The following is a 72,089-nucleotide window of genomic DNA, read 5'->3' as shown; positions in this document are numbered from 1 at the left end:
CTGAGGGAAGTATGGAACGTGAAGATCTGAAGTAATATAAACTGATAGTGACTGTTCCCTAAGAGTTGTTTTTGCTCACTTCTGTGTTCTCTAGCATACCCTTCCTATCTTGACACTAGAAAACCATATGAAAGGGACTGTGTATCCTAAGCCATTCACTAAGGGAGATCATTTAGCAATTTCACAAAAGGAAGAATCCCAAGGCAAGAAAGGTCCTTATACATGGCCATATTTAGATTGTTAGGGTTTATCTCCCAGCTTTAGGATATAGCCTTCCTCTTCCATGGGAAAAAAGATCTATATCTAAATCTAGATATCTTTCTAAAATAGTCACTTTTATCCAATTATAAAATTAGCATATACATAGAATGCACTTTTAAACATATATGGTAACTCACTAAATAAAAAAAGGATTCTAGCTGTTTTATTATTTGAAAGTGTAATAAGAATTTTAAAAAATGACTTTAGTCAAAAGTTGTCCATCATGTTGAGTTCGTTTAATAATTCCAGTGCCAAGATCATTCTAAAGTGGAACCCAGGATCTATACTACTATTAATCCTGATTTAAACACTGATTTTCCCTATGGAAAAGTAAGGCTGTTGACTCTGAAAAATTGAGACCATCAAGAAGTCTGGAGGAAATCTTAAACCTTCTTTCCTCAGATAAATATCTGAGACACTGCCAAGGAGAAGGCAGTGCCAGCTTGAGCTGTACCACCTGTGTAAAACTCTAGAAGTATCCCAGATACAGAAAAGGTCCAGGCAGAGCACTCTGAGCTATTTAAAAACGCTTTCACCTCAGGATAAGTAATCAGATAGAGTGGGGAGAAAAAAAAAAAACAAAACATACTATTGGGAAAAAGGGGGGGGAAATATGGCCATTTTTCTTATTCCTTTAATTTGGGCAAAACTGCCAAACAAAAAATATAGATCTTCCTCAATCAGCAATGCTGACTCTTTGGCCTTGAAGGCCACAGTTCCCCATAGGTTAATAGATTTTTCAACAACAAAAGAGAGGTTACAGTCGATTAGAGCACTTCATCATGTCAAGGTCTTTTTTTTTTTTTTTTTTTTTTTTTGCAAAGAAGGAAGGATAATGATCATTTGTCACTAGCCAGCCATTGCTCATTAAGAGAGGTTTTTATGAACAGTTGAGTTCCATCCTTAAGATGAAGGCTAGCAGCTAACAGTTTTGATATCAGAGAGAATAGGGAGGTAATAATTTTACTTGTTAAAATGTCTGGTTTTTCACTTTGTACAGTGAATTGCATCACTTGTCACACATTCCACAGAGTTTGCAGGCAAATGTCAGTATTCATTTTATTCCTAGTACTGTACAGAATCAGCAGAATACACATAGTTACAGGAAACAGGAAGTGTACGACTATAAGTGAGAAGAGTTTCAGACTTTGTTTCTCCATCAGGGTGTTGATTAGGAAAACAGCCAAAAGACATTTTGGGGAGTTCTAATGAGATCTAAGAAACCAAGGGTTTGAAGTACTGACCAATATGCCACTTTTGGTGGAAGCAGCAAGGCGCTCCAGTGCTTGACTATAGTCCTTGGCTATCTTCCCATCTGATGTTTGTCTCTGACATTATCTTCAACTAATAGTGAAGCTAAAATGACTTTAGGCTGGCTTTATTTGTGCTTAGTATTGAAGAAAAGACAGGAAAAGGTGAAAGTGAGGATTTAGAAAATTTTCATGGGGACCTTTAAGATAAGAAAATTTTATATCCAAAATCAAGATAAACTTTTAGATTCAAAGAACTTGTTTTTTTTCCCAGAAAAGACAACAATACATAAGAAATATACTAAGAAGAATATATATACATATATACACACACATGTATATATTTTCAAATCTTTAAACTTTAGGTTTTTTTAAACATGTATTATGACAATGGTCTCACTGTACCATTCTATCCCCTCCCTTCACCTGAACTAAACATAAAATCACTTTTACAGGTAAAGCAGATAACTTTTAATGAAATGGGTGAACTCCAAAATGAAAATTATAAGACTTCAAAAGATATTTTGCTGGTCCTTTAATTAGGATGGAAATTCTATGAGAAACTCTTTGTGATGGGCTGTGTCATGGCAGCCAGAAGAGCTCTGAAATATTTGTATGAGGCTAGAGACAAGACACAGAATATAACTAAATAAATATACTTAGAAATTTATAACATTAAATGCCTCTTTTAAAATACTGATATTTTAAAAAATTAAGCTAGTGTCTAATTCAGAAGCTAGATGAATATGAAAAGAAAACTAGACAATCTAGAAATAAAACAAGAAAAAAAGCTTAATGAAATATTAAATATAGACTAAAAGGACATTTCCTTGAAACAACTAATAAAAGTGGCACACTTCTGGCAAGATAGATCAAAGAGTAAAAAAAGGATATGAAAAAATAATACTAGCAGGAAAGACTTTTAAAAACCATCACTGCATGGTTTTATGAAAATATAGATGCTATAAATTTGACAACAAGCAAAATGTACACCTTTCTAGAAATATAACTTACCAAGCTTATATAAAAACTAGAAATATATGGTGTTTTATAAGTATTAAATAATCAAATAAATATTTAAAATTCTCCCCAAAAATAAATCATCACACTCGGATGTTTTTATCAGAAAGTTTTATCAAAACTTCAAGTAATATATATTATCAATCTCATATAAACATTGAGATAATAGAAAAAACAGAATGTCCCCAGGTTCATTACATAAAGCAAGTACATCTTGGATACCAAAGGCAGGAATGAATCATGTGATAAATTAAAATTATCATCTAATTTCATAAGTTATCATAAATATATTGTGCATAAAATATGAGCACACTGAATGCAACAAAATTTCATAAAATAAGTATATATCATGATCAGGTTCAATCTGTCTTGGAAATGCAAGTATAATTTATAATTAAAATAAATATAAAAGTTATTAAATATATTAACATTTTAACGTGAGAAACATAAAATCAATGCAAAATACAAAGACTAGTATTTCACTGAAACATCTTGGCAACTTATCAATAGAAGTAAGCTTCCACAACTTGATAAAAAGGTATACGACAAAATGACTGAAATGTACTTTAAATTTAGAAATTAGGAAAGGACTCATTCTAGTGAGAAATAAAATGCAGGTACTGGCTTTTTTTTTTTTTTAAACATTTTTATTGGAGTGTAATTGCTTTACAATGGTGTGTTAGTTTCTGCTTTATAACAAAGTGAATCAGTTATACATATACATATGTCCCCATATCTCTTCCCTCTTGCATCTCCCTCCCTCCAACCCTCCCTATCCCACACCTCTAGGTGGTCACAAAGCACCAAGCTTATCTCCCTGTGCTATGCGGCTGCTTCCCACAAGCTATCTATTTTACGTTTGGTAGTGTATATATGTCCATGCCACTCTCTCACTTTGTCCCAGCTTATACTTCTCCCTCTCTGTATCCTCAAGTCCATTCTCTAGTAGGTCTGTGTCTTTACTCCCGTCTTGCGCATACGTTTTTAGTGACCACTTTTTTTTTTTTTTTTTTTTTTTAGTTTCCATATATATGTGTTAGCATACGGTATTTGTCTTTCCCTTTCTGACTTACTTCACTCTGTATGACAGACTCTAGGTCCGTCCAACTCACTACAAATAACTCAATTTCATTCCTTTTTATGGCTAAGTAATATTCCATTGTATATATGTGCCACATCTTCTTTATCCATTCATCTGGTGATGGCTACTTAGGTTGCTTCCATGTCCAGGCTATTGTAAATAGAGCTGCAATGAACATTTTGGTACATGACTCTTTTTGAATTATGGTTTTCTCAGGGTATATGCCCAGTAGTGGGATTGCTGGGTTGTATGGTAGTCCTATTTTTAGTTTTTTCAGGAACCTCCATACTGTTCTCCATAGTGGCTGTATCAATTTACATTCCCACCAACAGTACAAGAGGGTTCCCTTTTCTCCACACCCTCTCCAGCATTTATTGTTTGTAGATTTTTTGATGATGGCCATTCTGACTGGTGTGAGGTGATACCTCATTGTGGTTTTGATTTTCATTTCTCTAATGATTGGTGATGTTGAGTCTCTTTTCATGTTTGTTGGCAATCTATATGTTTTCTCTGGAGAAATGTCTATTTAGGTCTTCTGCCCATTTTTGGATTGGGTTGTTTGTTTTTCTGATATTGAGCTGCATGAGCTGCTTGTAAATCTTTGAGATTAATTCTTTGTCAGTTGCATCATTTGCAAATATTTCCTCCCATTCTGAGGATTGTCTTTTCATCTTGTTTATGGTTTCCTTTGCTGTGCAAAAGCTTTGAAGTTTCCTTAGGTCCCATTTGCTCATTTTTGTTTTTATTTCCATTTCTCTAGAAGGTGGGTCAAAAAGGATCTTGCTGTGATTTATGTCATAGAGTGTTCTGCCAATGTTTTCCTCTAAGAGTTTGATAGTGTCTGGCCTTACATTTAGGTCTTTAATCCATTTTGAGTTCCTTTTGTGTATGGTGTTAGGGAGTGTTCTAATTTCATTCTTTTACATGTAGCTGTCCACTTTTCCCAGCACCACTTATTGAAGAGGATGTCTTTTCTCCATTGTATATTCTTGCGTCCTTTATCAAAGATAAGGTGACCATACGTGCGTGGATTATCTCTGGGCTTTCTATGCTGTTCCATTGATCTATATTTCTGTTTTTATGCCAGTACCATACTGTCTTGATTACTGTAACTTTGTAGTATAGTCTGAAATCAGGGAGCCTGATTCCTCCAGCTCCGTTTTTCATTCTCAAGATTGCTTTGGCTATTCGGGGTCTTTTGTGTTTCCATACATATTGTGAAATTTTTTGTTCTAGTTCTGTGAAAAATGCCAGTGGTACTTTGATAGGGATTGCACTGAATCTGTAGATTGCTTTGGGTAGTAGAGTTATTTTCACAATGTTGATTCTTCCAATCCAAGAACATGGTATATCTCTCCATCTAGTTGTATCATCTTTAATTTCTTTCATCAGTGTCTTATAATTTTCTGCATACAGGTCTTTTGTCTCCTTAGGTAGGTTTATTCCTAGATATTTTATTCTTTTTGTTGCAATGGTAAATGGGAGTGTTTTCTTAATTTCACTTTCAGATTTTTCATCATTAGTGTTTAGGAATGCAAGAGATTTCTGTGCATTAATTTTGTATCCTGCTACTTTACCTAATTCATTGATTAGCTCTAGTAGTTTTCTGGTAGCATATTTAGGATCCTCTATGTATAGTATCATGTCATCTGCAAACAGTGACAGCTTTACTTCTTCTTTTCCGATTTGGATTCCTTTTATTTCTTTTTCTTCTCTGATTGCTGTGGCTAAAACTTCCAAAACTATGTTGATTAATAGTGGTGAGAGTGGGCAACCTTGTCTTGTTTCTGATCTTAGTGGAAATGGTTTCAGTTTTTCACCATTGAGGACGCTGTTTGCTGTGGGTTTGTCATATATGGCCTTTATTATGTTGAGGAAACTTCCCTATACGCCTATCTCCTGGAGGGTTTTTATCATAAATAGGTGTTGAATTTTGTTGAAAGCTTTCTCTACATCTATTGAGATGATCATATGTTTTTTCTCCTTTAATTTGTTAATATGGTGTATCACATTTATTGATTTGAGTATATTGAAGAATCCTTGCATTCCTGGGATAAACCCCACTTGATCATGGTGTATGATCCTTTTAATGTGCAGTTGGATTCTGTTTGCTAGTATTTTGTTGAGGATTTTTGCATCTATGTTCATCAGGGATATTCGCCTGTAGTATTCTTTCTTTGTGACATCTTTGTCTGGTTTTGGTATCAGGGTGATGGTGGCCTTGTAGAATGAGTTTGGGAGTGTCCCTCCCTCTGATATATTTTGGAAGAGTTTGAGAAGGAGAGGTGTTAGCTCTTCTCTAAATGTTTGATAGAATTCGCCTGTGAAGCCATCTGGTCCTGGGCTTTTGTTTGTTGGAAGATTTTTAATAAGAGTTTCAATTTCAATGCTTGTGGTTGGTCTGTTCATATTCCATGCAAATGGAAATCAAAAGAAAGCTGGAGTAGCAATTCTCATATCAGACAAAATAGACTTTAAAACAAAGACTATTACAAGAGACAAAGAAGGACACTACATAATGATTAAGGGATCAATCCAAGAAGAAGATACAACAATTGTAAATATTTATGCACCCAACATAGGAGCACCTCAATACATAAGGCAAATACTAACAGCCATAAAAGGGGAAATTGACAGTAACACAATCATAGTAGGGGACTTAACACCCCACTTTCACCAATGGACAGATCATCAAAAATGAAAATAAATAAGGAAACACAAGCTTTAAATGATACATTAAACAAGATGGACTTAATTGATATTTATAGGACATTCCATCCAAAAACAACAGAATACACATTCTTCTCAAGTGCTCATGGAACATTCTCCGGGATAGATCATATCTTGGGTCACAAATCAAGCTTTGATAAATTTAAGAAAATTGAAATCATATCCAGTATCCTTTCCAACCACAACGCTATGAGACTAGGTATCAGTTACAGGAAAAAATCTCTAAAAAATACAAACACATGGAGGCTAAATGATACACTACTTAATATCCAAGAGATCACTGAAGAAATCAAAGAGGAAATCAAAAAAATACCTAGAAACAAATGACAATGAAAACACAAGAACCCAAAACCTATGGGATGTAGCAAAGGCAGTTCTAAGAGGGATGTTTATAGCAATACAATTCTACCTTAGGAAAGAAGAAACATCTCAAATAAACAACTAACCCTACATCTAAAGCAATTAGAGAAAGAAGAACAAAACCCACCAATGTTAGCAGAAGGGAAGAAATCATAAAGATCAGATCAGAAATAAATGAATTTGCATTTTGCATTCACTGAAAAGTGAATTTACATGTGACATATTGAGGATAAAAGGCCTGCTGTTACTCTAGGCCCCAAATAAATATTCAGAGTATGTCTGCCCAAGCCTGCAATGTTACCTGAGAAAGAATTACAGCATTTTTAAAATAATTAAAATTTGGGTACTGTATTAGTCAGGATTCTCTGGAGAATAAGAACCAATTACATATATATGTATATATATGGAGAGATCTGTGTATAATCTGTATATATCTATATTTTTATAGGAATTGGCTTATGCAGTTGTGGAGGCTGAGAAGTCCCACATCTGATATCTTCCAGAGAACCAAGTCTGAAGGCCTGAGAACCAGGGAAGCCAATGGTGTTTAAGCCCAAGTCCAAGTATAAAGGCCCAAGAAGCGGGAGTGGGGAGAGGGGGAGGATAATAAGTCCCAGTCCAAGTCTGAAGGCCAGAGAACTAAGAGCACCAGTGTTAGAGAGCAGGAGATGATAGACGTCCCAAATCAGGCAAAGAGCAAATTTTCTCTTCCTCCATTTTTTTATTCTATTCAGACCCTCAGTTCATTGGATGATGCCACTTGCATAGGTGAGTGCAATCTTCTTTACTCACTCTATAGATTCAAATGCTAATCTCTTCTGGAGGTACCCTCACAGACACACCCAGAAATAATGTTAGCTAACCTTAACCCTAACCCTAATCCTAACTGGTTAGCTATAAGGTTAGCTATCTGGACAGCCCTTAGCCGAGTTATGTTGACATACAAAATTAACATCACATCACAGGTACTATATTTCACCAAAATGTAGATTATCCTAACTAATGTTACGTGTCGTTCTCAAAACAAAAACTTGCAGTAACTTCTAACTGGAAGTTGTATTTCAAGATCATTTTGTTCAGTTCTGCTCACTGCATTTTAAGCAAAGCATGGACTAATGAGCCTGCACTCAGATGTTTAACCAGACAGATAGTAGACCTAATATAATAAGATATTGGAGAACTGATGACTATTCAACTTGAAGGTAATGCTTACAGAGCTCATGACTCTTTTATTCATTCATTCATTCAAAGTTAATTTACTGATTGCCTGTAAGTTTTGATTTTCATTTTCTTTGCCCTGGAATCGAAAAGATGATTTAAGCATGATACCCTTACTCAAGAGGCAGATAGCATTGTGGGTAAAATAAGATTAAATAATTACAATAAATTATAATAGATAATCTAAGGCATGCAGAGAACTACAACTCGGTAGAAGTCATGATCAACACAGCCAGGATTTGAGGTTTGCAGAATTTTTAGATAGGTAATGTTTGAGTTTATCCTTGTAGGATATGTAAGAATTCAAGAAAAACAAGGCTTAGATGGGCAATTCAAAAGAAAAAGTAGTATATTAAAAGCATAAAATAGTTCTCTTCAAATATTTTCAAGTGCTGTCACATGGAAGAGAGCACAGAATTGTTTTGCTTTGTTCAGAAATATCAGTAAGGGCATTTTCTGTGGGAGACTGAACAGAGGATGTTTAAAGCCAGTCATTTTCATGGTGCTAAAACTGGACTTGATAGATGAACACAAAAGGGCCTACGGAAAAGGCCGGAAATACCAAAAGTGGTTTCCTAGATGATAGCAACCAAGTCAAGCAGAAAAGTAAACCCAAACCTGGTCGTTCATCAAAGGAGCCAGACAAATGCTAAGTATGAAGATGTATTTACAGAACAAGAAGTTGAAGAGCAATTCTTTTAAACAGCAAGATCAAGCATATAAAGAGGAGTTGGTCTAGATTAATTTTGGACAGTGAGTACCAGGGTGGCTTTCAAACACCACCAGCTAGAGTTGGGTGAACAAATGGTCCTCATAAATGTGATGTATAAACAGAGAATCTGGAGAGAGAATTTTTTTCAATATAAAAAAAAATTAATTTTTTAAATGATTTTTCTATTTCTTGCAATATATTCCTTCCTCCAAGGGGTTTCATTGTTATCCCTCAAAAAAGATATGTTGGAGCCCTAACTCCCAATCTCCCAATATCTTTGATTGTGACTTTATTTGGAAGGAATTTTTACAGAGGTAATCAAGTTAAAATGAAGTCATTAGGTGGGCCCTAATTCAATGTGACCAGTTTTCTTATAACACGTGGAAATTAGGCACAGGGACAGACAGGCACACAGGGAGAATACCACGTGAAGATAGAAACAGAGATTGGAGTGAAGTATCAGAAAGCCAAAGAAGGCTAAAGATTGACAGCAATTCACCAGAAGCCGGGAAGGGGCATGGAGCAGATTTTCCCTCACAGCCCTCAGACCGAACCAGCCTTGCCATCACTTCGATTTCAGACATCCAGACTTTGAGACAATAAATTTTTGTTGTTTAAACCACCCAGTTTATGACATTTTGTTATGGCAACCCAAAGAAACTACTAATACAATAATAACTTACTGAAAATTTAACATTTGTTATATGCTCTATTAGGCACTTTCCTATAATGTTATAGGTTATAACTTTATTAAGATATATTAAGTACAGTAATTAGCACGTATAAATATTTTACAACTTTATGTAAACGGAATCATAAACTATGTACCAATGATATTGATATTTATCCTTGCTATTGCATGTATCAATAAGCCATTTCAGTAATTTTCTTTTTCCTTTCCTCCCTCCCGCCCTCCCTTCCTTCCTTGCTTCCTTCTGTATTTCCAATTTCTTTGTCAGGTTTTAATATCAGGTTTATAATGGCCTCATTAAAAGAACTGATCAGTCATCCCTCCTCATTTATTTTTTGAAAAGATTTATTTTAAATGTGTTATTTCTTCCTTAAGTGTTTAATAAAATTCACCAGCAAAATCATCTGGATCTTGAAAATTTTTTGGAGTTATTTTGATAACAGATTCAATTTCTTCAATAGATATAGAGCTCAAATTTTGTGGGGAAGGGGTTGTGTCAATTTTGATAATTTATCTTTTTCAAGAAATATGTCCATTCATCTCAGTTATCAAATTTGTTGGCATAAAGTTGTTCATAGTATTCAATTATTACATCTTAATTCCTATAATATCTATAACAATAGCCCCCTTAATAATGATGATTTGTGTTACCTTTTTCTCTTAATTAGTCTACCTAGGAATTTATCAATGACACTGATCATATCAAAACACATTTTTAGCTTTTCTAATTGTCTTTGTTGCCTGTTTTCATTGCATTTATATATGCTCTTCTATTTATTATTTCTTTCTTTCTTTTTTTTTATTTTTTTTTTGCGGTATGTGGGCCTCTCACTGTTGTGACCTCTCCCGTTGCAGAGCACAGGCTCCGGACGCGCAGGCTCAGCGGCCATGGCTCATGGGCTCAGCCGCTCCGTGGCATGTGGGATCTTCCCGGACCGGGGCACAACCCCATGTCCCCTGCATCGGCAGGTGGACTCTCAACCACTGCGCCACCAGGGAAGCCCTATTTATTATTTCTTTAATTCTATTTACTTTGCTTTTCTTTTTCTAATACCTTAATTTGGAACCATAGATAATTTATTCTAGATTATTTTTCTTTCCTAATATAAACATTTTAAGCTATGAGTGTCCCACCAAGTGTTTCTTTAGCTGATTCAAACAAATATTGATCAGCTGGATTTCAATTGTCATTCAGTTTAAACTATTTTCTAATTTCCTGTCTGATTTCATCTATGATACAGGAGTGTATTGTTTGACCCATGAATTATATAGATGTATTTTACTAAGTTCTAGATATTTGGCACAGAGGTCTACATATCTTTTACTTTATTTTTTATTTTTTTTTGCGGTACGTGGGCCTCTCACTGTTGTGGCCTCTCCCGTTGCAGAGCACAGGCTCCGGACGCGCAGGCTCAACGGCCATGGCTCATGGGCCCAGCCGCTCCGTGGCATGTGGGATCTTCCCGGACCCGGGCACGAACCCGTGTCCCCTGCATTGGCAGGTGGACTCTCAACCACTGCGCCACCAGGGAAGCCCTACATATCTTATTTTAATTTAACTCTCTTTTGGTCAGAGAATAAAATCTTTATGTATTTTATCCTTTTAAATTTAGAGTATTATTTTATAGTCCAGTATATGGTCAATCTAAATAGCATTCTTTTCCATAGAAAAGAATGTGTGTTGAGTATACATTATATTGAATGTGATAATGTAATAAATAATATTTCTAGTGATGAATAGTGCTAAGATCTCCTATATCTTTAATGATGTATTTGTCTTGTTTTTCTATCAGTTGTTGAGAGAGGGATGTTAATATCTCCTATGTTTGTTGAATTGTCTCTTTCTGCAATTCATTCAATTTTTGATTTGTATATTTTGAAGCTATTTTATTTGAGGTGCATATACATTTTGAATTATGTGCTGTTGAAGGTTTCTAACTTTTATCATTATAAAATGTCCTACGTTATTTCTGGTAATATTCTTTGTCTTGAAGTCTGTTTTATCTGATGTTAAGACAGCTACTCCAATCTTATTAAGCTTACTGTTTGTATGGTAAGACATTCTATTTCTTTACTTTTAATCGGCCTGTGACTTTATATTTAAAATCTTTTTCTTGTAGGCCACATATCATGCAGTTCTACATTTTAATCTACCTCTGTCAGTCTCTGGTTCTTGGTGCTTAGACCATTAAAATTTAATGTAATTATTGTTATGGTTACATATAGTCTCATGTGGTTGATATAGTCTCATTTATTGCTTGTTTTCTGTTTCTCTCTTCTGATTTTTGATGCTCTGTTTTACCTTTTACCCCTTCTTTTGGATCACTGTATTTTAAGGTATCTATTAGATTTTTGGCTATATCTCTTTGTATAACTTTTTCTTACTCTAGGAATTTAAATACACATATTCAAGTGTTCACAGTCATCTCAGAATAATGTTGCACTACTTCAATAAAATATAGGATGTTTGCTGCCATTTAAGTCTCTTTATACCCCCATAAGCTTTATCTTATAGTTGTTAAATCTATTACATATGCTGAAAGTCCCATTGGACATTGTTATACTTTTTGCTGTCAATATGTGTTTATATTTTAAAGAAATTAAAACAAAAAATAGTCTACTGTATTTAACTAGGTGTTTAGCATTTCTGGTCTCTCTTCATTCTTAAAGACCCAGGATTCCCTCTGGTATTATTTTCCTTCAGCCTAAAGAAATTTCTTTAACATTTCTCATACAGTAAGTTTGCTAGTGCAAATGCTCTTACTTTTCATTCATTTCAGAATACCTTTTTTTACTCCCTTAATATCTTCATTTCCCTAATGTGCTCAACTTCTCCCAATTTTTTCTTCCCTCTACAATCTGATTATACTTGTTTACATTTATCATAAACAATTATGAGGTAGAGGAGGCTGTAACTGGTGAGGCTCAGGTGAACTGCAGCAGGATCTCCATCTCCATGAGGAAGGTGTCAATGGGCATGTCCCCCGTGAGCTTGAAGAAGAGATGCTCCAGGCATTTCAAGCTGATGGAGTGCAGGACGGGGCGGCACAGCAGCAGTTTTGCAAAGCTGCCTGGTTGTTCCAGATACTTCTGCTTGGTATAGGTCTCAAGAATAACATAAACTTCCACAGAACCTCTGGGAGCTTGGACAGACCCTTGGCATCTGGGTTAAACGCACAGTGGCTTGCAGGATTCCCAGCTACAACTTATCCATCTGCTTCATTTTGAACACCAGCTCAGTCAGAACTCTGTCAAAGATGGAGCCAACCCCAGCATTATAGACACTGCTCAGGTGGATGTATAAGCCTATGGCCAGAAGGATGCCATCCTGCACAGAAACCAAGTGGAAAGAGGAGGTAATCAGTAATCCCTTCTACCCTGCCCAGAACAAAATGACCTGGTCCTCCAACTTGAGGTCAGAGAAGTAGGAAATGTGCCTGGTCCATTCAAAGAATGAAAAGCTGCTTATTAACTTTTTTTTTTCTGACACAGGGCATTAATTGTGTCTTTAAAACATCATAAACAGGGCTTCCCTAGTGGCGCAGTGGTTGAGAGTCCGCCTGCCGATGCAAGGGACACGGGTTCGTGCCCCGGTCCGGTAAGATCCCACATGCCACGGAGCGGCTGGGTCCGTGAGCCATGGCCGCTGAGCCTGCGTGTCCGGAGCCTGTGCTCCACAATGGGAGAGGCCACAACAGTGAGAGGCCTGCATACCGCAAAAAAAAAAAATATATATATATATATATATATCATAAACAGGAATCATCCAGCACCTTACTGTTTTTGTAGCTGGACAACTTAGGTGTTAATCATCAGCCTGCTGAACATCCTTTTTCAGCAACATAAATACTATGCAAAAATTTTCTGATATCCGTGTTTTTAACTGTTGGGGTTTGCTGAATCTGATACAAGTTTAATATCGTTTCCTTCAGGAATTAACATATTTTTCTGGTGCTTGAGATACTGAAGAAGCAATGCCTGGCCTCATCTAAACCCTGTGGATATATTTTTGCCCAAGAAATTTGAAATTTTAACAAGAGACCCGTTGTTTTAAATAACGATGCTGATGGGGAAGTGAGTATACACAGGCCTCATCTTGAAACAGAAGGCCAGTGTAATGCCTTTTGATCATGTTCTGTTCATGACTACAGAGAGTGCAAAAGGTAGATAGTTCCTTTCTATTTCTCTACAATTTGTCAATGCAGAGTCTCTTTTTCTTTCCTAGGAGATTTTTTGTATTTTATCCAAAGATTTAGTTGTAAGCCGAAGAGGCTTCAGTGATTTTATGCAGCCATATCATATGTGTAACTCTAAATAAACCATGTAAGAGTGATGTGGGAATGCAGTGATGAAAGTGTGGGTTTCAGGTATGGGAAAAGGCATGGGCTATTCAGTATGAAAATCCTCATGGAAAAAAATGAAACTTGTGACCCTAACTCACAGCATACATAGAAAATAATTCCACATTGGTCATTGATTTAAATTTAAATACTGTAAGCAATAAAAAATTTTAAATGTAATATATGCTCTCTTTATAGTCACAGGGTATAAGACACGATGCAAAAGTACAAACTGTAAATGAGAAAAAACAATAAATTAGACTACATTATAACAAACAGCTATCTAACGAGACTATATGAGCCATTGCTTCATTGAACAAGATAGGCGAAATTTACAAATAATATTGAACAAAAGAAACAAAACACTATAATTCTATTTATATAAAATTCCAAAACAGGCAAAAGTGATACAGTGGGTAAGATAGGGAAGTGGTTACCATTCAAAGAAAATATTGACTTAAAGGGGGAATGAGTAGCTTCTTGGGTGCTAGTAAAGTTCTGTTTCTCCATCTGGGGATTGTTGTTATTTTTTTTGTTTTTGTGTTTGTTTTGCTTTATTGTGTAAGTGTGAAAATCATCAAACTGGTCGCTTACTTGTTTTTATATGAATATTATACTTTGAAAAATATTAAAATAAAAAGTAAGGGAATGATACACACAGTTTGGGAATAATAATTAAAATAAAATGAGGCATTTGATGGTAATTTGGAGAAGCACAGAAGATGATGCAGTGTTATTGGCAAGGTTCCAATTAAGTTGGATTGTGGATTAAAAGATGTTCATTTTAGGGTTTCCCTGGTGGCGCAGTGGTTAAGTCCGCCTGCCGATGAAGGGGACTTGGGTTTGTGCCCCGGTCTGGGAGGATCCCATATGCCGCAGAGCGGCTGGGCCCGTGAGCCATGGCCGCTGAGCCTGCGCATCTGGAGCCTGTGCTCCGCAATGGGAGAGGCCACAACAGTGAGAGGCCCACGTACCACAAAAAAAAAAGATGGTCATTTTATTGCTTATTTTTACCATGTAGATATATGTGTACCAACTATTTGCACAACTATTACAAAATAATTAATAATCATATGGTTGCATAATAATGACATAAAAAAGAGAAAGAACCACATGATTGACACAGTGTGGAGTCTCAAAGTATTTGTGAAATAAATGATGAAATATGATTAATTCATTTCAATATGCTTTCATGATAATAAATCATATATTATTACTGCATATTTTAATAAACATCCTGATACTATACTAAGTATTTTACAATGTTTTGTTTGCCGTTTCACACTAAATTCTAAACATCCGTTTGTTGTTGCTACAAATTGATATAGTCATATGGGTGGGTCATATTTCATTTATTAATCTACCAAAGAGGAAGAGCACAAACAATGATGTGAAAAACTGAAAACCTTCTACAGTTGACCTTGAGCAACACTGGTCTGAAATGCGGGTCCACCTGCATGCAGATTTTTTTTTTCACTAAATATGTACCATGGGTCCTCAGCTGGTTGGTGTAGAGGGTTGGTGCCCCTAACCCCAGTATTGTTCAAGGGTCAACAGTATATAGATGCCTGTACTGTCCCATTCATGCAAATATGTTTGTGATATTCTAAAGGTGAGAATGTGGCAAGCTCTTTAAAATGTTTGTCTTTTAATAAATGATTTAAAATGATGTAGAAATTGAGTTCACATTCCATCAACAAAATATAAAGAGATTTGTTTCTCCACGCCAACAATAATTTTGTCTTTGCTTATCTTTGCCCACCCATATAAGATTGACAAGAATAATTAAGACTGTTGTTGGCATGGAGAAAAGAAAGTTCTTTTATGTGACTGTTGATGAAATGTGAACATATATATTGGTATAGAGAAATATAAACAGATAGATAGATGGGGAAGGTACTTTTTGAAATCTATTTTTAACTTCTTTATTAGTGAGGTTGATCATTTGTTGTATAATTCATTTCATTCTTTACTCTCATTTATTTGGGATGTTCCTTTTACTGATTTACTACTGTTTATTTTATAATAAAAAGAATGTGCATATTATCTCTTTTAACCATAGAACTAGATTTTGAATTTATCTTCCATAATTTTTTGTGATGATTTTATTTCAACATAAGGCTCTGTTGGAATTTGCGTCACTTTTCCACAATGAATATTCACTCATAATTTATTTAGTAGCTGCCTTTTTTGTTTAAAATTCTGAGTCAGCCAGAATTATTTCTGATATAGAGACAGAGAAATCCAGCTTCATTTTATTCTTCAAATAGCTACCCAGCTATTACCCAGCTAAAATTAGGTATTTATTAGACCTTAATTTAATTTTCACTAATTTCAAAGGTTTGCCATATATGAAATGTATATATTTTATATTCAAAATCTTCATTTTAAGATATGCATGAATATGCATTCTTATTTACTTTGTAGTCATAGCAAAGTTTAACCCATTTAAGGTAAAAAAAATTGAGCCTATTTTGAAAAGTATATAGTTGTATATCATTGGATTCAATACATTCTTCCATTTCTCCACCCTAAATCCTCCTGCACTTTGAAAATCTTCACTTGTGCATAAATAGTTTTGGTAACAACACACAAACATCTAATGTTGGAAAGGGAACAAGAGATTTATAATAAATTTTGTAGATGCTCAGGAAACATAATTTTTTTAGTCTTATTTTTTGATTTACTTTTTATATATAATATATCTATGGAGGAAACAAAACTCTGCAGTAACACAAATATAGGATCTTTATTCATACATATGCTTTTTCATCTGATACCTGAAAACAGTCTTGAATTCATTTCAGGGAATGTTTAACCAAATCTAGCCAACGACACATATTCACAAACGTAAAAATCAGCTTGAAATCTTGTGTTCTTGCCATGTAAAAATTATTATTTTCTTCTCCTTTGCATGATAGTCAGTTTGTAACAAACTTGTATATTAGGAAACAGGGAAAGTACTGAAGATTATAAAGTATGTATCAGTAAATGGGTTGAAAATGTTTTTTGATTGAACCTTTCTTTATAAATATGATTTGGGATTTCAGTAAGGGCATATTGCAAATGCCACCCAGTACATGCAGCAAATGTTACCTTCTATCACAGAAGACAGGCTCCAAATGTGATTTGAGTAAAAAGGGACCATGAGGGAATAGCTTGTAAATGACACTTTAGCTTTTCAGTCTTGATTGATTTCAATACTGAATATGAGAATATAGCTGCAGTTGTAAATAAAGTTTACTCCTACTTTTATATAACTGTTAAGTGTTTTCTTTAACATTCAGGAAATTATTGCTTCTTCCACTAAAGTCTGTATTTCACTTTTGTACTGTAATAGATTTTTAAATTTTGGATAAGCAGCCTTGAAATCCTGACTGTTCCTGTGAGCATTCCTTGTATTTCCATAAAATTAACTTTGCAATGAAACTTCTTCAAGAATCCTTTAGCAGGAGATTCTCCCACCTTTTCTGGATCTATGTGCTCTTAATACTGTTGCTCACTGCCCTTGCCATCAAAGATACGGAGATAGGAAAATCCTTTAAAGTTTTATTTTGCATTTGTTCCTCTGCTCCATTATTGAGTCTTTGTATTGACAAAGGATCATATCTACAAAATCTATGCAATAATAAAGTTTTAAAATGACAATTCATATAAAAAATAGTGATTCAGTGAAAAACAAACCAAATGATTCTAAGCCATATTCTTTATACCCAGCATAAAATCAGATCTATCTCCACAGATCATCCTCATTTATGATTTTTCTCATTCACATTCTGCTGTCACAGCACTCAGAGAAAACAAATTGTGATTATTATTTTTTAAATTCCACTAAGAGTTAGGATAACTTAGAAACTTTGGATTACTCTTTTAGTAATAAAGCAATGACCTGGGCCATCCTTAGATAATTAAATTAAGATCAACATCTTGAGAGTCACATAATACAAGGTTCTGTACAACAGATGGCTTGGTAGTGGCCTAGGGATACCACTCAAGGGACATAATCAGGTAGCTTAATATGCATGTCTCAGAAAAATCTTTAAGCATCTTATTCATATAATCAACCACCATAATCCTACTTTTAATAATTGGTTGCTGTTGCTTAGGGGTTGCTTTCAGCCCCTTGAGGCTGCTCTATGCTCCATGAACATGGCCCTTTCCATCTTTAAAACCAGCAAAGATGTCTGAAATCTTTTTTTTTTTCCTTTGAATATCTTTGACTTCCCATTCTGCTACTAGCTAGAGAAGTATCTCTGCTTTTAAAGGGTTCATATAATTAGATTAGACCCACTAGGATAATTTCCATTTTATCTCAAAGTCAACTGATTAGAAACCTTAATTACATCTGCAAAATCCATTTTACTCTGTAATGACATAATCATGGGCAAGATATCTCTATACTTATGGTCATGGGGATTAAAGAGAAAAATATTGAGGGACAATTTTAGAGTTTGCCAACCACAGGAGTTGATCTTCCATCCCCTACTTGGCATAAAGAGGCAATGCTCTAATTATACAACTAGGGTAATGTCAGTGTACCTAAACAGGGAGTAGGTCTTCAATCCTCTATACAGAAGAAGCAATTAGGCAATGCTCTAATTCACCTACTATGGAAATTTCATGAAGGTCCAGCAGGGAGCTGAACCACCAACCACAGTCAGCAGCAATAATACCTAACAATGTGGTAGAAGGTGGGTTAGTTAGCACTCAACTTACCATGTCTCAGTACCAGCAAGACCTAATGAGGAGCTGAGCCTTTACTCCCATCCAGCAGCAACAAGACTGAATGAGGCTGTGTGAGGCAAGGTTACTCAGTACTCTGATCTCCCTCACCCTACCTTGGTGTCAACAAGAACCAACGAGGAGCTGAACCTTCACCCTCATCTAACTCCAATGTATCCTAAACAGGACAACTGCCTACTAAAAAGGATTATATGGATTCCAGAGTCTCACAACGTAATATCCAAAACAGTCACATGACAATAAAAAAATCTCTTTTGCAAATAATTTCTCTTTTACAAATAAACAACTTGTATAAAGTACAATCAAGAGACATCAACATTGAGATTACTGAGAAACTGTAGTTACCAGACAAGGATTTTAAAGTAGTGATCATTAAAATGCTTCAATGAGCAATTATGAGCAGTCATGAAACAAGTGAAAAAATAGAAAATCTTGTCAAAGGAATTGAGAATATAAAAAAGAAACAAAAAGAAATCATAGATCTGAAAAATATAGTAACCAAAGGGGGTTGGGGGAGAACACCTCAATGGATAGGCTCAATAGCAGAATGAGATGATGGAAAAAAGAATCAGTGAACTCAAAGATATGTCAATAGACTTTACCCAATCTGAATAATCTGAAAAACAGAGAGAATACAGACTTAAAAAAAAAAAAAAAAAAGAATAGAGCCACAAGGACCTGCAGAGAAATACAGGACTCTCTGTCTAGCACTGAAATCCTAGAGAGGAGAAAGAGAATGTGAAGTTCATACAAAAACTTGGATGGATCTCAAGGGCGTTTGCTGAGTGAATAAAAAGCGAGTCTCAAAAGATTAGATATTGTATCATTCCATTTATTTGACATTTCTGGATAGCAAAATTATAGAGATAGACAATAGTTTTGTGGTTTACAGAGGTTAGGGATGGAGATGAGAGAACGTTTGGGCGAGGCTATGAAGGGTTAGTCTGATGGACCTTGTGGTACTGTAACAGCTCTGTATCTTGAGTGAGGTGGTAGTTACATGAATCCATACATGTGATAAAAATGCATAACACTACATATCACACATATACACACAAACAAATGAATTCTGTGTAGCATATACCAATGTTAATCTCCTGGTTTTGATCCTATACTATGATTACTCATGATGTTACCACTGGGGAAATGTGGGTGAAGCATGCGTAATCTCCGTGTGTGTGTGTGTGTGTGTGTGTGTGTGTGTGTGTTTGCAATTTCCTATGAATCTATACTCACCTCAGAATAAAAAATTAAAAAAATTGTTGAACAAATACTCTTTCAGATAATTTGTTCTACTCTCTATACCTCAGTTTACCTGTCCTTTCAAATATTTTCATTTGGTCAAAATTATTTATCAGGACTTTGTCCTAATAAACATCCTGAGAACCTATGTTGGCTCTTTTCCTTAGACAGCTAACTATAAAATATCCTACTTTTAGCATTTTCATCCCATGACTAAATTTTTTGTGTTTCCTTTCTACTTAGTGAATAGGCTTATAATAACTAGATAAAAAATGATGGTTTGAAAATACACTTCAGATGCCTGAGTCTACCTGTATAACTAGCTAACTGGGACACTAGATCTTTGGCGAATCAACATGGTCTACCGCAATTGCCCCTAGATTTGAATAGACCATTTGGAATTTCTAGAATTGCCTCTTTATCCTATTCTTCCTTTTTTAACTATAAAATAGTGATGCTTTCCTTAAAAATTTTGTAGGAAGTTACTATTAAAATGTCGAATGAAATTTTAAAAGTCTGAATGTAGTTTTCATAGCATGCTATAACAAATATAATACGGAGGAACAAATACTACATTATAAAATATCTGCAGATTCTCATACCAAAGGAAATTTAAAAGAGGAATATACATCAAAGGAAAAGTAATTATGATAATTTAAAAGAGAGGTTCAACCCAGTAACATAGAATATAGATTTAAGTTAAAAATCTGTAGTCTCAGGATAAAATAAATGGCATACATAGACATGTTTAAGCAACTTTATAATCTAATAATAAAAATGTTCAATTAGTAAACTTGGTCAACCCTTAAGTTTTAAATACTGACTTAAAAAATAAATTGCGTTTAGAAGAAAAATCTTTTAACATTTTGTATTTCATGTTGACAAATAGGAAACCTAAGGTAATTTGGCAGATCTTTTCTCGCAAGTTAATATCTCAAGTAAAGTGGACCAACACAACACAAATAGAAGTAAATATACTCAGGAATGTTAAAATTCTTGGAGAGGTTTAAACATTTCCCCAGTAAATCACCAAAGAAAAATTAAAGGTTTATAACGCATTCTGTTGTATGTATTTGATGACTGTATTTAAGCTTGTTTTGGGGTGAACATAGTGGTGTCCTCAAGTTGTATTAATGAGAAAATTGCAACCTACAAAAGATCAATGCTTCAATACCACTTGACCTGAAACAAAGGCAGGGAAACAGTATAGGGGAATAAAAATTTCTTTATATAGCTATCAACTAACTATTCAATTAGAAAAATCAAAAAATGGAAGTTATCCATAAATTACTACAGTGAAGAATAATTAACTTTTTTCATTTTCTGGTCAGATTATATATATATAAAAGAATAACTTTTTAATTTGTGTCCTATAAGAATATCATTTAGATTTGGAGGATATTTCATTATTAGTCTTTCCATAGTTATGTTGAGTCATAATTACCAATAACTTACTAATTAAATATCAAAATAGATTATTTTTTTAAATGATGTATGTTATTTATACTGTATGGTGATACCTAAAATCTACCTTTCCAGATTACAGACTCTTGGTTCTGATTGACTAAATTAGATCTTATACTTTAGTGAGTTTATAAATTCAAGCATCACCTGAACAAATGCTCTGAAAAAGCACAGAAAGAAAACACCTGTGAGAGAAGGCTGTAAGGACAAATCAGGAAAAAACTCAAATAAACTGTCAGCATCTAGAAAAAGTTGTTCAGTGTTTTTGACAAGCAGGTCAATGGTGAATACTCACCTTTTGCCTTTTGAACTTAAAAATATATATAGTCAGCAAGTTGGCAGTTCTTAGTTACTATGTAATTCAATGAGAAACCAGAAGAAATGCAGATTCTTCTCTGTTACACTGTGTTTTACAATTTCAGAAAATCTTGGGACACTTGAGCCTGACCTTCATACTCTCATTGTTATTGGACCAAAAAAAAAAAAAAGAAAAAGGAAAAATTTGTGTTTGATTCTTAAAATAATTAATAATTTTACAGTAATTTAGCAGGGGTAAGAGGCTCACAGAGATTCGGCTTATTTTATTCAGATACAGCATCATTTTTCTCTACACAAAAATGTCTACTACCTTGTAACTTATTAGAACTATTAACTTAATATTCAACATAAACAGAAAAGCCCCCAAAGTTGCCAGCTGCAATTTATAATCAAAACAATCTAGAAAATCCATACTCTAACTATGCTGAAATCTCTACATATCTTTATTGTCTAAGATAAAAATCTCAGCAGAAAGGCAGGGTAGGCTGAGATGGAAAGTTCTATAGCTATGCTGTGTAATATGGTAGACATGAATTATTGAACAATTGAAATATCACTAGTCCAAAATGAGCTGTGCTTAGGTGAAAATATGTACTAGATTTTGAAGACAGTATGGAAAGAAAAATATATAAATCTCATTCATAAGTTTATAGTAATTAAATGTTGAAATAATAGTTTGAACATATCAAGTTAAATAAAATATATTATTAGAATCCATTTCACTTTTTATCAAGCAACTAGAAAAATTTAAACTACATATGTGGCTTTTATTTGTGGCTCATATTATGTTTCTAATAGTCTGGGTTACTCTGTAGAATACCCATAGTTCTTTCACAGTTCTTTTATTTACAGTTCGTTTGCTATAGTAAAAATCTATCTAAGTTCAGCAATGAGAGGTCTGATCATCAGGGTGGGGCTTCCAATTGACCAGGTAGTTACTTTTCTCCCAACTAGCTTATGCTAATGGCATCTTTCCAATCACCATAACTCTGGAAAGAATAAGGCAGAATGTATAAGTTTCTATATTCCATTTTTGCTCTTCTATAAAGCTTTAATCTAACTTTGCCTGTTTATTCATCTGTGCTTCCCACTGTGAATTCCCAAGGATGAAACACTTCTGTCTTTGAATTTCCAAGAGGTGAGATTGCACTTACATTTAACAGATGTGAAATAAATACATGTTGAATGAATGCCCCCAAATCCCATTCCCTATTTTATTTGGAATGTTATATATTTATTTCCTTATTGGATTATTTCTGCCTCCCTTCACTAGAAAGTATGTTCTCTAAAGGCAAGGACTTGGTTTACTTTAATAACTGCTACTATATATCTCTATAGTTTAGAATAGTGCCTGACACAAAATGATGTTCAAAAGTGTCTGTTGAATGAATGAAACTATCAATAGATCCCTTGAGAAGGACCGGGGACAGTGAAGAGTCAGTTTTAGCTATCAAGGCAAACACCTTCCCCCCACCCCACCCCTTTCTTCCCATAATGAGATTTTACTTCCCAAATCATCATAGTTAAGAAGATAGCCCTCCAACTTTTCCTTCTTGATAAGTTGGTGTTTTTTCTTTCTTTTCAGATGGGAAAAGCTGTAGCTAATATTTTTCTGATAAAATAATAAAAAGTTTTTTTCCAATGGCAGTTGAAATTATTTTACCAATAATTAAACTGTCCAAATGAATGGCATACAAATAGCAGACCCATGGAAGAAGATGATGGATTATTTAAGGGAAGGAACTTCTGTCCGAGTGAGTTCTTACAACTAGTAGTACTGTAGCATGCACCTTTCTGTACAAACATTTCTTATTTGTTGCCACTTAGCTGGTAACAGTGCAGTATTGTGGAGAGAGAACCTACTCTTAGGTCTGGCACTAATTAGCTTCTGAACTTGAGCAAGTTATTTCACCAATACATATCTCTGGTTTCTTATATGAAAAATTATTAGGACAGAATAAAAGGTTCCTAAAGTTAATTTTTAGACTAAATGTCCATGGTAAAACAAAATTAAAAAAACAGAACAAAGAATAGTACTACTTTTTTTTACCACATATGTTTAAGTTATTTAAGGGTTTTCATGGATATTTTAGTTAACAATAAGTTATAGAGTGTCCCAGATTGGGTCTTTGGTGAATTCTACCAAACATTTAAGGAAGAAATTATACCAATTCTCTACAATCTCAGAGAACAGAAGCAGAAGACACAATTCCTAACTAATTTAATGAAGCCAACAGTACCCTAATACCAAAGTCAGACAAAAATATTACAAAAATAGAACACTAGACTCATGAAATATAGCTGTAAAAATTTTCAACAAAATATTAGCAAATCAAAATCAACAATGTATAAAAAAAAGTATACCTCATGACTAAGTGGGATTTATCCCAGGTATGCAAGTCTAGTTCAACAGTTGAAAATAAATTAATATAATACATCACATCAGTAGAATATAGAAGAAAAATCACATGACTATATCAATAGATTCAGAAAAAGCATTTGACAAAAGCAAACACCTACTCATGATAAAAACTCTCAGTAAAATAGGGATAGAGAAGAATTCCTCAACTTGATAAAGAATATCTATAAAAAACTATAGATAACATAGTACTTAATGGTGAGAAACTCAGTTTTCCCACTAAGATCAGGTTCAAGGCAAGGATATCCCCTCTCACCATTCCTTTAAATATAATATTGGAAGTTCTAGATAATGTAATAAGATAAGGAAATAAGATACAGATTGGGGAAAAAGAAATAAAAACTGTCTTTGTTTGCAAATGACATTACTATTTATGTAAAAAATCTGAAGAATCAACAACAACAACAAACTCCTGAAATAAGCAATTATAGCAAGGTTTCAGGATACAAAATTAATATACAAAAGTCAACCACTTTCCTATATACCAGCAATAAACAAGTGGAATTTGAAATTAAAGATATAATATAATCGACATTACAAAAGATGAAATGTTAAAGTATAAGTCTAATAAAAGATGTACAAGATGTATATAAGGAAAACAACAAAGCTTTGATGAATGAAATCAAAGAAGAACTAAATAAATAGATATTCCATGTTCATAGATAGGAAGATTCAATATCATCAAGAGGTTAGTTCTTCCCAAATTGATTTATAGCTTCAATGTAATCCCAACCAAAATATCAGCTAATTATTTTGTGGCTATTGATGGGCTGATTCCAAAGTCTGTATGAAGAGACAAAAGACCCAGAATAGCTAACACGATTATTGGAGGAAAAGAACAAAGTTGGAAAACTGACACTACCTAATGTCAAGACTTATTTTAATGACACAATAACCAAGACAGTGTGGTACTGGCCAAAAACAGACAAATAGATCAATGAAACAGAATAGGGAAAACAAACAGATCCACATAAATACATTCAACTGATCTCTGACGAAGGAGCAAAGGCAGTACAATGGAGGAAAGATAGTCTTTTCAACAAATGGTGCTGGAACAACTGGACATCCACATGCAAAAAATAATTTTTTAAATCTGCAGACAGACATCACACCCTTCACAAAAATGAACTCAAAATGGATCACAGACCTAAATAAATGTAAAACACAAAACTATAAACTCAAAAAAAAAAAAAAAAGAAGGAAACCTATATGACCTTGTGTTGATGGCTTTTTAGAGACAACAAAAAAATGCACAATCCATGAAAGAAATAATTGATAAACTGGACTTCATTAAATTAAAAACTTTTGCTCTTCCAAAGACAATGCCAAAAGAATAGGAAGACAAGTCACAGACTGGGAAATATTCACAAAGACCCATCTGAAAAAGGACTATTTTCCAAAATATACAAAGAACTCTTAAAAACAACAATAAGAAGAAAATTATCCAATTAGAAAACAGGCCAAAGACCTTAAACAGATGTTTCACCAAAGATATACAGATGGCAAATATGCATATGAAAAGATGTTCCACATCATTTCTCATCAGGAAAATGCTAATTAAAACAACAAAATGCCATTACATACTTATAATGGCCAAAATATAGAGCACTGACAACACTAAATTCTGGAGAGGACATGAATTAACAGTAACTCTCATTTATTGCTGGTAGAAAAGCAAAATTGCAGAGCCAGTTTGATGGTTTCTTATGAAACTAAATATACTTTTGCCATATGATCCAGCAATTAAATTCGTTGGTATTTACCTGAAGGAGCTGAAAATGTACGTCCACACAAAAACCTGCACACAGATATTTATAGCAGCTTTATTCATAATTGCCAAAACTTAGAAGCAACAAAGATATCTTTGGTAGAGGATGGATAAACTGTGGTACATTCAGACTATGGAATATCATTCAGTGGTAAAGAGAAATGAGCTATCAAGCCATGAAATGTCATGGAGGAACCTTAAATGCATATTACTAAACAAAAGAAGCCAATCTCAAAAGTCATTATCATGTCATGATTCCAACTACATGACATTCTGGAAAAGGTAAAATCATATGACAGTGAAAAAAAAATCAGTAATTTCTAGGGGCTGGGGGTGGGTAGAGGGATGACTAGGCAGAGCACAAGGAATTTTTAGGGTGGTCAAACTATTCTGTATGATACTATAATGTTGGGTACAGTTATTATATATTTGTCCAAACCCATAGAATATACGACACCAAGAGTGGACTTTATTGTAAACTTTTAGTGATTAGATGTGTGAATGTAGGTTCATCAATTATAACAAATGTGCCACTCTGGTGGGGGATATTGACAACTGGGGAAGCTATGCATATAAGGGGTAGGGAGCATATGGAAAAATCGCTGTACCTTCCCCTCAATGTTGCTTTGAACTTAAAACTGCACTAAAAAAATAATATCTTTTTTTTTAAGTGTGGCAGTTATCTATTTTGAATATGTAAAGACTTCTTTTACTAACTTCAAACACCTAGTGCTGAGAAACCTTGTTGATTAAAACTCTCAGCTGTGAGAAACGTAACTGTTTGAAATTAAATCAGTGAAAATAGAACATTCTGTCTTTGTTTAAAGGATCTGATCTATTTTGGGTCACAATTGAAGTAGCTTTAATTTCCATCCTCAGTTCTTCAAAGAGGATTTTTTTGGGGGGTTCACTTTTGTTTTTTGTTTTCACAGCATTCCTCATTTACCCTAACTTTGTGGTTTCTGAAGAAGCACAACCCAAAGTCATCTTCTTACTGTGACTAGTAATCAGACTATAGCATTTCTAACGGAAACTAAAAGAATGTTTTCAACTAGACATGACTAAGGACACATAATTTGAGAAATTATGGCTTCCTTACCAATGATTTCCTTAGCCCTGCTTTGTTTCTCCTGCCTCCTGAATAGGACTGCTGTGACAAACATCTAGCAATGTTTCATGCTTCTCTAAACTGCTCCTTAGAAATAGTCATTAGGCAGAAATGCAAGCCGTATTAAAAGTCCTTTCCCATTCCCTTTTAGTTATCTGCCCCAGTGTTACTCATGGACAGTGTTTGCCAATACTGCAGAAAATTAAATAAACCATATTTGTTTTATTGCTGCTGTATTCCTGGTGGTATTTATCAGACAGGTTTTCTCAATATGAAAATGTGTAACTTAAAACAGGTTAGTAGACATTTGCTGATTTCTTCTTCAGGTCCAATTCTTTTTTCTCCATCAACATTTTTTGTTCTTCCCATTCTTAGCTACATGGCTTGGGTAGAACTGATGGCCTAAAACAAACCTCTCTGGTCACTGAAAGATGATTCAAATAAATGGAAACAAGTAATCTCCAAGATTTCAAGATACAGCAAAAGACACACACTAATTTCTCTTGGATTGGAAACTGTAAAAATGTGTGGTCTGAATATGCTGTAGTGATGTTACTATCCTAACAGTAGAATCTGGAGCTCTGGTATGGAAACTGACATCATTAAAGCATTCTGGAGAGACAGAGACATGAAGTCCTAGGGGAGACTGGATCCAGTATTGCCTGCCTCTAACTTTTCAGATAAGTAAGCCAATAAAATCCTTTCTTTATTTAAGCTACACTGAGGTTTGTTTGTTTGTTTGTTTTTAACTGAACTTAAAAATCTCCTGTTATAATTATAAATGAATCTCACCTAAAGACATAGAGAATATAGTGAAAGTTCAAAGGAGATACCAACTTTGCTGACTCCACATGCACCATGGCAGAGTAAGATCAATTAGAGACTCGTTTGTTCCCACTACCCTTGACCCACCCACATGGCAAAGAAAAGACATAGTAGCCCAGGAGTTGTGTGTTTGACAGTGTTCCTTAATAACAGCAAAGTCAGATTTTGTGCTCTTCATGAAGCTGGTCTCTGATTGAGAATAAAATTAAAAATGTCAACCTTGATGATATTAAAATCCATGAGATTGTTTACTTACTTTGGAAAAGAGAAAATAGAATAGAGTCCTAATTATTGTTTTTCAGTGTTGAGATACTCTAAATGGTAAGAGCAATCACTAACTATTCTCTACCTTCAAAGATAAAAACATTTGTAAGTTTTGCAAATTCTATTTTTGAAAATGAGAAAAATGAGCCTCGGAGACCTAAATGGTCATTCATAGCCTGTATCTCCTGAAACAAGAACTAATAGTGAAAATAATAACTAAATTTTATTGTTTCATTAGTCTGTTTTAGAATGTACCTAGTTTATTCCACTTCATGAAGTATTATAGTTATAATCATTTTGATTGTATAGATGAGACACTGAGGTGTACAGAGCAAATTGTCCAATATTACACAATAGCACTTATAAAAGACAAACCTGGGATTTGAAACCTTGTCTCTCACCCTCCAGGGAACACATACCTAACTACTAGTTATGTTTCATCACTAGGATCCAAACACTGTGATTCTTGCTTAGTATCTCTAAACAGATGGGATCATACATCTCTCAAGATGGGATCAAAGTATCCGTTTGCTTCTCAAGGAAATTATGCATAAAAATCAATAGAAACATATATTTGTCAGATGATTAATTCTATAAATGTTATTTTGTTAGTTACATCCTGTCTTTTTCTGTTTGTATGTGTGTGTGAAGGGCCTGGGAGTCCTTTATTCAATAAGAAATAGCAATTATTTACTCTCTTTAAGCACTAATATTTGCGCTGATAATACAGCTTCTCACAGAACTGACACTTTAGTGGGAAAAAAGAGATACTAAGCAAGTAAAATAACAAATATATAATGTTAGAAGCTATTTTTAAAATGCAGTATGGGTAAGAGAACAGAGTAATGTTATTTTGTTATAATAATGAGAGGAGAGAATCTGAAAATGTAAAAAAACAAGGAAAGACAAGTGAAGCAACTGAGAAAGTCATTTAAAAATCTGGAAGAAGAGCTCTTCAATTTAAGAGAATAAAAAAAGACCTTTAGGTGAGAATAAGTTCACAATTTGAAGGAACAGCATAATTCCTAGTGGCTGAAGACACGGAAGCAACTAGGTAGAGACAGGAGATGAACTTGGAAAGTTGGTAACTTCATCTGCTTTATTGAGGACTCAGATCATGCATGTTTTTGTGGGACATATTAATGTATTTAGATTTTTTTCAAAGTTTTGTGGAAAGGGAGTAGAGTTTCAGTTAAATGTGCCACACAACATTTTAAATCAACTATACTCCAATAAATATTTTTTTAAAAACTGGAAAAAAATAAAGTAGTAACATGTAGACAATAAAAAATTGTGCCAATAAATTTCAAGTTTAATAACCAATTTTTTAAATGAGTTGGCACTATAATTATTTCAATAGAATATCTGATCTTGAGTGTAAAAAATGTAAATGTTAAAATGTTTTCTTAAAGCATATTTGCCATTTTCTAATATACTATAACTTTACTTCTTTAAGCCTTGTTCTATTATCACATTAGTTCTTAGTTCTACAAAAATTTTAAATGTTATAACCTTTCTTACTTAAAAAAGCCAGAACCAAAAATAAAATATTTTTAGAAAATCACAGAAAGTTTTATTGCCCAAAGATACTTTTGAGAAAGTTAAATGCAGTTAAAAGCAAGAATCCATAAATAAAATTACATCCTCTCTTTGCTAAAGTGTTAACAACTGTAGGCATAATATAGTTTAAACTTTTTGCATTCAATAGATATTATCCATTAATCCCAATGAAATATATTTTCCCTCTGGGTTTTGGTAGTTCCAAGCAGAATCTTTAAGAAAACAGAATGTAATCTGCTATTTTGTGGTCCTATACTGTTTCAGCAAAGTTGGGCTTGAGGTCAATTGATATGTCAGATATCAGAGGAAATAAGTTTCTACTATCAGAAAAAAATATTTATCTGTTCTTTTCCAGATTGTATCATAATGTTCTCTTCAATCAGTATATCTATACTCTGGCTCCCAGTACATCCTATAGAACCATAGCTAAATCTGAGCTTCTGAACTCAACATTTTTAAGAACTAATTATGAGTAAGTGAAAAAATAAACTACATATCTGTGTATTAAATGTGCATATATGTTGTAATTACTTGATTTGACTTCTGCTTCTGGCATAGATAAAATAAATGACATTAGACTAAATCTCCCACTAATAACAGCTATAAAGTCTGGTTAAAATACAAAAACAGTGTTTGGAGGCATCAGGAATTAAACATGGTAGCAGGTATTTGAGAGACAAAGTTTTTGAAGGATGGGAAATATATTGATGTGAGTGCTAAATTTCCACCCATTCCCAGGTATGAAATTTGATTATTCACTGTTCAGGGGCAACGAGCAAAAACATACAGTGATCTAGAGCTTATAACAGTCTCACTGGGCTGAGGAGACAAAAATTGTCATTGAGGTCTAACAAATAAAGTATGACTTTATGGGTCAAGACACAGAGGAAAGGGAACCAGAGAGAAGCAAGTACAACATTTTGAATAAAATTTATATTTGTTTGTTGACTCCAAAGATTCACATTCTTAGGGTAATATTTGCAAATATCAAATTTATAGCAGCTTCTAAAAGCTAAGCAGAAATTTTAACAGCCTTATCACACTAGGGAGATGAAGTTAGCACTTAGGACTTTTCAAGTATGAGAGGCCAAGTAAACATCCCAACCTTTCAGTTCAACCTTATAAGTGTTAGGTCCTGGGGACAAAAGGCAAACTGGAAATTTATCAACATTGACTAGGAGGGTGATATGCCCATATTCTAATTACTGGAAGAAAATTAAATCCTTTCTGAAGGAAGATACTATTATGCAGAATCTGTTTTATTTTTATTATGCAATTTCCAGCATGTAAACTAAAGCTTACCTGTATTATAAGACAAAAATCAAAATATCAAAATTGTGAAAAGTGGATATAGAGAAAATAATAGGTATTGAACTTTTAAATCGTAAGGATTAGGATGTTTATTGAAAGAAATTTTAAAATAAAGAATTTCACAAAGAACAGGAATAAAAACAGCAAAAGGTAAATCTTAAAGCTAAAAAATGCAATAGTTGAAACTAAAATTCAGTAGAAGGATTTAACATCTCATTAGACCCAGCAGAAAAGACAATTTAAAAACTAGAATACGGGTCAGTAGAATTAATAGAGATTGAAGCACAAAACAAAACATGAAGTGGAAAACAGAAAAAACATCCACGATGAAAAGATACAAGTGTATATGGAGTAGTATGAAGAAATGAGAGCAATAATAAAGCAAAAGTAAAACTTGAGATGGCACTGCCCATGGATTATCCAAAACCGATGAAATGCATTGTGGTAGTCTGCCTCCAAGTTGACTCACAGTGATACCCAACTCCTGGTATCTGTGCCTTTGTGCTGAGTGTTGGCTGGACCTGGGGGCGCACTTCTAACTAATAGAATGAAGGAGAATTAACGGTTTCTGATTCTAAGACTAGGCCACAAGAGGCAGTGTGGCATCTTGTTCTCTCTTGTGGTCACTCATTCTGGGAGAAGCCAGCTGCATGAAGAGGGCTACAAAGCAAGGAACTGAAGCCCCTGCCAACTTCCATGGTTGTAAGTGTGGATGTGTATCCTTCAGCAGTCAGATAACTGCTACCTCACCAACAGATTAACTGTAATTTCATGAGAGAGCTTGAGTCAGAACCACCCAGCTAAGCTACCCTTGGGTTTCTGATTTTTAGAAACTTTATGAGATAATAAATGCTTGTTTGGGAAGTAATTAATTAATTTGTTATTAAGCAAAAGGCAACAAATTTTCAGACCAAAAGAAAAAAGAAACTGATGGATGGAAAAAACAGTGCCTGAAAGCACTGTTTAGTCAGATAAAAGACCCTTTAAGGACCTAAAACGTATAATTCACAGATTCTCTGAATAAAAAATAGGGCTCCTAAGAAGTATAAGGACATTATTCCTTAGGAGAAATATAAGTTCTAAAAGTGCTTATTTTGAAGAAATCTACAGGTTTCTTTTTTTTTTTTTTGTCAAATGTGGTGGACAGAAAGAAAGATTAACAGGAGATCTACAAAGTTTTAAAAGATTTCCATATTCAGCAAGATGCCAGCTTGAACTGAAAGAAACAGGAAGAACACAAAATGAACAGAGTCCTATAGACATCCAAAATTCTACTATCAGGAAATAGATTAAGAAAACTATTCAGCTGTAAACACATGCTAACTTTCATGAAAAAGGAAATATTGTTCAGAAAATGGATCAAGACCAAAGAGTAATTTCAAGATGCATGAAAAGTTATTTCCAGGTATAAGTAAAAGTGAATTATAGCCAAGGAATTTCCAACATAAGTCCTGCTTTCTAATTTGCCATCTATTTAAACAACTCAATTAACTAACAAAAATTGTTTTCTCCTGATCTTCAAAAGACATTTTATCTCTTTCAAGAATGTATGCCTTCATGGAGTTTTGTAACCAATAGGAAATTTAGATATCCACTAATCTAACATTTGTGTAAAAGTTAAAAGCTTGTATACCTACAGAATCAGGATCAAGACCCAGACTAATGTTGTCCATAAAAATGTCAGTATAAATTCAAGGAATGGCCTTCTGCCTTCATTATGGGTACATTTCTCAATCCAATGTGCAATTTCATTAACCCATATTAAACATTTTTCTCAATTATATAACTGGAGCATTTGTTGTGATAGGTTTGTTGTGAGGATTAAATAAAACAAAACATTTAAATGCTTAGAGAACCCACATGTTGTTCACAGCATAGGTCCTCATTCTTGCATTTGGAATATGTGAGGCTCCTCCCTTTCACCTTCCACAATGTCCAAAACAAAGAAAAGAAAAACAACAATGACCAAAAATAGCAGCAACAACAAAAACCACACACCACACCATGAAATAAAATTTTTATTACTAAAAGATGGAAAGGAATTAAAAAATGAAAAAGAAAGGCTTAGAGGAGAGTTTCATTGGATCAGCCAAATTATTATTTAAAATTGGATGACATAAAAGCATAGGGATGTATATAAGTATCAATAATTGCCAACATTTGAAACACCAAAACTGGGATGAATGAGCATTCAGTAAAGAATATGAGGCTAATACAATATATGCTTCATCTTCATAAAGGAATAAATTATCAATTATAAATTGGCAGAAATGCCCATTGATTTTTCAATAACATCATTAATAAGAAAGATTTGCCCTACACTTGTTTTTATTTTAATAACGTCTTTCTACTTATAATTAAAACTCAGTACCTTACTTTGGTTGATTAAAGATGGCTACAAATTGTTTGGCATTCCTCTAAGTGTCCTCTTCTTGAATCTTTGCAGGCTCTGTGGCTGCTCTGGCAAATGGCCTACAGTGGAAGTGATTCTGTACCTGCTTTCAGGTACTGGCTTCAAGAGACTGACGTCTTCTTCCGCTCTCAGAACACTTGCTCTTGGAATACTGAGCTACTAGATAAGAAGTTCAACTATCTTGAGGCTATGTTACTGAGGACACCAAGATAAAAGATGATGTGGAGAAACCAAAGGAAGAAACCCTGAGATAATGTGAAAAGAGTTGCCTAGCTAGTCCGCAACTGTTCCAGCCTCCAGTTGTTTGAGTTATCCCAAGTGAGAGGCTACATTTTGTGGAGCAGAAGCAAGTCTTTCCCTGTGGGCTCTGCCTAAGTCCTGGATCCAAAAAATATAAAGAATAATAACAAGATGGATGTTGTATTAAGCCACTAAATTTGGTGATAGTTTGTTGTGTTACAATAGAGAATGAGAGCACTGACCATAATAAAGTCTGAAATTAGGTATTAGTGAAAATCAAGCACCTATTTAGGGAGTTTTGTTAACAATACCATCCCACCTCCAAATGTAAGAAAATGTGTCCAAACTTCAAATATGTCCTAAAATTTGTGATTAGGGCACAATTCCCATAGTCTTATTTGGAAAGCAAAGGTAAAGTAGCAAAAGTTACCATGAATAGGAAAAATGAAAGATCCTTAGGCATACAGCCATCTTCCTACCTGTGTGGTTGATTATTATAAGAAGTAAGATAAACAGTTCAAAATGTCCTGCCAAGCTTTATATCCATCAGATATAATGATGGCTATTTATCAAAAATACCTTTGATGAGGAGCAATTCAGTCAACATATATGTTTACTGAGCATCTACAGTATGACAGACCCCATTAAAGGTATTGGAGAAAAAGTGGTAAACTAGGAGAAAGAGTACCTAACCTCATGGAATGTACACTCTAGTAGAGTAGACAGACAAAGGGACAAATACAAGACAAAGAAAATACTTTTAGGGTGAATAAGAGCTAAGAAATAAATTAGAAAGGTACAAGATCACTGAGGAAAAAACTACTTTAAATAAAGTAGTGAGGAAGAGTCTCTTTGAGCACATGTCATGTAAGATAAGAATTAAAAATGAAAAAGAAACAATCAGATGAAGAGGAAGTTGTGGGCACGTTTAGTGGGAACTGGGGTCCAACATGTATATTTCCACCCAAAGTAATGAAAATAATTTCACATATTCTCACCACTGAGAAAAGATCAATGTGACTGGGGAAGGAGATGGAGGGGCACAAGTGTGAAGTGAGTTTAGTGATTCAGTAGAAGTGAATCATACCCAACTGTATAGATCACAGTAAACGTTAAATTTTTTCTGAGAGCTTTGGGAAACAACTCAAACTTTTTGGTAGAACAATGTGATCCAACTTACATTTTAAAAGATCACTTTTACTGCCATGTAGAGAAGAAGTTGAAGCAAATGGACAGGAGGTATCTCTAGTAATTCAGATAATAGTTAATAGCAACTCAAGATAAAGAACAATCATGTAGTAAAAGAATCTAAAAATTGGCAGATATTTCCAAAATATAATCAGTATACAATTCAAATATGTAATCAATATATTTCAGAGCTATAATCAATAGGAAAGGATAGGAGGGAGCAATTGTTAGCTTAGAGAATTACTAATATAGTTACTAATATAAATTATTACTACTTTTTTTCACATCTTTATTGGAGTATAAACGCTTTACAATGTTGTGTTAGTTTCTGCTGTACAACAAAGTGAATCAGCTATACGTATACATATATCCCCATATCCCCTCCCTCTTAAGCCTCCCTCCCACTCTCCCTATACCATCCCTCTAGGTCATCACAAAGCATTGAGTTGATCTCCTTTGCTATGCAGAAGCTTCCCACTAGCCATCCATTTTACATTTGGTAGTGTATATATGTCAATGCTACTCTCTCACTTCATCCCAGCTTCCCCTTCCCCCCACCCCGTGCCCTCAAGTCCATTCTCTACATCTGCGTCTTTATTCCTGCCCTGTTACAATACCGCTTTTTAAAATTCCATATATATGTGTTAGCATACGGTATTTGTTTTTCTCTTTCTGACTTACTTCACTCTGTATGACAGATTACTATTAATAATAAATGATTATTTCTGAATTCCTGGCCTCAGGTGGGTGATAGTGGCATTTATTGAAAGGAGCAAGATATGCAATTTGAGAGAAACAGATAGTCAAAGGAGATGCCTGTGGAGAGAAAAGATAATTTTTGAGTCATCAGCATACAGATGACACTGGAATTCTTTGGAGTCAATGACATTACTGAGAAGTAATCAAAAAGAAATGAATAAAAGGACCAAGACCAAATTCTGAGGATCTTAACAATTAAAGGTTTGTTTTAGGAGGATGAGCTGGCAAAGAAGATTGAATAAGTGGTAAAAGGAAACCCCAATGAGGTGAATTTTGTAGAAGCCAAGAAAGAAGGTGGAAGGAATATGCAGTCCACAGAACAAATAGGAGCTAGCAAAAATATGTTTTATGCTTGCAGGAATTATCAGCTGGCTATAAAGGAAGAGAATCTCGAGGGAGGAAACAGAAGATATGACAAAAAGAGGGAGTTTTTTTTTTTTTTTTTGCGGTACGCGGGCCTCTCACTGTTGTGGCCTCTCCCGTTGCGGAGCACAGGCTCCGCACGCGCAGGCTCAGCGGCCATGGCTCACGGGCCCAGCCACTCCGCGGCATGTAGGATATTCCCGGGCCGGGGCACGAACCCGTGTCCCCTGTATCGGCAGGCAGACTCTCAACCACTGCACCACCAAGGAAGCCCAAGAGTGAGCTTTTTGAAAAGGAACTGGATCCAAAGAATGCAGGGATGGACTATTTTTTGATAAGGGTAACACTCTAAACTGTGGTAGGATAGAAGGAGAAGATGGGTGTGGGATAGATAAATCTGTAGATTTTGTGGTGGAATGTTGAAGGAAATGGTTTCTGGTGGCTTCCACTTTCTCAATGAGTTAAAAGATGAATATTCAGCTTAGATTAAAGGTGAAGAAGTTTAGGGTTAAAAGAGAGAAGGAATATTTCATGGCATGAGAACATGAGCCCAATAAGAAAGCCCTATAAGAGAGTTAAGTAGTCTTGATTACCTGCTTAAAATGTGTAATATGAAATGATCCACGTCAACCAAGCAGTTATGTGCTGTAGTACAGATATGGAGAAAATAAATGGATATTGGGGTTTACATCACTTTAATGTGTTCACCTTAGTACTACGGATACAAAATAAAAGTAAGAAATAATGACAATGATGGAGTATGAATTGTACGCTAGACTAGGAAAAATGAACACCGGAGAGTTCCGATTAATAATGATAAAGTGGTAAAATAAGTGGACTAGAGATCTCAATGAAATCAAAGAATCACTGCTGTAAAGGTTTTTTAATAAGTAAATTGGATGAATAGGATATGATGAGAGAGAGAGAGAGAAAAACATTTTTGATACTGAGATTTCAGAAGTGGATCAGATATTATAACCTAAGCAAATTTATATAACTTGATATAAACTGATAAAAATCTAGAAGTGAATTAGAAAATTATATTACTACCTAAGACTTAACCATACTGTTTCTAAGTGTTTTTTTAAAATAAATACTCTATAAATTTTGAAAAAACATCTGGTTAGAATTGCTAATATAAGTAGAGAGAAAGTGGCTAACTAATTTATAAACAATATGTGGCATATAACATGATGGGGTGAGGTCCTAAGTTAGGATCCTTTAATGTGATTATGTTCCATGAGCTGAATATAATACATGGAAAAGATATCAACTCTAGTTATAATTTTAGAAGAGTCCTTTTTTTCTACAGAGAAAAAGATATTGTGGGTTTGTTTTTTAAATTTAAGTAATACATTTGATAACCAATACAAATCATCTGGAAAAAATGAGTTAAAAATGTCTGAGTTTTGTTGCCATTTTTCAGGTATATGAGAAAAAGCAAATAGACAATGACATATTTGACTGTTCAAATGTAATGTAAGATGTGCCTCAGAGGAAACATAGATTTTATTCATAGAAGGTGCATGTCTCACTCCAAAACCGGAAATATGTCAGAAGTGTCATTTTCTTTATTTTTTTATAATTCAGTATAATTTTTATTTCAAGCTCCTATTCAGTGGAGACGGGAAAACTTAAAACCAGTCCATTTAAATTCCCTACCCTACTGCCAAGAATTGTGTGTACCCTGCAGAATGGCAAGGATTTTGTATGTAATATCTTGTCCTCGTAGCCTTCAGTCTCTGTTGACATTCAGTGAAACATTCATCATTCTGAATGATCATCCATCACTGATCCATTCCAGTGCCTCTGCTTCATCCCATGTTAGTGTCTGACTAATTGCTCTTACTTTCAGTAGCATGCCTTGTTGGCGTTCACTTTAGTGCTTCACACCATACCAGGACAGGAGAGTATCTCTGTGGATGTCACATGATGTCTAGTTTAATGCCAAATGTACTCTTAAGTTTGTGTAATTATTCAGGTACACCTATACTATATTGGTACAAGGGAGAACCAAGTAAGCTCATTTCTAGACATTACATATATATTCCTAGAATTGGGTCTTTCTAACTTCCTAATGTTTACCAAGAAATATACACACACCATTTTTTGTTTTTTGTTTTTTTTTGCTCTTAGATTACACAAACCTAACTGGTTTCTCACTGTCCCACTCCAATTGAAGCTCATCCCACTTGAAGTCTAAACCCTTTTTCAAAGGGATTCTCCCACATCTAATCACTCCCTCTTTCTACTCTGATACTTTTCTTTTTCCATTCTGATCTAGTCCGAAGATAGAATACCTGGCTTTTATACCATAGATATTCTCTCCTATATTTATTTTTCAAAATGTGAGTTGCTTTAATTTCCCTCCAATTACAAGGCTTTTGAAAAACAAAAAGCAGATTTTGACCACTGCATTCTCTTAGCCAAATTAGCCCTCCTCTGAGTGAGGAAAAGGTCAAATCATGTAAGAAAACACAGAGAAATTATGGATTAATATTTTGAAAGTTTTGTCATGTGCTAATGATATAGAACATCACTGCTTAATATTTTCATATAAGCTATAAGAAATCCCCATATTCTGTGAAAATTGTTAGAAATCTTTTTTAAAACAAACTACAGATGCTAAGTTTTTGAGGGGAGGGTTATGGGAGTGGGGAATACACACTGATAGAAAAACATGAGAACTCCTGTGCTGTCGGCTGTGCAGCTTCCAGGTGTCTGCCCCTCTGGTGGGATGGGCCGGGAGACACTCTCCTCAGCTCCTTGCCTGGGTGGGCAAGCCAGGCTCTAGGGCCAGCAGAAATCCTTGTTTGAGGGTCCCACCGAGTTCCCCGGTCACAGTGCTGCAACTGAGTGGAGCAGCTGCATGGGACTAATGCTCGGGTGCTGCAGAAAGCCTTCTTGGAATCTGACAAGTTATCACTTTGGGATTGGTGGCCAGCTGCTCCTGAATTGGCCACATGCAGGCTCAGACTGTCCCAGTCGCTGAACTGAAGAGAACCAACACTATTAGCATATCTCTCACCACAATGAATGCAAGATGTTTCAATGAAGAGTATAAGGAGGACATCTACAAATCCCAGACTGGCATGTGCAAGTTATGAGGAATGGTGGAATAACCCAATATACCTGGGTGAACCTTTGGAGATAGCTAAGAGAGAGCTACGACAGGGCAGTGGCTGACACCCAACTCATAGCCCATCTTCTCCAGCTGTGTGGCTTACAGGGTCATGGTGATCTGGCCGGCTGTCAGGCCTGAGCCTCTGAGGTGGGAGAGCCGAATTCAGAACATTGGTCCACCTGAGATCTCCCAGGCCCACGTAATATCAATCAGCAAGAGCTCTCCCAGAGATCTCCGTCTCAACACTAAGACCCAGTTCCACTCAACGACCAGCAAGCTACAGTGCTGGACACTCCATGCCAAACAACTAGCAAGTCAGGAACACAACACACTCATTAGCAGAGAGGCTGCCTAAAATCATACTAAGTTCACAGACACACCAAAACACAACAATAGATGCAGTCATGCCCACCAGAAACACAAGATCCAGCCTCATCCACCGGAACACAGGCACCAGTCCCCTCCACCAGGAAGCATACACAACCCACTGAACTAACCTTACCCACTGGGGGCAGACACCAAAAACAACAGGAATTATGAGCCTGCAGCCTGTGAAAAGGAGACACTAAGCACAGTAAGTTAAGCAAAATGAGAAGACAAAGAAATGCACAGCAGAAGAAGGAGCAAGGTAAAAACCCACCAGACCTAACCAATGAAGAGGAAATAGGCAGTCTACCGGAAAAAGAATTCAGAGTAATGACAGTAAAGATGATCCAAAATCTTAGAAATAGAATGGAGAAAATACAAGAAATGTTTAACAAGGGCCTAGAAGAACTAAAGAGCAAACAAACAATGATGAACAACATAATGAATGAAATTAAAAATTCTCTAGGGGAATCAATAGCAGAATAACTGAAGCAGAACAGACAGGTGACCTGGAAGATAAAATAGTGGAAATAACTATCACAGAGTGGAATAAAGAAAAAAGAATGAAAAGACTTGAGGACCGTCTCAGAGACCTCTGGGACAACATTAAATGCACCAGCATTCGAATTATAGGGGTCCTATAAGAAGAAGAGAAAAAGCAAGTGTCTGAGATAATATTTGAAGAGATTATAGTTGAAAACTTCCCTAATATAGGAAAGGAAATAGTTAATCAAGTCCAGGAAGCACAGACAGCCCCATACAAGATAAATCCAAGGGGAAACACGTCAAGACACATATTAATCAAACTATCAAAAATTAAATACAAAGAAAAAATATTAAAAGCAGCAAGGGAAAAGGAACAAATAACATACAAGGGAATCCCCATAAGGTTAACATCTGATCTTTCAGCAGAAACTCTGCAAGCCAGACGGGGGTGGCAGGACATATTTAAAGTGATGAAAGGGAAAAACCTACAACCAAGATTACTCTACCCAGCAAGGATCTCATTCAGATTCGATGGAGAAACTAAAACTTTTACACAGACAAGCAAAAGCTAACAGAATTTGGCACCACCAAAGCAGGTTTACAACAAATTCTAAAGGAACTTCTCTGGAAGGAAACACAAGAGAAGGAAAAGACCTACAATAACAAACCCAAAACAATTAAGAAAATGGTAATAGGAACATACATATCGATAATTACCTTAAATGTAAATGGATTAAATGCTCTAAACAAAAGACATAGACAGGCTGAATGGATACAAAAACAAGAGCTGTATATGTGCTGTCTACCAGAGACCCACTTCAGACCTAGGGACACATACAGACTGAAAGTGGGGGGGATGGAAAAAGATAATCCATGCAAATGGAAATCAAAAGAAAGCTGGAGTAGCAATTCTCATATCAAACAAAATTGAATTTAAAATGAAGACTACTACAAGAGAAAAAGAAGGACACTACATAATGATCCAGGGATCAAGCCAAGAGGAAGATGTAACAATTGTAAATATTTATGCACCAACCATAGCAGCACTTCAATACATAAGGCAAATGCTAACAGCCATAAAAGGGGATATCGACAGTAACACAGTCATAGTAGGGGACTAACACCTCATTTTCACCAATGGACAGATTATCCAAAATGAAAATAAATAAGGAAACACAAGCTTTAAATGATACATTAAACAAGATGGACTCAGTTGATATTTATAGGACATTCCATCCAAAAACAATAGAATACATTTTCTTCTCAAGTGCTCATGGATCATTCTCCAGGACAGATCATGTCTTGGGTCATAAATCAAGTCGTGATAAATTTAAGAATGTTGAAATCATATCAAGTATCATTCACGATGACAAATCAATCAATTTGATACACCATATAAACAAATTAATGGATAAAAACCATATGATCATCTCAACAGATGCAGAAAAAGCTTTCAACAAAATTCAACACACATTTATGATAAAAACCCTGCAGAAAGTAGGCATAGAGGGAACTTACCTCAACATAAAAAAGGCCATTTATGAAAAACCCACAGGCAATATCATTCTCAATGGTGAAAACTTGAAATCATTTCCACTAAGATCAGGAACAACCACTCTCACCACTTTTATTCAACATAGTTTTGGAAGTTTTAGCCATGCCAATCAGAGAAGAGAAAGAAATAAAAGGAATCTAAATCAGAAAAGAAGAAGTAAAGCTGTCACTGTTTGCAGATGACATGATACTATACATAGAAAATCCTAAAGATGCTATCAGAAAACTACTAGAGCCAATCAATGAATTTGGTAAAGTAGCAGGATACAAAATTAATGCACAGAAATTTCTGGCATTCTTATACACTAATGATGATAAATCTAAAAGAGAAATTAAGGAAACACTCCCATTTACCACTGCAACAACAACAAAAAATAAAATACCTAGGAATAAACATAACTAATGGGAAAAAAGACCTGTATGCAGAAAACTATAAGACACTGATGAAAGAAATTAAAGATGGTACAAACAAATGGAGAGATATACCATGTTCTTGGATTGAAAGAATCAACATTGTGAAAATGACCATACTACCCAAAGCAATCTACAGATTCAATGCAATTCTTATCAAACTACCAATGGCGTTTTTCACAGAATTAAAGCAAAAAATTTCACAATTTGTATGGAAACACAAAAGACCCTGAACAGCCAAAGCAATTTGAGAAAGAAACACGGAGCTGGAGGAATCAGACTCTCTGACTTCAGACTATACTACAAAGATATATTAATGAAGACAGTATGGTACTGGCACAAAAACAGAAATATAGATCAATGGAACAGGATAGAAAGCCCAGAGATAAATCCATGCACATATGGTCACCTTAATGGTCACCTTATTTTTGAAAAAGGAGTCAAGAATATATAATGGAGAAAAGACAGACTCTTTAATAAGTGGTGCTGAGAAAACTGGACAGGTACGTGTAAAAGAAGGAAATTAGAACACTCCCTAAGACCATACACAAAAATAAACTCAAAATGGATGAAAGATCTAAATGTAAGGCCAGACACTATCAAACTCTTAGAGAAAATAAAAAGGCAGAATACTTTATGACATAAATCACAGCAAGATCCTTTTTGACCCACCTCCTAGAGAAATGGAAATAAAAACAAAAATGAACAAATGAGACTTAATGAAACTTAAAAGGTTTTGCACAGCAAAGGAAACCATAAACAAGACAAAAAGACAACCCTCAGAATGGGAGAAAATATTTGCAAATGAAGCAACTGACAAAGGATTAATCTCCAAAGTGTACAAGCAGCCCATGCAGCTCAATATCAAAAAAACAAACAACCCAATCCAAAAATGGGCAGAAGACCTAAATAGACATTTCTCCAAAGAAGATATACAGATTGCCAACAAACACACGAAAGAATGCTCAACATCACTAATCATTAGAGAAATGCAAAACAAAACTACAATGAGGTATCATCTCACACCGATCAGAATGGCCATCATCAAAAAGTCTACAAACAATAAATGCTGGAGAGTGTGTGGAGAAAACGGAACCCTCTTGCACTGTTGCTGGGAATGTAAATTGATACAGCCACTCTGCAGAACAATATGGAGGTTCCTTAAAAAACGAAAAATAATACTACCATACGACCCAGAAATACCACTACTGGGCATATACCCTGAGAAAACTGTAATTCAAAAAGAGTCAAGTCATGTACCACAATGTTCACTGCAGCACTATTTACAATAGCCAGGATATGTAAGCAATCTAAATGTCCATCAACAGATGAATGGATAAAGAAGATGTGGCATGTATATACAATGGAATATTACTCAGCCATAAAAGGAAACGAAACTGAGTTATTTGTAGTGAGGTGGATGGACCTAGAGTCTGTCATACAGAGTGAAGTATGTCAGAAAGAGAAAAACAAATACTGTATGCTAACACATATATATGGAATCTAAGAAAAAAAATGGCCATGAAGAACCTACGGGCAAGACGGGATAAAGACACAGACCTACTAGAGAATGGACTTGAGGATATGGGGAGGGGGAAGGGTTAGCTGGGACAAAGTAAGAGATTGGTATGGACATATATACACTACCAAATGTAAAATAGATAGCTAGTGGGAAGCAGCCACATAGCAAAGGGAGATTAGCTCTGTGCTTTGTGACCACCTAGGGGGGTGGGATAGGGAGGGTGGGAGCAAGACACAAGAGGGAGGGGATATGGGGATATGTGTATATGTATGGATGATTCACTTTGTTATATACCAGAAGCTAATGCACCATTGTAGAGCAAATATACTCCAATAAATATATTGAAAAAAACCTCATGAATAAGAAACATAGAAGAAAAGATTGCTATGATGTTATGCCAACTTTAACCAAACAATTATGAAGACCTGAGCAAAAATGCCAGTAAATATACTAGATTATCTGTGCTATGTCTGAGATAATTGATAACATTGTGCCTCTGTGTTATGTGATAAACTACATTTAAGTAACAGGTTGCTTAGACAGAATAAAAAGGGTTAGCTCTGACCACGTCATAAAGCTCTGGCATAGAGTCCAACGGGGGATATGAAAGTTTTGATATGAAAGCTATATACTAGCACTGGAGTCACAGTAAAGAAAGATTAATGGTCATATTCTTAAGTTATTAACATGTATGATAATCTAAAATAAGAGAATATGCTTTTTAGGTGGTCGAATGAATATGCTTAGATTAAAACCATGTTATTATGATATCCTTTGGTATGTCAAACTCAATAATGAGATGTGTCAAAAAATATTCCCTTTAGGTCTAATCCTATCTTTTCCCTCTTTCTCCATTTTCTTTTCTCTCCAAAACAAGGTCCTTTTGACCCCAGAGACTTATTGAATATTGTTATTCCTCCTTTGAATACTCCCCCCAATCTGTATTCTTTCTGTGGAGTTGACAACTAATCATCTCATCTTTTATCACTATACCACACACTTTGATTTCTGTGTAGGTTTTTTTAAGAATCTTTGTTCTAACTATTTCTCCTGCCTTGATTATTCTGACTTTAGAATTCTCCTGTGGTTGACTTCCTGAGCTCCTCAAGGAGAACTTTATCATTTCAATATCAGTGCCTGCTTCCACCATTGTGGTCAATTACTAAACCATTATACTCTTTTATTTTCTTCATACCTCTTATTAATAGCCATTATTTTGAGTATTTTTAATGTTTATTTTCTGTTTATTTTCACTGGGGTAAAGTTACAAACCTCACAAAACATTGTTAATAGTTTAATTCAGTCAATTACCTTTTTAAAGAGATGTAAGTAATAAAGGGAAAAGCCTTTATATTTTCAAAAGCTGTTTCCATTTTTTCTGTGCTTCATTTCTTTGTGTAGATCTAGATTTTGATCTGGTATTACCTTCCTTCTGCCCTTCCTTTTTTATAGTACAGCTGTACTGGTGATGAAATCTTTCAGCACTTTTGTATCTGAAAAAGTATTTATTATTTCTTAGTTTTTTGAAGGATATTTTTGCTGGATATAGAATCCCAGATTGACAGTTTCCCCCATTATTTTCAAGATGTTACTTTCTGCATGCATCCTCAATGGGGCAAGACCACCCTCAAGGGAGTGAAAGTTTATTCTTGGGGTGGGGGGGGTCATATGAAATGATTTGTGTCTCTCAAAAGAGCCACAGTACATACAATATATATATAATTTTAAACAAATATCTGTATGTATACCTGTATATATTGAACAGATATACCTTACATCTGACGTATTGAGATTTCATCAGGCAGGATTGATTAGGAAAAAATATATATTTAAAAAGTCTTCTGTGTGAGAGGGATAATGAAGACAAAGTGGAAGAACACTGCTCAATTGTCTTCCTACTTGCATCGTTCTGATAAGAAATCTGCTATCATCTCTATATATTTGCTCCTCTGTACTTACTTCAGAGCAATATGATGTTATGATTTAAGGTAGTTTTCTTCATATTTATTTGCTTGGGATTTGTTGAGATTCTTAAATCTGTGGATTTATTATTTTCATAAAATTGGAAAAATTCTACCCATTATTACTTCAAATATTTTCTGCCCTTCCCCTTTTTCAGGGACCCCAATCAGGCAACTTGAAGTTGTTCCACAGATTTTCTTTCCCTGTCTCATTTTGGATAGTTTCTTTAACTATCTTTTCAAGTTCACTAATCTTTTCTTCTCCATTATTTAATCTTCTATTAATTTCATGTGTGATTAAGATAATTATGTATGTGTGTGTGTTCATTTGAGTAAAAAGAACAGAAGCATAAAATTTCATGTCTTAATAATGTTAATATTCAAAGTTAGAAATTAACACATCCCTTCATAGAGGCCAAAAATTTCATGGAGAAATTTTGATGCAGATGGCTATGTTTAGGGACACTAATTTAACTCATGAATTAATTACAGCCCTTCATTTGTTAAGCCATATTACAAACGGGATTCTAAATTCTATTCTAACGTGTGTTTAAGAAGAGTAAGTCCATCTTATCATAAACAATTCATTTAGACTTAAAGCTACATGTACATAAACAAATGATTAAAAGGTGATTTGATTTGAAATTTTAAAAAATATAATGCATACCATATGACCAAGATCTATTTGAAAAGAATAATGAAAATGAAAGCAAGTTATAAAAGTTGGATAGTGAGGCTAAGAAAATTATATCAATAATCCCTAGCTAAATAATATAATCACAAGTGGGAACTTCCTAACATTTATAATGAAGAAGAAAGTGAGGTTGTGTGTCATTTGTCTTGTTTAAAAAATATTACTAGGGCTTCCCTGGTGGCGCAGTGGTTGAGAGTCCGCCTGCCGATGCGGGGGACACGGGTTCGTGCCCCGGTCCGGGAGGATCCCACATGCCGCGGAGCGGCTGGGCCCGTGAGCCACACCTACTGAGCCTGCGCGTCTGGAGCCTGTGCTCCGCAGCAAGAAAGGCCGCGATAGTGAGAGGCCTGCGCACCGTGATGAAGAGTGGCCCCCCGCTTGCCACGACTAAAGAAAGCCCTCGCACAGAAACGAAGACCCAACCCAGCAAAAATAAATTAATTAATAAACTCCTACCCCCAACATCTAAAAAAAAAAAAAAAAAATATTACTAAACCTATGAATCTATACATAAAAGTCATTGAGATCAAAGCAAATGATATCCTTAGAGTAGTTATATTTTTAAAAGCAGTGACTTTTCTCATGCATATTGCTTCTACAACATTGTCTAATTGCTATTACTCTAAAATGTAGGCTCATCAGAAGTACCACTGTCAGATGGTTTGTCTCCATGGTGAAACAAAATATGAAGAAACTCCAATGTGCATTTGACATAGCCCTTAGACCTATAATTTTTTTTTTAACTTTTTTGTTCTATATTGAAACACTCTTATTAGAAGATATATATTATTGTTAATAACTTTGGTTTTGATGTAATTACATTTACATGATGTCCATGATACTAAAAGAAGTGTAGTGTCAGCACTCTGGATGGTGTTAGACCACCTATTTTCCATGACAAGAGAAAAGCATTTATCCAAAATATATATTGAATACTTCATATCCAAGTAAGGAAGAAATGCAGCCATGAAGCACTCCTTAAAATTATAGGAAGTTACTTTGCTAGAAAGAATTGCTAGCTCCATTCTTTCCTAACCTACATATAAATAATTCCTGTTAGTGGAGCTCTAAATAAAGAAGCACATGCTATATCAATCATTGCACAGATGGTATTGCATTTATTTTTGACCAATGTTTTAGTAAAAGAGAGGTAACAAAGGCCGAAAATAAACTAATTAGACCAGAAATCTTCTTATTTCTTCCACAGGATATCAGACCAAGAGCTTTGTAAAAGAAGGAGCTGGTGTGAATTTTGAGGGGAGAGTTAACAGCTAATGGCTCTGCATTTTGGAGAACAAGTAACTACCTTTTGAACATGAGATAGACTATACTTTGGGAATAGCCTCTGCTACAATCATTCCTTTGATGTGTTTCTCTTTGAGAAGATGTGTTAGTTTGGGATACAAATTGAGGACAGAAGGTATACTCCTTTTTACTTTAAAAGAGGGATTATCACCAAAGCTCAAGCATGGATTTGACTTCTTAGTGAAATGTCTTTGTCCACTTCTTCAAGGGGATTGTTTTTATAGTAATTCATGTTGCGCTAATAAAATGACCTGGATTGTCATTACTGTTTTCAGGTGAGATTCTTGAGACTGGATTTCCAGGCTATTTAGCACTAAATAATTTCCAACTATAGTTGTAATCTGTTTAGACTTGTGAAATCTTAAATTACCATCCAGGTATAAATGAGCAAACATTTTATTAAAAAATGAAGAGCTTTATGACAATACCGTTCCTTGGAAAATGGAGCCACCTGAGCTTTTCTAATAGCTGGTGACATCCATTAGTGGTTTTCTCTGAAATTGAAAACATTTTCCATCTGTTCATACACACTCATTACAAAGTACTTAAGAGCCTGTGGGATCACAAAGGCACGTTTTGGCAAATTACAAAATATCAAAATGAGTTATTGAAGAGGAAGCAATGACTATATAATAAGCTGCTCAAACCTGCAATTGTCAGGTTTTGTGTAAGAAAAGACATCTGTATGCTAAAATCTAGTTTACCTTTTAATACCTGGGACTCTTCCATTTGATAGAACTCATTTCTGTGCCTATGACCCCAATTTTTTCTTCTAAGGGAATCTGGGTAATTTTGTGGATTTTCAAAAATAAAAACTTTTTTTTCAGTCTTGAGAGAACTGCTATTTAATCATTTCTCTTCAGAGGAACACATGGAAGCAATGGACTTAAATAAAGGCAGTAGAGGAATCAGACGAGCACCAAGAAAAATATTTTGATTGCCAGTTGACTAAATAATGGAAAATAAGCAGGGATAGTGATAGAGGCCCTTCATGTGAATGCCTTCAGGAAGAGAATACATAGCCATTTCTGCTGGATGCTAAAGACATTCTCTTGCCACATGGAAGTTCCAGATGATCTTTGGCAGATGTTTCAGTGATTTCTTTTTCTGCCTTATCCAATAATATACTAATAAAATTCAACCTAAGGTACAAAACAGAGCACAGCAGTAACAATCTCTGTGAGACAAGAGAAGTGAGGGCTTGGATGACAATATGAGAGCTGAAAATGAAGCAGAGACAAAACACAACATGGCTTCAAAAAGAAAACCTTACTTAGTTTGCAGTGTTTCCCAAGACTTATCTGCAAATACCTACATAGATATAAAACTACAGATATTTTCTATTTTAAAAATAACACATGTTTTTATGTATTAGAATATTGTTTAAATACATATGTAAATAATGTTTATTTTTATAGCATTGTATAGGATGAATATTAAAATTTCATAAATGAAAGAAATGTTATTTAAGATTCAATCTTCCCAAGAAGAATTTATACTGCATGAATTCTTTATTAAGAACTGGAAAGAAAGGAAAGAAGGAAAAAAGGAACGAAGGAAGGGGGAAGGGTGGAGGGAGGAATGGGAAATAGAAGGAGGGAGGGAAGAAAGAACGGAGAGAGGGAAAAAAGCAAATACTTATTAAGAAAATATATGAAATTGTAATACTATAATCTCTAGCATTCACCATTTAACATCATGCTTAAACAACTTTTCAGATGTTTTTAGAGATAGAAATCAAAATGAAACTGGAAGAAGAATCACAAAGAATTTTCAGCACCATTTCTCAGTGTTGGGCTTTATGGTTGTTCCTAATCCAAGCCTCGTTAATTATAACAAAGATTAGTTTTAATACTTTTACATTTTAATTTTCGTTTGCGAGCCAAATAGATTTTAATGGCCTTCAATATTATAGAATTAGTTCAAATTGTCTGTTAGAGAGCTAATATGTCTGCTATCCCCAAAAACATTCCCTAAGAAAACAAAAAGTCAAAAGACTCTATAGTTAAATATGTAAGAACTCTCATCACAAAGTATTCGGAAGTTTTGATGTGTACAAGGAGTATTGGTTCATGAAAGTATCAATATTTTTGTGTTTCTCTCAAGATTCCTTTCCTTTTCTACACTAAACATTCAATATTCCCTTCTATTTTCTACACCCTTTCACCCATAATACTGTATCTAATATACCTTTCTACCACCCTGTTTTCCATACCACTCCTAAATTATTAATCAAAAGAGGAAATAAGAAAGAAACCAGAGACTTACAAGATGGCAGAAGAGTAAGACTTAGACATCACCTTTCTCTCCACAAATATATCAGAAATACATCTACATGTGGAACAGCTCCTACAGAACACCTACTGAACGCTGGCAGAAGACCTCAGAACTTCCCAAAAGGCAAGAAACTCCCCCATGTACCTGGGTAGGGGAAAAGAAAAAAACAGAGACAAAAGAATAGGGATGGGACCTGCACCACTGGGAAGGAACTATGAAGGAGTAAAAGTTTCCACATGCTAGGAAGCCCCTTCACTGGCAGAGATGAGGGGTGGCGGGGGGGAAGCTTCAGAACCACAGAGGAGAGCGCAGCAACAGGGGTGCAGAGGGCAAAGTGGAGAGATTCCCACACAGAGGATCGGTGCCGACCAGCAGTCACCAGCCCGAGAGGCTTGTCTGATCACACGCTGGGACGGGTGGGGGTTGGGAGTTGAGGCTTGGGCTTCGGAGGGCAGATCCCAGGGAGAGGACTGGGGTTGGCTGTGTGAACACAGCCTGATGGGGGCTAGTGCATCACAGCTACCCAAGAGAGATTCCGGGAAAAAGTCTGGACCTGCCTAACAGGCAAGAGACCATTGCTTCGGGGTGCGTGAGGAGAGGGGATTCAGAGCACCACCTAAAGGAGCTCCAGAGATGGGCGTGAGCCACAGCTAGCAGCACGGACCCCAGAGGTGGGCATGAAGTGATAAGGCTGCTGCTATAGCCACCAAGAAGCCTGTGTGCAAGCACAGGTCACTATCCATACCTCCCCTCCTGGGAGCCTGTGCAGCCCGCCACTGCCAGGGTCCTGTGATCCAGGGACAACTTCCCTGGGAGGACACACGGCAGGCCTCAGGCTATTACAACAGCACGCCGGCCTCTGCCACCACAGGGTCGCGTCATATTCCATACATCCCCCCCCCACCCCCCACCCCGCCTGACTGAGCCAGAGGCTCCTAATCAGCTGCTACTTTAACCCCATCCTTTCTGAGGGAAGAACAGAGGCCCTCAGGCGACCTACACACAGAGGCAGGGCCAAATCCAAAGCTGAAGCCCAGGAGCTGTGCAACCAAAGAAAAGAAAGGGAAATCTCTCTCAGCAGCCTCAGGAGCAGTGGATTAAATCTCCACAATCAACTTGATGTACCCTGTATCTGTGGAATAAATGAATAGACAACAAATCATCCCAAAATTGAGACGGTGGACTTTGGGAGCAAAGATATATATATATATATATTTCCTTTTTATCTTTTCGTGAGTGTGTATGTGTATGCTTCCTTGTGTGATTTTGTCTGTATAGATTTGCTTTTATCAATTGTACTAGGGTTTTGTCTGTCGGTTTTTTTTTTTTTAGTATAGTTCTTAGCACTTATTATCTTTGGTGGATTTGTTTTCTTTCTGGTTTGGTTGTTCTCTCTTCTTTTTTTTAAAAATTATTTTTAATTTTTTTATTCTTATAATTATTTTTTATTTTACTTTTTCTTTCTTTCTCTTCCTTTCTTCCTTCCTTCCTTTCTTTCATTCTTTCCCTCCCTTCCTCCCTTCCTCCCTTCCTTCCTTCCTTCCTTCATTTCTTCCTTTCTTTCTTTCTCTCTCCCTTTTCTTCTGGACCCAGGTGTCAGGCCTGTGCCTTTGTGGTTGGAGAGCCAAGTTCAGAGCATTGGTCCACCAGAGACCTCCCAGCTCCACATAATATCAAACGGTGAAAGCTCTCCCAGAAATCTCCATCTCAATGCTAAGACCCAGCTCCACTCAATGACCAGCAAGCTAAAGTGCTAGACACCCTAGGCCAAGTAATTAGCAAGACAGGAACACAATCCCACCCATTAGCAGAGAGGCTGACTAAAATCATATTAAGTTCACAGACACCCAAAAAGACACCACCACATGTGGTTCTGCCCACCAGAAAAACAAGATCCAGCCTCATCCACCAGAACACAGGCACCAGTCCCCCCCACCAGGAAGCCTACATAACCCACTGAACCAGACTAACCTACTGGGGGCAGACACCAAAAATAATGGGAACTACGAACCTGCAGCCTGCAAAAAGGAGACCACAAGCACAATAAGTTAAGCAAAATGAGAAGACAAAGACACACAGAGCAGATGAAGGAGCAAGGTAAAAACCCACTTGACCAAACAAATAAAGAAGAAATAGGCAGTCTACCTGAAAAAGAATTCAGAGTAATGATAGAAAAGATGATCCAAAATCTTGGGAATAGAATGGAGAAAATAAAAGAAACACTAACAAAGACGTAGAAGAACTAAAGAGCAAACAAACGATGAACAACACAATAAATGAAATTAAAAATTCTCTAGAAGGAATCAATAGCAGAATAACTGAGGCAGAAGAACGGATAAGTGACCTGGAAGATAAAAGAGTGGAAATAACTACTGCAGAGCAGAATAAAGAAAAAAGAATGAAAAGAAACTACAATGAGGTATCATCTCACACCAGTAAGAATGACCATCATAACAAATGTACAAACAATAAAAGCTGGAGAGTATGTGGAGAAAAGCATACCCTCTTACACTGTTGGTGGGAATGTAAATTGATACAGTCACTATGGAGAACAGTATGGAGGTTCCTTAAAAAACTAAAAGTGGAATTACCATATGACCCAGCAATCCCACTACTGGGCATATACCCTGATAAAACCATAATTCAAAAAGGGTCATGTATCACAATGTTCACTGCAGCACTATTTACAATAGCCAGGACAGGGAAACAACCTAAGTGTCCATTGACAGATGCATGGATAAAGAAGATGTGGCAAATATATACAATGGAATATTACTCAGCCATAAAAAGAAATGAAATTGAGTTATTTGTAGTGAGGTGGATCAACCTAGAGTCTGTCATACAGAGTGAAGTATGTCAGAAAGAGAAAAACAAATACCATATGCTAACACATATATAGAGAATCTAAAAAAATATTAATATGGTTATGAAGAACCTAGAGGCAGGACAGGAGTAAAGACGCAGACGTGGAGAATGGACTTGAGGACACAGGGAGGGGGAAAGGTTAGCTGGGACGAAGTGAGAGAGTGGCATGGACTTATATATACTACCAAATATAAAATAGATAGCTAGTGGGAAGCAGCCTCATAGCACAGGGAGATGAGCTCAGTGCTTTGTGACCACCTAGCAGGGTGTGATAGGGAGGGTGTGAGGGAGACACAAGAGGGAAGAGATATGGTGATATATGTATATGTATAGCTGATTCAATTTGTTTTAAAGCAGAAACTAACACATCGTTGTAAAGCAACTTTACTACAATAAAGATGTTAAAGAAAAAAAGAAACCAGTTGCTTGAGTAGTCATTAATATATCAGTGTTTGCATTATATAGGCAGTCTAAGCTACATGGTACATTCTTGTAATGAGGCATCTCCCTCATTTATTTAAAAAGTACTATATGGCATACATACAACTGTGAATAAGAAGAAATATTTTCTGATGAAATCTGCTTTGAGTATTTTCAGGAACATTAACCTTTAAAACCTGAGGATGTTTTTATCAAAACTTAAAATAAGATCATTAAACAGAGGTAACACTGCCTCCACACTGAAATGGAGATTTCAGCCCTAAATTCAGTGCTGAATAGAATCTTTTTCCAGTTTGTAGTAAATGCCTTATAAAGTCTTGTAGTACTAATATCAACTCTTATTCAGTGGAAGACAGCTCAGTATCATTCAAAGTGGACAATACTAAGTACTATGTATTTTGAGGCCATATTCTTTTACATATTTTAAATTATAAAATATATCTGACTTCAAATTGAATTCAGTAGTAAAGTTGCAAAAATCGGTATAATCATATAAATTCTGTCTTTATCAGCTGTGATGACAAATACAGTCTGTATGCTAAAGGCTTAAATGGAATTGAACTGAGCTTGATGGCAGTCGGGCAGGGGACTAACAAGAATAAAGTAGCAAGCCCAAAAGAAATTCAAGCCACTTCTAAATCCACAAACTACTTGTTTGGCTTGTATCAGCATGCTTTTGTAAATTCTAAGCATAATTGTCGCAGACAAATGTTAGTGTTGTCTTAGCTTCTTAGAACAAGGAACAGCAGGAGGTACGGATTAAGGGGAGCTATTGATACATAGGGGTGGGCTGAATACATTTTTAGCAGGCCAAGTACATATATGTAAACCTAGTGTTTCTGAGAATGGTTTTAAAGCTGCAGTATATATATATATATATATATATATATATATATATATATATATATATACACACACACACACACACACACACGCACACACACACACACACACACACATATATATAAATGTTTTTATTTCCTTAGACAATAAGATGGGCTAGTGAGACAGTTCCAGGAGAGGAAGGGGTCAGGGAAAGTCTTTTTTTAAAAAAATTAACTATTTTTTTTACAGTAGGTCCTTATTAGCTACCTGTTTTAAATATAGCAGTGTGTACACATCAATCACAAACTCCCAACCTATCCTTCCCCGTTATCCTTCCCCCTGATAACCATAAGTTCATTCTCTAAGTATGTATGTATGTGTGTATATATATATATATATATATATATATATATATATATATATCTCAACAGTATTAAACAGAAGAGGGCAAGTATTCAAGATAATTAAAGTGAATGACACACTTTAACAGAATAAACCTAAGCCAAAAATTTTTGATGTCAGATATGCTCTTTTTGATGCTGCATAAGTATACATTAGAATTATTTTTTTTTCTGTAATGAAATAGGTCCCGTTAAATAAAACCCAGATATCTTTAAGATTTTCTATTGAAACACCCAAGCTTTACTTTCAATATTCTTCAAGGCATGGTAAGCACATTTCTGAAGCATAGAGAAACAGATTAATGGAGACAGACAACTTTAATTAAGCATCAACAATAAATATTTACTGCTCAATTGTACATTTGTGAAGATCAAATGTAAAATGCTTTGAATTTTTAAAAGACCAATTTTCAAGTCCAAGATTAATTACTTACAGTTTGTGGGAATTCAGAGAAGTAAAGTAAATTAAACCCTTCACATTAAAATTTGGGCATTATAATAATTATCACATACAGTGGTTGTGAAAATGATATGATCTTCAAGTATTGCCTAAGTCGCTAGTAATTGTTTTTATTCAAGGGATTATAAATGTTGAGTAATAAAATCAGGATAAATAAAACATTTGTGCTTGAAGATGTTTGTTTATCTGACTTTTTTCTTAAAGTAGGCAAAGTACAGTTAATAAGGAAAACTATTAAAACTATTGTTCGTGTGATGTAGCAAAGAACACAATTTAAGCATGATCTTTTATAGGCAATGGAAAACATGATCTCTTTAAGGGCAGCAGGCAGCAATAAAGCATTAAAGTTAGGAAAATGAAAGCTTTTGATGAAGTAGAAGGAAAGTGTCAACTATGAAGAAAAATAAACACTTTGTCTAATTAAAAAATAAACGTGATAAGTAGTGACAAACTCTATTTTTAAAACAGCCAAAATATAGGACTACAGATTTTGAAAATCACCTCTAATTGTTTAAACTTAGTTGTGATGAGAGACATCACAGCTACCAGAAAAAAGGGATTTTCTAATAAGATTTTTTTACATTTTTCTCTCAGCAATAATAATAATAACAAACATTACCACATAATGAATGAATGAAGTTATTAAATGAAAACCACTATTCTTTGGAAACTTACTTTACATACCCATTTTTTAAATCACATATATCACACACCAACTCAATGCAACATTAACTAATATTTATAATTATGACAGCAGGAAAAGTCATTAAAACTACTCAATGATAACCTATATGAGAAAAGATTCTAAAAAAGAATGAATATATGTATAAGAAGTATAACTGAATCACTTTGCTGTACACCTGAAACTAACACAACATTTTAAATCAACTATACTTCAATAAAATTACCAAAAAAAAACACAAACTCTACAATGGAAAAAGAAAATCTGCTAATTCTCTTCCTGTTAAACTAAGTATGTTTGACCAAGTTCATTGGATGGTTCAGAGAAGGCACTGGCCCACAGACCATATGGCCTGCAGAGATTTTTTAAAAAGGAAATAAACCGTATTATAAATACTTCTGTGACATAAAAAATTGATTTTGAAAAATTTTTAGGTGTCATGCTCATTGCTATCCAAAAATAGAATTGTCTGTCTACTGCTTTTTAAAAAACTATTTTAATATGCCTAGTTAAGAGAACAGAAATTTAATGTTAGAGAATAAAAATATCAAATGTTGAGCTATTAAGGAAAAGGAAAATGTTGAGCAATTTAAGGAAAAGAACCAGGATTTTGAGTTCAGCTGACTTGATTCCATTCTTGGTTTTGTCTCTGTTAAAGAAAAAAATTATTCTGACACGTTAAAATGGTAAGGCAAACTTTATTCCAGACTATTGTGATAGGTGTTAAGACTATAGCAATAGAGGAGAGAAGACTGAGCTCTACCCTGAATACAATAAGGAAAAGGGAACACAGTAGAGGAGCAGGTTGGTGGCGGCTGTTGGTGGATGGAAAATTTCTAAGAGGAGACATTAAGAGTAAGGGGAATTCTTGCTAAAGTGACTTGGGATTTTTGCTGAAGGCAGGCCAATGTGGGGCATGAGGAATTTGATCAGATATAGAGGGTAGAGGATTCTCTCTAAACTGGCTTAACAGGGTTCTCACTAAAATTGGACTATGCAGGCCTAGCAGGACTGGGGCCACAGTTTGGTCTGGTTGAGAAGAGGGCTTAGAGGAGCTGAATAAAGTTTAGTCAAGGAGAGTCTTTTTCACCACTTATCAGCTGTGTGACCTTCTTAATTTGCCATAACTTTTTAAGCATCAAATTCCACAGCAGCAAAACTGGGGCAATATCGATTTCATGAAGTTGTTACGGGGCAGTATCTTTGGTACTTGTGTTGGCATGCTGGTCCAGCTAGGCATACAGCTTTCCCACACCTGGATTCCACAAGTTCTTAGGCTGGATTTGAGTCAAGAGAAGAGAGATTCTTCTGACCACAGCACCTTACTTCCACAAGAATTTTAAGGAAACATTTTTAACCCTCCAGCTTTAGTATTTACAGTTGTTAATATTTTCAAAGATAGAAACCCAACACGATATTTTAAACTCCAGAGACTTAGTGTATATCTCACAGTTGCCCAAAGGTAATGGTAACTTAAATTTCAGTTTTCTACTGAATGAGAAAAAGATTAAGATTCCATTAGGAAAAATGTATTGTATTTCATCTCATCTTCACGAGTTTATAAATGAGTTGAAACACTAAATGATGGTGGAAGAAGTACAATGTTAGGGAACAAACAAAGCTTGTCTTACATGAACAATGTCAAGTCTTAACAAAGTAAAATTAAGGAAGAAAGGTGAGCATAGAGTTCTTCTGTGTCACCTCCTGGTCACCATTCATAGGAACTCTCATTACTCTCCTTTCACTGAGGAATCACTGTGAAAGAACACTCAACGTGCATGTGTGTATATGTTTTCATCCATCTGTCATGTATTATATTTTAAAAAGTCATTTTGTTTTCCGAAAACAAAGTCTGGACTAGATGCTTTCAAGCTGACTTTGTAGAGTATAAAATAAAGACATGTAGGTTTCAAGACACCCCATTTTTTAAGGGTAAAACTCTACATTATTTTACCTTCAAATAAAGATTTTATTCTATATTACTTTATTCTTACACAGTAATAGACAAAAAATTAAATTTTATATAAATGTGTATATCTAGCATTGTAAACAATTTATGGCATTTTGCAAATGAGTGAAAGAATTTATCCATGAGAAAGCAAAGTTTTGAGAATATTGTTTTTCTTAATTTTATATATCTAACTTTTTCTCATCTAAACCAATTTTTGACACATGAACAATGGTTAGTAAAATACTGGTTTTATGAATTTGAATGTTATTTTATCTATAAGTTATTCTTATCTAAAAGTGGAGATATCTGTAATACAAATTTTCAACAAAGATTTCCTCAACATTCTCTGTCAGGTTGGGAGAGAGGAAAATTCTAGTAAATAGAGAAATCTTTATGGTCTATTCCTGATCCAATAGTTCAGCTCAAGTAAAAATGCTACCTTTTCTTCTAAATTTCTACAATAGTACTCACATTTTAAATAGTTTTTAAAAAGATTAATTCTCTAATTCCTGTGAATTTATGAAAGATAATAACAATGAGAACAATTACTACCTACTGACTACTTACCATGTTCTAGTCACAGTATTGTACTTATGGTATTCATTTTCCCCCCAAACATCTATATGATAGGTAATATTATTTTTATCTTACAGGTGTGGAAATTTCAGCTTACTACACATAAGAAACTTACCCGAGACTGCACAGTAGCCAGGTGGTGAAGTAAAGATTTTAACAAATGTCTAGGTCATTCTTGAGTTCTCTCTTTCCACTATGTAAAACAGCTTTTATAGTTATAACTTTATAGTTAATTCAGCTTCTGCTGACCAAATTATTAATGGTCTGAGAAAACAACTTATAGTTTTACCCTTGAAAAGTTTTTGTTTTTGTTTTTGCTTTTTGGTTCTTCTGAGGGGTTAATTATTAAGTGAAGCAAGCAAATAGCTTCAGGCAGAAAAGAAAAGAAACTGATATTTTATTCCCAGGAACAAATTAAAAACCCACACTCTCCCTTTGTCACAATGTGCTTCAGTACAGCTTTCTAGCTCAAAAATAAAAGAATAATAAATGTCCTGGATAAAATTCTAACTTGAGGTGATAATTCTGGCTAAATAGGACTTTGGGTCTTGCCTGTGCCTTAAGAAAGGGATCTTAAATTTCTGATGAATGGTTATAGAACCTGCAATGATGCCCAGTTAGCAGATAATTGATGCTTTCCAAAGAAACCAATAGCAGAACAGAGAAAGAAATGCACTTTAAAAAAAAAAAAAAAAAGATTCCTAGAGTGGCCAAGATGGCAGAGTAGGAAGATCCTGAGCTCACCTCCTCCCACAGGCACTCTAAAATTACAACTATTTACAGAGCAACTATTGATGAGAAAGGCAGAAGACTAGCAGAAAAGATCTTCTACTACTAAAGATATAAAGAAGGAACCACAATGAGACAGGTAGGACTGCTGAAGATGCAGTATACTCAAGACCCATATACCTGGGTGGGTGACCCACAAATGGGAGGATAATGACAATTTCAGAGAGTCTCCCTAAGGAGCAAGAGGTGTCAGCCCTACATCAAGCTCTCCAGCCCAGGGGTCCTGCACCAGGAAGATGAGATCTCAGAACATGTTATGAAGGCCAGTGGAGCTTACTCTCAGGAGATGCAGAGGGCTGTGGGAAATAGAGATTCTACTGCTAAAGGGTACACACAAAATCTCACACACTCTGGACCCAGAGCAGAAACAGTAATTTAAAAGGAGCCTGGGTGAGACCCACCTGCCGATCTCGGAGAGCCTCCTGTAGAGGCAGGATGAAACTGGGGCTCACCATAGGGATATAGACACTGGCAGCATCCATCTTTGGGAGCTCATTCTACCGCAAGGACACTGGTGCTGACAAGCACCATTTTGGAATATTCCCTCTAGCTTATTAGCGATGGGACCCAGCCCTGCCCACCAGCCTGTTGGCACCAGTATTGGGATGCCTCAGGCCAAGCAGCTAACTGGGCAGGGACACATCTCTACCCAACAGCAGGCCAACTGCCCTAAGACCCTCTGAGCCCACAGACATTTTGGGACATGGTCCTGTCCACCATAAAGCCCTAGGACCAAGCCCAGCATACCAAAGCACCAGCAATAGTCCTGGAACTGCCCAGGGACCACACAGTCAGATGTTGGGACCCACTCCCACCCACCAGCAAGATGACACTAACTTCAGGAACCCCAGGGCCCTGCAGCCAGCAGCAATACCCTGGCTATACCTACCAGTGGGCAGGCACTAGCCCTGAGACCATCACAGCCCCTCAGCCTGTCATGTGAGGAGACAGCCCTCCCACCAGCAGAATGGCACCAGCCCCAGGACCCCCAGGACCCAGTCCCACCCACCAGTTGACCAACACCAGCTCTGGGACACCTTGAGCCTTTCAGCCAGCAGCCCCAGGATCTGCCCAACCCACCAGTAGGCCAACACCAACTTTGGAAACCCCAGGACCCTGCAGCCAGAAACCCTGGGACCTAGATCCATTCACAACTGGCCTGGGACTAGCTCTGGGACACCCTGTGCCCCAGCCCCACCCACCAGCAGGCTGACACTTGTTTTGAGACACCTTGGACACCTCAGCCGGCTGCCCCAGGATCCAGTCTCACTCACCAGCAGACTGATATCAGCTTTGGGACTCCCCAGACTCAGCAGCTAGCCATGTCAGGAACCAGTCCCACCCACTAGCAGGCTGATATAGATCCAGGGTCCCCGGCCCTGCACTACCCACTCTGGAACCTGGCTACACCCACCAGCAGGCCAGCACTAGCCCTGGGAACCCCCAAGGATCTGCAGCCAACTGCTTCATGACCTGACCCAACCCATCTGTGACTGGCAGTCTCCACACGAGTCAGAGCCTGGCAATCAACCAGACTGGGGGTCAGCCATGCCTATCTGACCACCCATAGCAGTCAGCTTGCTACAACAGAAGGACCCATGCAGCGCACATATGGGACACACCTAGAACATATAGCTCTGGTGTCAGAGAGGAGTGCCCTGCTGGGACACATAGGACATCTCCTACAAAAGGTCACTTCTCCAAGGTTGAGAAACTTAACCAGCTCACCAAACACATAGAAATAAAAGCAGCAAATTAGGCAAATTGAGGCGACAGAAGAATACATTCCAAGTGAAGGAATACGATAGAACCCAAGATGAAGAATGAAGTAGAGGGACTTCCCTGGTAGCACAATGGTTAAGAATCTGCCTGCCAATGCAGGGGACACAGGTTCAAGCCCCGGCCCAGAAAGATCCCATATGCTGCAGAGCAACAAAGCCTGTGCGTCACAACTACTGAGCCTGCACTCTAGAGCCCACAAGCCACAACTACTGAGCCCATGAGCCACAACTACTGAAGCCCATGTGCCTAGAGCCTGTGCTCCACAACAAGAGAAGCCACTGCAATGAGAAGCCCACACACCACAATGGAGAGTAGCCCCCTCTCGCTGCAACTAAAAGAGAAAGCCCGTATTCAGCAATGAAGCCCCAATGCAGCCAAAAATAAATAAATTTATAATTAAAAAAAAATGAATTAGAGATAAGCGGTCTACCTGATAAAGAGTTGAAGGTAATGATCATAATGATGCTTCAAACAACTCAGGAGAAGAATGGATGAAAAGAGTGAAAAATTAGAAGTTTTAACAAAGAGTTAAAAATATAAAGAATAACCAAATATATATGAAGAATATGATAAGATTATGTAGATTAGATGATGTAGATAAATGGATCAGAGATCTGGAAGCCAGAACAGTGGAAATCACTGAAGCTGAACAGAAAAAAGCAAAAAGAATAAAAATAAGGACAGTTTAAAAGACCTCTGAGGAAAGATCCAGCATACTAACATTCATATTATAGGGGTCCTAGAAGGAGAAGAGAGAGAGAAAGGCGCAGAGAACATATTTAAAGATATAATATCTGAAAACTTCCTTAACCTGGGAAAGGAAACAAATATCCAAGTCCGGTAAGCACAGAGATACAAACAAGATCAACCCAAAGAGGACCACATCAAGATACACTGTAATTAAAATGGCAAAAATTAAAAATAAAGAGAGAGGGACTTCCCCTCTCTCAAATTCCCCTTTGATGAATTTAATATTCATCAAATCAGTGGTTAAGAATCCGCCTACCAATGTAGGGGACATGGGTTCGAACCCAGGTCCAGGAAGATCCCACATGCCAAGGAGCAACGAAGCCCATGTGCCACAATTACTGAGCCCATGTGCCACAACTGAAGCCTGCATGCCTAGAGCCCGTGTTTCACAACAAGAGAAGCCACCGCAATGAGAAGCCCATGCACCACAACGAAGACCCAATGCAGCCAAAAATAAGTTAATTAATTAAAAAAAATAAATAAAGAGAGAATATTAACAGCAGAAAGGGAAAAGCAAAAAAGTTACCTACAAGGGAACTCCCAAAAGTCTATACTCTGAATTTTCTACAGAAACTCTGCAGGCCAGAAGGAGTGGAATCATATATTTAAAGTGATGAAAGGGAAAACCCTACAACCAAGAATATTCTATCCAGCAAGAATTTCATTCAAATTTGATGGAGAGATTAAAAGTTTTAGAAACAAAAAAAGCTAAAAGAGTTCACTAAACCAGCTTTACAAGAAATGTTAAAGGGACTTCTTTAAGAAAAAAAGAAAAGGCCACCACTAGAAACATGAAAAGGAAAAAGTTTATTGGTAAAGGCAAATATACAATAAAAGTAGTAAATCAACCATGTATGAAGCTAGTAGGAAGATTAAAGACAAAAGTAGTAAAATCTATAACCTCAATAAGTAGCTAAGGGATACACAAAAGAAAGACATAAAATATGATGTCAAAAACAGTAACTGTGAGGGGGAGGTGAGTAAAAATACACAGTTCTTAAAATGTGTTTGAAAGTAAAATAATCATATACATACACACACACACATATAAATTGCTAAATATAAACCTCATGGTAACCACAAACAAAAAATGTATAATAGATAATACACAAAAAAGACAAAGGAATCCAAACATAATACTAAAGATATTCATCAAATCACAAGGAAAAAAGACAAAAAAAGAAAAAAGGAACAAAAAAGAGCTAAAAAATCAACCCCAAACAATAAAATGGCAATAAGTTTATACCTATCAATAATTACTTTAAATGTAATTGGACTAAATGCTTCAGTCAAAAGATATAGAGTGCCTGAGTGGATATAAAAGCAAGGACCATTTATATGCTGTCTACAAGAGACTCATTTTAGATCTAAAGACACTAAAAGTGAGGGTATGAGAAAAGGGTCACTGACTAAATCAAAGAAGAAATTAAAAAATACCCTGAGACAAATGAAAACAATTAAACAACAATCCAAAATCTATGGGATGCAGCAAAAGAAGTTCTAAGACAGATGTTGTTATTGAAACAAGCCCACCTCAGGAAACAAGAAAATCACAAATAAACAACTTAACCTTACTAAGGAACTAGAAAAAGAACAAACAAAACCCAGTGAGTAGAAGGAAAGAAATCATAAAGATCAGAACAGAATTTTTTTAAAAAGCAATAGAAAAGATCAGTGAAACTAAGGGATGGTTCTTTGAAAAGGCAAACAATATTGGTAAACCTTTAGCCAGACTCATCAAGAAAAAATGATGGCTCAAATCAATAAAATCACCAATGAAAAATAAGTTATGATTGACACCACAGAAATACAAAGAATTATGAGATTACTATGAACAATTATATATCAATAAAATGGACAACCTAGAAGAAATGGACAAATTCCTAGAAATGTACAATCTCCCAAAGACTGAACCAGAAAAACTCCCAGCAAACAAAAATCCAGGACCAGACAGTTTCACAATTGAATTCTATCAACATTTAAAGAGTTGTTAACACCTATCCTTCTCAATCTATTCCAGAAAATTGCAGAGGAAGGAACACTTCTGAATTAATTCCATGAGACCAGCATCACCTTGATACCAAAACTGGACAAAGACACTACAAAAAAGAAAATTATAGGCCAATATCACTGATAAGCATAGATGCAAAAATCCTCAACAAAATATTAGCAAACTGAATTCAACAATACATAGAAGGAATTATGCACCAGGATCAGCTGAGGTTTATCCCAGGATGCAAGGATGGTTCAGTATCTGTAAATAAATCACATTTACTAATTGAAAACTCCTATGATCATCTCAACAGATGCAAAAAAAGGTTTTGGCAATATTCAATATCTATTTATAAAAATTCTCCATGAAGTGGATATAGAGGGAATATACCTCAACATCATAAAGACTATATACGACAAGCCCACAGTTAATATCACTCTCAATGGTGAAATGCTAAAAGCACTTTCTCTAATATCAGGAACAAGAGAAGAATGTCCAGTTTTGCCACTTTTATTCAACATAGTATTGGAAGTTCTAGTCACAGTAATTAGACAAGAAAAAAAATAAAATAAAAGGAATCCACATTAGATGGAAAGGAGTAAAACTGTAACTATTTGTAAATGACATTTCTGTATATAGAAAATCTTAAAGATACCACCAAAAACTATTTGAACTCATCAATGAACTTGGTAAAGTTGCAGGATACAATGTTAATATATAGAAATCTGTTGTATTTCTATACACTAACGATGAGCTATCAGAAGAAAAGAATACAATCTAATTAAAAAGAATAAAATACCTAGGAATAAATCTAATCAAGGAGTTAAAGACCTATACTCAGAAAACTACAAGACACTGATGAAAGAAACTGAAGACAACACAAACACATGGCAAGATATACTGTGCTTATGCATTGGAGGAATTAATATTGTTAATATGACCATACTATCCAAGGCAAGCTACAGATTCAATGCAATCCCTATTAAAATGCCAATAGCATTTTTCACAGAACTAGAATAATTGTAAAATTTGTATGGAAACATAAAAATCCCAAATAATCAGAACAATCTTGAGAAAGAAGAACAAAGCTGGAGGTGTCAGGCTCCCTGGTTTCAAACTATACTATAAAGCTACCGTAATCAAAACAGTATGGTACTGGTACAAAAACAGACACATAGATCAATGGGAAAGAATAGAGAGCCTAGAATTGAATCCACACTTATATGGACAATTAAATCTACAACAAAAGAGGAAAGAATGTACAATGGGGAAAAGATAACCTCTTTAATAAATGGTGTTGGAAAAACTGGACAGCTGCATGCAAAAGAATCAAACTGGACTACTCTCTCACACCATGCACAAAAATAAATATATAATGGATTAAAGAATTAAATGTAAAGCCTGAAACCATAAAACTTCTGGAATAAAATATAGGCAGTAAGCTCTCTGACATCAGTCTTAGTAATATTCTTTTGGATATGTCTCCTCAGGCAAGGGAAACAGAAGCAAAAATAAGCAAATGGGACTATAACAAACTACAAAATATTTTCACAGCAAAGGAAGCTATCATGAAATGAAAAGGCCACGTACTGAATGGGAGAATATATCTGCAAACGATATTTCCAATAAAGGGTTACTATCCAAAATATACAATAAACTCATACAACTCAACATCCAAAAAAACAAACAGCCCAATTTAAAAATGGGCAGAGGACCTGAACAGACATTTTTCTGAAGAAAATATACAGATAGCCAATAAACACATGAAAAGATGCTCAACATCACTAGTCATCAGGGAAATGCAAATCAAAACCACGAGTTTCAAGTAGACAACAAATAACAAGTGTTGGCGAGGACGTGGAGAAAAGGGAACGCTTATGCGCTGTTGGTGGGAATGTATCCTGGTGCAATCACTATGGAAAACAGTATGGAAGATCCTCAAAAAATTTAGAATAGACTTACCATAGCAATTCCATGCCCAGTATTTATCAGAAGAAAATGAAAACACCAATTTGAAACACACTTGTGTTCATAGCAGCATTACTTACAATAGCCAGATATAAAAACAACCTAAGTGCCATCAATAGATGAATGAACAGATGAATGAATAAAGAAGGTGTGGTACATATATACAATGGAATATAACTCAGCTGTAACAAGAATGAAATCTTGGCATTTGCGACATTGATGGACCTAGAGAGTATTATGCTAAGTAAAATAAGTCATACAGAGAAAGACAGATACTGAATGATTTATTTTATATATGGAATCTAAGAAAACAAATGAACAAACATAACTAAACAGAAATAGAGTTATAGATTCAGAGAATGAACAGGTGGTTGCCTGAGGGCGGGGTGGCAGGTGAGGGGAGAAAACAAATAGGTGAGGGAGATTAAGAGGTAAAAACTTCCAGTTGCAAAACAAATGAGTCACAAATGAGTCACGAATATGAAATGTACAGTGTAGGGAAAATAGTCAATAACTATGCAATATCCTTGTATGGTGACATACCCTAACTAGACTTATTTTGGTGATCATTTTGAAATGTAAAGAAATATTGAATCACTATAGTGTACACCAGGAACTAATATACTTCAAAAACAAACAAACTTATAGCAAAAGAGATCAGATTTGTGGCTACCAGAGGCAGGGGAAGGAGGGGGAATTGGAGGAAGGCAGTCAAAATTACAAACTTCCAATTATAAAATACATAAGTACTAGGGAAGTATTGTACAATATGACAAATATAATTAACACTGCTGTATGTTATATATGAACGTTGTTAAGACAGGAAATCCAGTGTTCTTATCACAAAGAACTTTTTTTTTATATTTCTTTAATTTTGAATCTATATGAGTTGATGGACATTCACTAATCTCACAGTGATAATAATTTCATAATGTATGTAAGTCAAATCATGCTGTACGCTTTAAACTTACACAATGCTGTATATCAATTATATCTCAAAAAAAGCAGAAGAAAAATAATAAAATTAAAAAAAAAATGATTCCCATCACCTACATATGGTAGCCTACACAACCTATGTTCCACACAAGGCCAAGGCTCAAATGTGTGTGTTCCATGAGGGACTGCTGTTTGTTTTAGTCAGTGCTGTATCCCTAGAACTTTAGTAGCTTCCCAGTAAACATCTGTGTAATAAATGGTTTATTATTCATTTGCAGCAGCAATTTAAGGATGGAAGTATTGGAAGAGGGAGAGGGCATTGTATATTTTTTTCTGGTTTTCAACAATCAACTGTATTGTAGAGAGATTTTATTTTAAAATTTTATTTTAATAGTGTGAGAAGCAATGAAATTGAGACCATGAACAGCTTATGTAAATCAGTCTGCTAAGGATACTCTTGGCATTTAAGGTCCCTGGGCTTTCTGCTGGAAGCATTCTAAAACAAACATGAGAATTAGTAACATGGAAGACAGGAGATCCCAGATGCAGGGATCATATCTAACTCAGCATTGTATTTCCAGTCCCTTCCACCTTGATTAGTCACAGATTTGAAATACAAAACTACAGTTCAGAAAAAATGGGGAAGGTCAGTGGAGGAGACAACTGAGCTTAGCATAAAGCTTTGACAGAAAAACAGCTCCTTTCCCATTTCCTGGGAGGACATGATATAAACTCCTCACAGAAAAGTAAGTAAGGCTGAAAGAACAAGGTTACCTTGTGAGACCAAAAGAACATGAATCAATTAGGGTATCTAATAGCAACCCAAAAAAATGACAGTTCTTTCTACTTGGGGTGGGATAATTTTTACTAACAGCTATTATAGAATGACTCTGTGTTCCAGGTGCTCTGTATCCATTATTTCTAATCTACCAGCAACCTTCCAAGGTCACATTCCTCTTTATATAAGAGGAAACTAAAACCTAGTAGGCCAAGTAACATTCCCATAGCCATACAGAGATGGGATTAAAAATCTATGCCTGTCTGGTGCTTTACATTATACCCTGATGCCTGTGAAATATGTAACTCTTAGTGGCAACAATCCTAGTTTATTGACTGCCCCAGATACTGGAGGGCATCTGCCCATTGCTGAAAGGAGTCTTACAGTGCAAAGACTACTTAGATTTTTTATATTGCCCTTTCATTCAATAAATAGTTTTCTAAGCATTCTATAACTGTGATATGCATATTTCCTTAAATAAGTTGCCCTTGATAGAGAGAAAAAGAAGTTAGAAGGCATTCCAGCATCACAAGCAGCCACTTGTGAAGACTGGTGGAATTAGAACTTCAGTAGAGTATTAAAAAAAAAAAAAAGAATTTAAAGCCGTTGATTTAAGTTGGGTACTTGATTTTTTTTCCTTAGGTCTGAGTTAGCCTGTGGCAATCTAAGGTTACATTAAATAGAGTCATCAACTCTCTTTTCTTGATTCTCTTTTTTCTGACTCTACAAATTATATTGCATAAATCTTACTAAAGGAAATATGAAAAACCTCCAGGCTTTGAAAAATGCCATTCAAGTATGCAATAAAGCATGTAATAAAGACCAGATGTAGATGCCATGGTTTAAATCACTACCAATGATGCATAACTCAAACATGAGGAATGGTATAAAAGGAAAAAACAAGGACATTGTGTTTAAAATCTATTTCAAAAAAAAGCACTGGAAACTAGTTGATTAGTCCCTGCAGTAGAGTTAAAATAACTCAGGATTTTATCCTACTCTTTTCCGAATGACTGAAAATTTGTTTTAGGATTTTACTTTTGTTTCCAATTTATCTACCTTTCTTCCAAGAACATCTAAGTAATGTGTAGGCATAGAAGAAAATGAGCATATATCCTTATGCAGCCATATGATTTAAGAAAACCAATTATTTAACAAAAATTACATGTTGCTTCATTCTTCTTCCAAAAACTAGCTCACTAATTTGTAACACTAATAATATATAGAAGAAATATAAATTAATTCTTTACCGCTGCTTGACTTCTTATCAGGAACAAAATTCAAATGTAGGCTCTCTTAAAATATGGATGCAGTTACATAGTAACCTTTTGGAATTGCGTAAGACTTGTGTTTTAAGTTTATGTATGAGTTAGCATAATACAGTCCATTCTTTACAATGTTACTCTAGATCATGAATAATCTTAACCATTAGAAAGATAAGTGAAAGAGCCCATTATCCACTAATCACTTGGAATTTTCGGAGTACACTGAGAATATCACTGGCATGAACTTTTATCTTCTCATTGTACCTTCCAACTAGAAAAGATACTCAAAGGAGAATCTCTCATGAAATTTTACCATAAAGATTGATCTTGGGAATAATTAGTTCAACTTTTAGTAGCCTCACTGGCTGGGAGACAGTTCATTCAGGCTTACCTGTCACAAGCACATCAAACTGTTCTGTGGAATAAATTAAAAAGTGCATTATGAGATGTATAAAGATTAATAATATGCTCAAACCATTTTTTCAAATACAGAATGATATATATCAAAAATATATTTAATTTGTAAAATAGGAAACCAGTAAATGAAAAAGCTGGTTGAAACAGCATTTTGAGAAACTAGGTATTTTGGGGAACTAGAAAACTAGGAAAGACACAAAACTGATTAATACTTGCAGAGAATTAAAAATATAACATCTGGGACTTTTTTCTAATGGACAGAAACTATTTGAAACTCTACTGGACAAGATCTAGGTCTTTAATCAGTAATAACCCGTAAGGTAAACACAGGTACCTTTCTGGCTTAGAGCAGGGTGACATGCTCATAACCGTCAATTAGAATTTTCCTTTTAGATCAAGATTTGAAAGAATCCTCCTTGGGAGCACAAGAGAAGATGGATCTCCCAAGTGAGTTTTCAGCTCCAAGAAACTTGTTTTCAGCTTTATAAAAGAGAGGGATAGAATACCATTATTGAAAAAAATCTGAATGAAACTCAAAGGTATAGCTATTATTTTGCCCCCCAGTTTCAGTGACTTGCCTTACATACTGACAATTTTTTAAAGCTACAGGTCAAAAATAAACAAACAAAAACCCACTGTGTACTAGGAATTTGTCACAAAAGATCCTTCAAAAACTCTTTTATGAAAAAGTTCTACAACAATATTTCAGAGAACCATAGGATCAACCTGAATGACCCAAAAGTCTTCTAGGAAACTATGTTTTTGTGAGTTTATGAATTTTGTTTGGTATTTAAGTATGACACAGCAAGTGATTTTCAAATGAGAGAACACCTTACCGTATGTATTTTCTTCAAAAAATATATTTGGAGTGGGGAATTGTTTAAAATATCTGCTAGTGAAAATAACCAAAGAGATTTGAATACAAAACAGGAAACAATGTATATCATTTAAATACCCAATTATATTATAAAGACAAGTGGAAATTTCAGTTAATGAAAAAATAATGAGAAATAATAAATACATGGGGATTTCAATACAGTTCAGAAAAGAGTTAATGCTCCACTCATGTTCTTTATGCAGGTGATACATTGCTAAACAGCCATCTGTCTTTTGATAAAATACACTTGTTCTAGGAGTACAGAAAGACACATGGGTTCACTTTATCTCTCAGTTCCAAGGCCACTATACAGTGCAGATTCATTTAATTTAATCTGATGGCAAAATGACATTTTACTAATTATCTGTTCATCTTGTTTGTAATTAAGAAAAAAAAGTGTGTGTGTGTGTGTGTGTGTGTGTGTGTACATATGTGTGTCCATTCCAAAACTTTTAGAAAACCGCAACGAAAAATTTGAAATTGTGCCAGTAAAACAAAAAGATTATATAGATCTCAATGTAATAAAAAAGTTCCTAATTCTAAAACTATTAATAATATCAAAATATGTCTATCAAAATGTATTCCTATTTTCAACAATACTCCAAATTCACGGTTACAACACACTATTTGATAGTTTCAATGAGAGATTTGATTTGATTTTCATTTTTAAATGTTTTTTTCCTCAAAGAAATTTTCTTCCCATATTATCTACACATACTCTGCTCCTCTTTGAAACCTAGAGATAACAAGGAACATTTTATGTGTTTTAACTAATTTGCCCGGTGGACATATTAGACAAACATAAATCACCACATTCAAATAAAGAACTCTTGAGAGTAGAAACATATACAAAGGTTGGGTACAGTTACCCTATACATTTGAAGTTTTCCTTTGCCTGATTAAATTATCTTTTCTTAAGGTGTTGAATCATACCCAGAGACATTCCTAAATAAATCCAAAGGTATTATATGTAATTATTTAGAGTTTATCAGAGAAAATTGATACATAATAGTATCTAAATATAAAAAAGTAATTACACAAGTCGGATGATGTCTAGCTATTCTTTTCCATCAATAAATGAAATTTTTCTACAAGACACTCAGAATGAATGAGAAATAAGAATGTTTACATTTATAAATAGCAGGCAAGGAGAAAGTATAACTCATTTCTTTATTTACCTGTTTATTGTGTACCTACCAGAGAGAATCTCAAGTAGTCAGAACATGAAAACCATACAATGAACTTCCTAAAAAAAAAAACATCTAAATTTCCTATTGAATCCTCATCTCAGAGTGTACATATTTTGAGGACCCTTCACAGTGATCCCGCCAGGAATGACAATCATTGGTGCAGTATGTGCTTGGCACATCATTTTGTTGCAGGGACACAGGATGTGTAAAGCATAATCTTGCCTTCAGGAAGCTCATTGTGTAGCAGGAAAGATAACCATATAAGAAATGCAGCAGGAAAAGAGCTAGGTATAAGTAAAAATAGATGGTCACACAGAGGTGAGAATGATTAATTTTGTCCAAGTCTGTCAGAAAAGAGTTTTTAGAAGGGAATCCAGTAAAAAACGAGTCGGAATTTTTCCAGGTAATAATAGAATGGTAGCAAATACCATATACCAGGCAATACCCTAAAGGTTTTTCAAGTATTAATTCTACTGATCCTTACAATAACCCATGATATAGACACTATTCTTTTCCTTAGTTTACAGTGAAGACACCGAGGCACAAAGGAGTGAGGCACAGGTCATACAACTTGAAAGTGGCTGTGAGAAGCCTGGAATTCTGGTTGTCTAAGTGCAGTACTCAGTTCTTAGCCCCTACACTACACTATTCTTTCAAAGGTGAGAATGGTAATACAAATAAAAGTAACAAAATATACAAAAGAATGTTTAGAGTACTGTAAGCATAGATATATCCCTTTTTTAAAAGGGGGGCATGTGAAAAAACACTATTTGCAATGACTCATGACATTTTGTTTTACCAAAGGATTATTTTGTGTAGATGAAAATAGAATAATGGTGGCATATTCTAGCAACTTTTCACTGATATGCCAATTTATACAACAAAATACCAATTTCCATGTGTAACTTAATTTTAAAAATCTATTCTCCACAAGTATGACCCTGTTGCTGTCTTGAAAGATAATTTGTCATTCTCTGGCTGTGAGATTACTGAAGTCTGAGATTTTCAGCTTCTAAGAAGAGGTACCAAACATGTTTCAAGAGAAGTGAATGACATTTATATTGCTCAGGAAAGAGCTACTCAGTTACCCTGACAATTAATCATGAAGTAAAAAGGAGTAGACACTTTTAAAAAGAGAATAAGAGGGAATGTGTGAAATGGGTCACGAAGATTGATACTCCCTCGTTTATCAGGTAAGCATTTCTCCTAGTTCTTGCTTTAGGTGAAGTTAAAATTTTTTACTAGACATCACTGTGATTTTTAATTGCTTGCTTTTTTCATAATTATACTCACCTAACAGAATAATGTGGCCTCCTAGTACATATCTGCGAAAGGTTTTAAAGTCCTTGTCAGGTTCACTGATTTGGAGCTTCAAATAAAAGCGGGAGAAGTTGGGTCTAACTTTTTAGTCATATCTGCCCATGCTCTCTTTGCCTTTCATCTCTTCTTATTTTTTTGAAATATATTTTTCACTCCTCAGGAACATCTTAACTTTATTTATTCAGTTAAACACATATATTGAGTTGGCCAAAAAGTTTGTTTGGGTTTTTCCATAACATGTTACAGAAAACCGGAATGAACTTTTTGGCCAACTCAATATAAATTCACCCCTTTCTTAAAGCTTTGCCTCTCTGGTCTAATCTTTAGCCTTCTCATGAAAATTAATAACATATAGATTATGTGACATATTTTGACCATTATTGATAATAGTATTAACTCTCTTGTATGTTCAATTATATGTTAAGACATGTCTCCTCAACTAGATTATATATTCAGCAAGAGCAAAATTCATGTT

General features: G+C 35.3%; 1 pseudogene; it reads right to left on the bottom strand.

Annotated features, from left to right (window-relative positions):
- Positions 1–12,248: 12,248 nt before the first annotated feature.
- LOC116753961 lies at positions 12,249–58,820 on the bottom strand (annotated as a pseudogene).
- Between the last annotated feature and the right edge of the window lie 13,269 nt (positions 58,821–72,089).

Source organism: Phocoena sinus, chromosome 5, assembly GCF_008692025.1.
Source record: "Phocoena sinus isolate mPhoSin1 chromosome 5, mPhoSin1.pri, whole genome shotgun sequence".
Taxonomy (NCBI): domain Eukaryota; kingdom Metazoa; phylum Chordata; class Mammalia; order Artiodactyla; family Phocoenidae; genus Phocoena; species Phocoena sinus.
Note: the sequence above shows the minus strand (reverse complement) of the source record. Positions and strands in the feature narration are given on the sequence as shown.